The sequence below is a fragment of the Schistocerca nitens genome, chromosome 4 (genome assembly GCF_023898315.1).
Source record: "Schistocerca nitens isolate TAMUIC-IGC-003100 chromosome 4, iqSchNite1.1, whole genome shotgun sequence".
NCBI classification, from domain to species: Eukaryota; Metazoa; Arthropoda; class Insecta; order Orthoptera; family Acrididae; genus Schistocerca; species Schistocerca nitens.
The window spans coordinates 939,704,845-939,776,933 of NC_064617.1; positions in this window are offsets into that span (position 1 = coordinate 939,704,845).

Consider the following 72,089-nt stretch of genomic DNA (forward strand, 5'->3'; position numbering starts at 1 on the left):
TACTTTGCTTGAAGCTCAGCAACTTTATTTTTCAGCCCTCCTAATCAGATGAACAATGATACCAGTGTCCTATCACAAAATGCCTCACTCTTTCCCGCTACAGTTGTTCTATGACAATAGCCAGCAATAAAATATCTGCAACATTCGTAGCGCCAGTATCCTGCCAGGATGAGCTCGGAGTATTGGTCCACGCGTGGTCCTTTCCTAGACCCGCTCGCGGCCGACCGGTCCTCGCCCGCCCGCGCCACGCACGGTGAGTCGGACGTCTCCGCTGCCGAGTGGCGGCCGGCAGTGGTCGCCTTGTCCCGTGCCAGGCGCGGCCGCTTCCGTCGTTAATCAGCACCGACGTCTCAAAGAGCAGCGCTGCGGCCGCTCTTCATTACGGCGTTCCGTCGCGGGAACAATGCAGACATAATAATGGAATCTCGGGGCAGCATCTCGGCCGAGCGTGACGCGGCCGACAGCTCGCAGCGAGCCGCGATTAAGTCGTCGCGGGAGTTGCGCTACGGGCTCCGGGGAGGTGGGCCGGGCCGCTATCGAACCAGTTACTGCAGTCACGCACAGCTTACTTACCGGTAATTCGTTCAAGGCGACGAGCGCAGAACCTAAATTAGCACAAGTGAAACTGCTAACCACAATTAGTCTCAAGATTTAATTTATATCTGATGGAAATACACTACTGGCCATTAAAGTTGCTACACCAAGAAGAAATGCAGATCATAAACGGGTATTCATTGGACAAATATATTATACTAGAACTGACATGTCATTACATTTTCACGCAATTTGGGTGCATAGATCCTGAGAAATCAGTACCCACAACAACCACCTCTGGCCGTGATAACGGCCTTGATATACCTGGACATTGAGTCAAACAGAGCTTGGATGGCGTGTACAGGAACAGCTGCCCATGCAGGTTCAACACGATACCACAGTTCATCAAGAGTAGTGAATGGCGTATTGTGACGAGCCAGTTGCTTGGCCACCTTTGACCAGACGTTTTCAATTGGTGAGAGATCTGGAGAACGTGCTGGCCTGGGCAGCAATCGAACATTTTCTGTATCCAGAAAGGCTCGTAGAGGACCTGCAACATGTGGTCGTGCTTATGCTCCTGAAATGTAGGGTTTCGCAGAGATCGAATGAAGGGTGACCCACGGGTCGTAAAACATCTGAAATTTAATGTCTACTGTTCAAAGTGCCGTCAATGCGAACAAGAGGTGACCGTACGTGTAACCAATGGCACCCCATACCATCACGCCGGGTGATACGTCAGTATGGCGATGACGAATACACGCTTCCAATGTGCGTTCACAGCGATGTCGCCAAACACGGATGCGACCATCATGATGCTGTACACAGAACCTGGATTCATCCGAAAAAATGACGTTTTGCCATTCGTGCACCCAGGTTCGTCGTTGAGTACACCACCGCAGGCGCTCCTGTCTGTGATGCAGCGTAAAGGGTAACCGCAGCCATGGTCTCCGAGCTGATCGTCCATGCTGCTTCAAACGTCGTCGAACTGTTCGTGCAGATGGTTGTTGTCTTGCAAACGTCCCCATCTGTTGACTCTGGGATCGAGAGGTGGTTTCACGATCCGTTACAGCCATGCGGATAAGATGCCTGTCACATCGACTGCTAGTGATACGAGGCCGTTGGGATCCAGCACGGCGCTCCGTATTACCCTCCTGAACCCACCGATTCCATATTCTGCTAATAGTCATTGGACCTCGACCAACGCGAGCAGCAATGTCGCGATACGATAAACCGCAATCTCGGTAGGCTATAATCCGACCTCTATCAAAGTCGAAAACGTGATGGTAAGCATTTCTCCTCCTTACACGAGGCATCACAACAACGTTTCACCAGGCAACGCCGGTGAACTGCTGTTTGTGTATGAGAAATCGGTTGGAAACTTTCCTCATATCAGCACGTTGTAGGTGTCCCCACCGGTGCCAGCCTTGTGTGAATGCTCTGAAACGCTAATCATTTGCATATCGCAGCATCTTCTTCCTGTCGGTTAAATTTCGCGTCTGTAGCACGTCATCTTCGTGGTGTAGCAATTTTAATGGCCAATAGTGTAGATAGTCGGAGGGGGCACAAAGTTAACATCGTCATCAATGGTAGGAGACGAAAAAGGCAGGCAGGACTGTTTTGCAGCAAAGGACAGTCTGGTCTGTAAATCGACTGAAAGCTATCGAATACTGAACCGAGTTCGTGCAAGGTATTGTATAAGTTTGTCACATGTCTGTCGCCTATCCCGTCGTATCTTTGCACTGACTAAACTTTGGACGTGCCTCCGTACGTTTCTCTGGCGTATAACGCGTCTCCATCACTGATGAAGATAAGTGTGTGTGTGTGTGTGTGTGTGTGTGTGTGTGTGTATGTGAGAGTGTGTGTGAAATCTTATGGGACTTTACTGCTAAGGTTATCAGTCCCTAAGCTTACACACTGCTTAACCTAAATTATCCTAAGGACGAACACACACACCCATGCCCGAGGGAGGACTCGAACCTCCTCCAGGACCAGCCGCACACTCCATGACTGCTGCGCCCCAGACCGCTCGGCTAATCCCGCGCGGCCTGATGAAGATATACGAGTGGTAAAGTCTCAGGGATCCATTAAGTACACTGTAATACAAACAAAACATAAATAAAATGAAATTTTCACTCTATACCGAAGTGTGCGCTCATGTGAGACTTCCTGGGAGATCAAAACTGTGTGCCGGATCGAGACTCGAACTCGGGACCTTTGCCTTTCGCGGGCAAGTGCTCTACCAACTGAGCTACCCAAGTACGACTCGTTCCCCGTCCCCACAGCTCGAATTCCGCCAGTACATCGTCTCCTACCTTCCAAACTTCACAGAATCTCTCCTGTGAACCTAGCAGAACTACCACTCCTGGAAGAAAGGATATTGTGGAGACATGGCTTAGCCACGGCCTGGGGGATGTTTCTGGAATGAAATTTTCAGTCTACAGTGAAGTGTGCGCTGATATGAAACATTCTGGCAGATTAAAACTGTGTGTCGGACCGAAACTCGAACTCTGGACCTTTGCCTTTCGCGGGCAACTGAAAATGGTTCAAATGGCTCTGAGCACTAGGGGTCTTAACTGCTGAGGTCACCAGTCCCCTAGAACTTAGAACTACTTAAACCTAGCCGGCCGGACTGGCCGGGCGGTTCTAGGCGCCTCAGTCTGGATCCGCGCGACCGCTACGGTCGCAGGTTCGAATCCTGCATCGGGCATGGATGTGTGTGTGATGTCCTTAGGTTAGTTACGTTTAAGTAGTTCTTAGTTCTAGGGGACTGATGACCTCAGATGTTAAGTCCCAGAGTGCTCAGACCCATTTGAACCACTACTTAAACCCAACTAACCTAAGGACATCACACACATCCATGCCCGAGGCAGGATTCGAACCTGGTGGTTCCAGACTGTAGCGCCTAGAACAACTCGGCCACTCTGGCCAGCTCGCGGGCAAGTGCTCTACCAACTGGTGGTAGAGTTTTGATCTGCCAGGAAGTTTCAAAACACAAATAAATAAATAAAATAAAAAGACCTGGCACGAAGGAATTATCCAAAAGTGACAGAAATCGGTAGATGTGATGTAATGAAGGCTTTCACGACCGGATGTTTCAGCTGCCGATAATTCTTCCGGCTTATATGGCCGTGGTCCGTTGAACTCTTCTATCTCTGACGTTACGTCCAAAGCTACGTTAGCCGGCCGGGGTGGCCGAGGGGTTCTAGGCGCTTCAGTCTGGAACCGCGCGACCGCTACGGTCGCATGTTCGAATCCTGCCTCTGGCATGGATGTGTGTGATGTCCTTAGGTTAGTTAGGTTTAAAGTAGTTCTAGGGAAGGGGGGATCAGATAGTGGTACAATAAGTACCCTCCGCCACACACCGTAAGGTGGCTCGCGGAGTATAGATGTAGATGTAGATGTAGAAGTTCTAGGTGACTGATGACCTTAGAAGTTAAGTCCCATAGTGCTCAGAGCCATTTGAACCATTTTGAAAGCTACGTTGGACATCTTCGGAGTGTTCCGGAAGGTTGCACATACCGACAGATACTTGCATAAGGATTCCACAACAGAAAAGAAGTGTAATTAAAAGTCTAGTGGACAGAGCTAAAATGATTTGTGCGCGGGAATACCTGGACGCCGAGTTGAAACATCTAAAGCAGGCAATTGAGAAGAATGGGTACTCTGGTAAGGAAATAAATAGTTTTGCGACCGAATAACAGGAGGCCTAAGGACAACAATAGGACACAGCGATGGAATAAGACGATTCCTCTACCTTTCATCAAAAAAGTAACGGATCAAATCCGCAAGCTTTTAAGAAAACATAACGGTCGGCCGATTTTCAGACCAACTAAGAAAATAGGCCAAGCATTTCGTTCCGTTAAGGATAAACGTCCTCCTCTGTCTGCAAGTGTGTATACAAGGTTCTGTGTACATGTGGTAGCGTCTACATTGGACCTACAAAGAGGAGTGTGAATACACAGTTGAAGGAACATGAAAGTTTTCGCCGACTAGGGAAACCAGACAAGTCAGCTGTGGCGGATCATGCTCTGCACTCGGGTGATTACGTAGTGAAATTTTAGGGAACTGAAGTTTTATGTACAATGACGAACTATTATCCTCGGCTATATAAGGAAGCCATCGAAATATATAAACGTGGGGATTATTTTAATAGAAAAGAACAAGCTATGAAACTCAGCGATACATGGGCAGTGGAGCTACAGAATCGATGAGTAGTTTTTATCTTTGACGTACTACGATCGATAGTTATATTTTATCCTTGACAAGGTTTGTCTCTGCTATCACGTCAAATCCAGACCACGCCCACTTTCCACGGGGAACTGAAGTTTTATGTACAATGACGAACTATTATCCTCGGCTATATAAGGAAGCCATCGAAATATATAAACGTGGGGATGATTTTAATAGAAAAGAACAAGCTATGAAACTCAGCGATACATGGGCAGTGGAGCTACAGAATCGATTAGTAGTTTTTATCTTTGACGTACTACGATCGATAGTTATATTTTATCCTTGACAAGGTTTGTCTCTGCTATCACGTCAAATCCAGACCACGCCCACTTTCCACGATATTTAGGCCGTTCTTCGACGTCCGACTCGTCAGTCCGTAAGACTCAGCACAACCAGGAGCACGTCCGAAGATGTCCAACGCAGCTTTGGACGAAACTTCAGGGATAGAAGAGCTCCATGGACCACGGCCATATAACCCGGAAGAATTCTCGGCAGATGTGAGATACTTGTACAGACAAACGAATACTGTCCAACTGGCCAGTTAGATCGTCAAAGCCCAAAGATGGCTGAAGAGCTCTGCTCATAATGCGCCAAACGTTCTCGATTGGGGCGTGATCCGGTGACATTGCTGGACAAGGTAGGGTTTTGCAAGCACGAAGACGAGCGGTAGAAACACGCGCCTCGGCAATTATCTTGCTGTAATGTAAACCCAAAATGGCTTGCCATGAATGCCTACAACACAGAGCATAGAATACCGACGACGTACCGCTATGCTGTAAGGGATCTGCGGATGACAACCAAAGAGGTCCTGCTATGAAAAGAAATGCCACCCCAGCCCATCACTCCTGGCTGTCAAGTCGTATGTCTGGCGACAGTTAGATTGCTGTCAGGGGCATCTCCAGCCTCGTCTTCGCTGATCATTGAGGATCTGTTCGAGATGGGACTCATCACTGAAGACAATTCAGCTCCAGTCAACGAGATTCAGGCTGAAAAAGTGTCTGAAGACGTCCCGGACAGTGGTCGGATAGCAACTTGACTGTCGCCTGCCATACGGCTCAACATCCAAGACTGGGTGCCATTTCTATTCATAGCAGGACCTCTTTGGTTGAAATCCACGGCACTCTCACAGCACAGTCCTACGTCGAAGATATTCTACTTTCCGTTTTGTTGCCCTAAAGGGAAGCCATACTGGGCCCGCTAGAACTCGGCGAGAGTTTCCTCTGCTTGTTTTCGTGCTTGCCAAACCCTACCTTGGCCAGCAAAGTGACCAGATCTCTCCCCATTTGAGAACGCTTAGAGCATCATGAGTAGTGCATTATGGACGATCTAACTCGCCAGTTCGGCAGAATTTGACACATTATCCCTCAAAAAGACATCCAACAACTCTGTCAATAAATGCCAAGTCGAATAACTGCTTGCATAAGGGCCAGAGGTGGACGGAAGCGTTATTGACTTGCTAAATTTGTGAAGTTCTTTCTCTTGAATAAATCATCCAATTTTTCTGAAATTTTGCTCATTTGTTTGTGTGTGCATGTACATCACGTGTACCGATTTCTATCCTACACGGATAGTTCTTTCGTGATGTGTATTTTCTTTTTCTTAGAGTGTATTTCAAAAGCTAGTGAGAGGAGAAGAGGTTCCCATCTTCCAAAGGATGTTCACAGATGTTATGACATCAGGACTACAGTAATTTTGGGCACGTATATGTTGGGGAACAGGGAGTATTACTATGTTCCATGAGAGAAAAGTTGTAAACTGCAGCCACCTGTTGGTTTCGGCTTGGGAGCAGTCATAAGTATAGTCGTTGGCCATAAAAAGGAGCAGGACGATTTGTCAGTATGAGAAAGTTGTATGGGTTAACGGAGTATGTAGAGAATGCCGGGATATTCCGTTATTGCTGGTGTAAGTAATATCCCACTGCTGTACGTCAAGGCTGGTAATATACAGTCGCTGTAAACTTTCCTTTTGCTACACACCAGAACCTTGCCGCTGGAAACGATATTTAGTTTACCAAAAGTACTCAGTACCAGTACATGTACGTGTGTGTGTGTGTGTGTGTGTGTGTGTGTGTGTGTGTGTGTGTGTGTGTATGTGTGTGTGTGTGCTTGTGTGTGTAGTGAGTGAAGTGTTATGAAACACTGTGTGTATAGTGTGTGCAGTGACTGATAGAGAGATATGAGTGAGCAGTGTAGCATCACATTATTTAATAAGTTATTTGTTAAAAAAAGTATTGTATACCAGGAGTAAATCTAATGATTGTCTCTAACTAGAAGTCTGTAAATATATGAGTATACGAATTAGCTTATTTTAAATTGATCTAAATCTGTAAATACTTTGACATGTCCTATATCCTTGTAAAAAGTGATTTACGGATGAATAAAGCTACTACTACTACTAATGCTACTTATTTACCCGCGACTGTTCGTACCAACATGCATCATATCCATTTCCCTGAGACCTGTTTTCTTAGTTTTTTATCGTTCTCTTATTAATTCTAATTTTATTCTACGGCTCTTTTCTTGGTGCTTTTCACAACGTCGAGTCCTTTGGTCACGACTGCTATTTAATATCGCTGTTCATTTTTAAGTCTCTTTTTCTAGGTTTACAACTTATTGTTTTGCTTAGAGCTGAACTGCTTTCATCGCCGTCTCCTGAATTCCACCTGTTTTAGATTTTTACTTTAGTCACTATTTCGAAGAATTTGTTATAACCTGACTGAGAATGATGGGACCTCCAACGGGCTCAACTCTTTCATGTACATGATCTGAAAATAGTTAAGTTGACTACTATATTTAAACCTGATTTTGTCTGTTACGTATCGTACATCACCTTACTCTTTCGTCTCCCGAGATTCTTGACATTTCTATGATTTTTTTGTTATAATTTTGAAATTCCATAGATGTACTTGAAGATGTAACTCAAATGTTGTGAAACCGGTAGCACTAGTAAAGGATCCTACATCAACTGTTTGGGGTTCATTTTTCAAGAATATTTACTTTTGCCTTCCGTCCAGTTAGTCTCTTCAGCCTACCTAAATACAAAAAGAAATCAACTGATTCCACAACTCCATTGTTAATTTCTGCTAGTTTCTACCGATATACTGTGTGCATGTGTCGTATACCAGTAATTTCTGTACTAGCTAGCCGTCAGTACGTGTTATGAGTGGTTGGAGCTGCCCGCCGCGAATTCCTCGCCTGTGATAACAAATGCCAGCACTAAACATTACGTAAGGACTACGCTTGAAAAGTGGTTGGGGTACCGATTTTATACGAATGTTGGTTCATAATTTCTATATTTTTCCTTGTATTCAAATGCTTGCTTTATCTTAAGGAAACGTTTGTAATAATGGCGCCGTGACGTGTTTCCTTCAGTTTAGAAACAGAGTTGAACTTATGAGGGCTTAAGTCAGGGGAGTGCAGTAGGTGTTATAGCACTTAGCAGCCCCATCAGTTAAACAAATCAGTAACAGCTAGCACTGTACATGCTTGAGCATTGTCCTGCAAAATGATGGTCAGTTTCTGCAGAAAGTGTCATCACTTCCGTTTCTATGCTGTTCATTTTTGGAACACAATCTACGCCCAGCTTAGAGACAGAAGTGATGATACTTTCTGCAGGAACTGACCATCATTTTGCGGGACAGTGCTCAAGAACGTACAGTGCAAGCTGTTACTGAATTGTTTGACTGATGTGGCTGCTAAGTGCTATACCAACTACTGCACTCCCCTGACTTAAGCCCTCGTAAGGTCAACTCGAGTTCTAAACTGAAGGAAACACTTCACGGCATTCGCTTCAGAACTGCTACAAATTAGTCCGGCAATAGACCGCGCCGCTCATACTGTCAACGTAACTGGCACTGCTAAGAGTATCCTACGACTTCCACATCGCTGGTAACGTGTTTTACACAATGCTGGTGACTACTTTGAAGGTCAGTAAAACTTTGAAACACGTATCTATTTTGTACGAGCTTTAAATAAATAGTTGCCACTAGTAAAGTTCCAACCCTCGTATATGCAGTCAGTACTGTCTGTATCGATGCTTTTGTTCCTACAATATTGAGGTACGGATATTGCGTAAGGTAGTGGTATCGACACGGAAAAGTCTATTGAATTTGATTTTGCAAGGTCCCGAACATGCGACACAGTTTACTGTTAAGGTGACGAGGTACAAGGTAATTAGTTGACGATATATATGGCTATTCCAACGGAAAGGCACATAGGAGATGAAGAGAGTTGTTCGAGTGTCAAAATCCAAACCTGGCAAGGTCTCGGAGAGCAACTCCTGACCTCAGTCACATGTCAGGGGTGAAGTTATCAGCTCCCTCGTGAAGCACGTCGCTGGTGGTAACATGTCCGTCATCATAGGCGGAGATGCCTGGTCCTCTTCCTAATCACCATGTGACGTCTGCCAAGGTGGCGCCCTCCCAGTACGAAACCGATGAGCAGTGTATGCCAGCGACTGGCTGAAAGAGCCACAGGCTGCGGATCATATGCAAGAACGGTCCTCTTCTCTTCCAGAAATCAAGACAGGAAAATCCTCGCAGAAACCGAAATGTCACAGGAACAAGAAGGAAAAACAACTTACGATTTTCAGGTAGATCATGCGTCAGCGGAAAAGTAGTCCATCTTCTCGTTCCCCTTTCGCTTCACCCTCAGATCCCAGTCTGACTTTTCTTCAATGGAATTTCAATGGCTATCATCGTAACTTGGCTGTACGCTGTCAACTACTGGCTCTGTAACCGCAGGAGACATGATTCTCAGAAGCCCAACTCCCTCGCTTTAAAAACTGCAGATCCTGCTGTAAACATTGTGTTAACACTGAGGAGGTATCTGGAGGAATCTGCATGCTCATACAACGTGACACTTGTAGTAAGCAGAAGCAACTTAGAACTGCGGCAGAAGTTGTGGCTATTCGTGTCTGCCTCTCAGTTAGGGAACCAATACATAACACTTATCAACTACAAGACAGATCTATGCCGCGCTGGTGAAGCCAGATGAACAACTGCTTCCGCCCTTTCTCTTACTGGGGGACTACAACTACATTGGCCACAGTCCCCTGTGGGACAGTTAGAACCCATGTAACAGAGAAATTCATTTCAGAACTAGAAGTTTACCTACTTAACACATGAGCTGCAACACGTTTCTGTATAGTCTTCAGCCTGAGCATCTCATCCTTATTCCAATGGTATGTACTGATGACATCTGTGACAGCGACTACCATCCTCTCACCAAACCGTCGACCAACGATGGAACAACCTCTACGTCGGTCGCTTCGGGACGCCAGCTGTCCAACATTCACATCCAAAGCAATTTTTGAAACCAGAGAAGAGAAAAATATCGATGGAGTGGTTCAGGGTACTACTGACACGATTACAAACGCTGCAGAAGCACAAAGATACCCCAATCAAATGCCTAAACAGGTTTACAAATTAAAACCTGTTGAGAGTTGCTCCGACATTTGAAAGGTGAAACTTTACATTTCAGTAACACTGATTTCAAAGAATTACTTTCGTTTTTCTCCATCACATAAGATTTTTCGACAAATCAAGAACTAAATATTCAAATTTTTCTTAAAAAACATTATATAATCTCAATTTGTATAAGAATTACAAATCAACTTGTGAGTTTTCAATAATGAAATTTCATATTTCCCTTCACTTTGTAAAGAGCACAACAGTAAATCTTGTTCATTTGATATCTAATGTATGCGGCTGGTCCCGCCGGAGGTTCGAGTCCTCCCTCGGGCATGGGTGTGTGTGTTTGTCCTTAGGATGATTTAGGTTAAGTAGTGTGTAAGCTTAGGGACTGATGACCTTAGCAGTTAAGTCCCATAAGATTTCACACACATTTGAACATTTTTTTTATATCAAATGTCTGTCTCTTGGAAGCAATTAAGAGGCAGGTTGCTAGATTTATTACCGCTACGTTCTAACAGTTATTACGGAGACGCTTCAGCAACTAAAATAGGAATCATTGGAGGGAAGACGACGTACATTTCGAGGAGTGCTACTGAGAAAATTTAGAATACTTGCATTTGATGCTGACTGCATAACGATTCTACTGCAGTCAGTATACATTTTTCGTAAAGCACCACGAAGATAAAATATGAAAAATTAGGACCCATACCGAGGCATATAGATACTCTCCTTTACCTCACTCTTTCTGCGAGTGGAACAGTGGAACACCAAAGGAAATGGCTAATAGTGGAAAAGAATACCCTGCGCCACGCACTGTAAGGTGGCTTTTCGAGTATGTGTGTAGATTTAGATTAGATTTGGATCCATTTTTGCCTATTTTATTTCACCTTTCCGTTTATATAAAATATTTTCAATTCCTTCCTGATATCTGTATTAATTTTATAATCTAACTTTATTTATCCTGTTATGTTCCTGAGGAATTACATGTCATTGGCCTCAATTTTTTTTTTTTTTTTTGCCTAAGTGCCACTTTTATACAGAAATATTAGAACCGACTCATAACGTAATAAAATTTAAGTTTTGTCTCTGTTCTTTCTTTATGTTGAAGAAATCTTCCGATTTTACCAGATTTGTGTTTTTGTCCTAGGTCTCCTCTGTACTTTAGCATGGTCACTATTTATACAGAAGCTAGATGAAAATGCGTTAAGCAAATGCTATTTAGCTACCACAATGTCATTTACTTGCAGGACTGTCTTCCTAGTAATTTCGTTTCTGACAAAGATATGAGCCGCATTACATCTTTTTACTGAGCACCCTGTATTTTTTTCGGTAATGCACTTCCTTTTCTCAAGATCTGTTCAGAAACGCGCCACAAACTATCAGTCACACAAACATGATTTTATACAACACACACTTTGACTGTCCTGTTACAGAAGACAGCGCAGGTATCCAGGGTAACGTAATCCGTTCGACTTGCTGGAAGTGACAGTAAACAAATGGAAACACAAGGAAAATGCACGACCGTGTTCAGTCGAAGGTTTGTGTGAGTAAAACGTACTTAAACGAAAAGAAGTAGAAAAGCTGTTCATCTACTGAGATTGTTAGTTAGCAGAACAGTAAATGCAGTCATTTCCTAACGCTTCACAATAAGACGAGAAAGCATCCATTGCGAGGATATCATTCTCTGGAGAGATCCTTTGCTCGAGTAGCATTAAGCCTACCTTCAACCACAATAACAGAAATGGAATGATATTGCAATTTTCAGTCAAGGACTGCACTTACTTTACAGAACATACTGCTTAAAAGTATTTCAGTACTACACTACATTAGCCATATATTTCAAATAAGAAAATATTGTTGCAGTTACTGATTTGCTATCTTAAATCTTTCGTAAGTGAGTAGTATTTCTACCTTCTGTTCCTTAATGTACATTCTACTCACACAGACTTTCAGCTTGTAGGACCACCAAGAAATTTTTCTTTCTTTACGTTTATGAACTATGAAAGGTATGGACCACAGTGTCCACAAATGTTAATAAGTACTTATAACACTTTCTGTGATAATGAAGGAAGGCGCAGCCTTCACATTTTTTCTGCGGCCATTAAGAAGATGCCTTGCTGTTTCCCACCGACTTTTATCCTTCCGTTTTCGCCATGTATGCTTCTATATTGTTAGCTCTTAAGAACCATGAATGTAAATATATATATTTAAATTAATACTTTACATATTTATACACTTAACAACCCAAACTTATTATTTTGTATTGATTTTGTTGTAATTATCATCTTTGTCTGTAGCTACTTGTGAAAGAAATGCAAAAGTGCTCACGTGGAGCCCGTCCGTTATTGGCGTGATCCAAATACTGATTAGTAAATTATCAGATCATTTATCGTGCACCAATGAAGACGAGATCTCTCAGAAACAAAGTCCAACACTGAGTTAATCATACAGCATAACGTAACTGACCGATCGCGTTATGCACTCGATTTTTCAAAATTACCCTGGGCCACGTCTGCAGCTTTGCGTTTCTCTCCAAGACCAGTCTGCGGTAGTCGAAAATCACAACAAGAATTAACAAGCTCTGCTCAGCTAAATTCAATTAACATTACTGAGTTGGCTTCCTGCTGAGAAGTGGTAATTGATTAAAAAAAAAAAAAAAAAAAAAAAAAGAAAAAAAAAGCTTCAAATGGCTCTGAGCACTTGAGCACTATGGGACTTAACAGCTATGGTCATCAGTCCCCTAGAACTTGGAACTACTTAAACCTAACTAACCTAAGGACATCACACAACACCCAGTCATCACGAGGCAGAGAAAATCCTTGACCCCGCCGGGAATCGAACCCGGGAACCCGGGAACCCGGGCGCGGGAAGCGAGAACAATTGATTACAACTATATTGCTTATGTTTTCTATCTTCCTTCCACCTTCTCAAGTAGGCAAGGTAGCGGATACAACTCATAAGCTGAAGACGGTTGCCTGAACGACCGGTATGTATTGTAACTTATGTTTTCTTTCATTTACTATCAACTCCAGCAAGTGGACGAGTTACGAAATTCCGGATACCTCCAGTGTGTGCTACCACAAAGTATTCTTAGCGTTACTTTCTTAATAACGCCATGTTTACCTGAATGGTACACTATGATACATTTTTGAACAGGCCTTGAGAACAGGAAATGTACCGCAGAATAAAGGATGCGGGGTACATACCTTCGTAACGAAGGAAGTTTGAAGAATGACAGTCATGCTGGTTAATGTTACCATCGTAAATAAGCAAAATTTTCTTAATAAATTTTTGGGTGGCGTACCTCAATCAATCGGTGAAAACGTAAACCTTGTAGGTTAATTTTGATCTCCATCTGTCTGACTGTCCTACTGTTGTCACCTCTTTTTTGTCAGGAACAGGTAAATGTATCAAGCTGGAATTTGTGTAATATATTTTGGTCTACAGTCCCTTGGTGGTGTGAAAAATTTAAGCTTCTATGTCAGTGCCATATAAGATATGTCACATATTTCCATACTGCTAGTCACTCAACAAAACCAGTAGCGTACTTCCAGTGACATGGAATTACGAAATTTGTCAAGAAGCCAGGTTCCACAGGACAAGCAAAGGAAAAAAAAGAAAATTGTTAATCTGTGATTATATCACATAAAAATATTTTTGTTGCATTTTTTGTGTGTCTGTCTGTCCGTCTCTTAAGACCGCTTTTTCTCGGGAATGGATAGAAGTATCAAGTTCAAAATTTATCTAAGATACTAAGGTCTACGGAACTTTGGCAGTGTAAATAATTTAAGTTTCTAAATCAATGTAGTCAAAAGATACCGCCACAGACGTCACATATTTTGTACGCGCAACTCACACATGGAATCTACAGATAAATTGTACATACGTATACAAGGCATGTTCGGAAAGAAAGTGTACTAGATTCTTATATATTTTTAGAAACTGTATTTGAAAAGAAGTAGGTTCTACGTATGTGTAGAGTTGTGCCGCAAGCTTTTTTAGGCCTTCTTCGCAGAACGCTCCCGCCAACACCTTCCCCCACTTCAGAAACTCTTTCTACATCTGCTCCTGGTTGAAAATGTAATTGCATTCATGTGCACCTACAGGGAGCTGAAAAGATGATAATCTGAAGGAGCTAAGTCAGGAGAATACAGGGCGTGGTTAAAAACAGCCTTGGTGGCTAAGGCTGTGTGAGGACGAGCGTTGTCGTGCAACAAGCACCCTCCTCCGATCAGCATTCCACTCCTATTGCTCTGAATGCTCCTTTTGAGCTTTTTAGGTCTCAAGCTATCGTTGTGCATTGATGGTCTTCCACAGAGGCGGAAATTTGACCAAAATGACGCCTTTTCGGTCCCAAAACACTGAGGCCATGAATTTTTTGCGCGAAATTGTAGTTTTCAATTTCTTGGCAGATAAGGAATTACAATGACGCCACTGTGACGACTGGCGTTTTGCAGCAGACGCGTAATGAGCCACCCGCGTTTCATCTCCAGTCACAAAAGAACTCGGAAAATCCACACCTTCCAGTTTAAGATGCTGAAGAAATTCGCGGACGCTTATGACTCGATTTTTCTTGTGCAGCTCTGTCAGCTGTTTTGGGACCCATCTTGCGCACAGTTTCCGGTATCCCACCGTATCTGTGTCTCGTACTAGAGAGTCCTGAAGAGTTGTTGAAACATCACAGAAATTTCATCCACTGTCAAACGGGGGTTTCCTCGATTGTTTGCACCAACTTATCAGTCAAAACTGAAGGTCTTCGACTCTACGTTTGTCATGGACATTTGTCCTGTCTCCACAAAACTGTGTACATCACACAAACATAGTCGTTCTGTTCATAACATTTTTGCCGTAAACGTTTTGATTTACGAAAAAATTTCGGTAGGTGTTATTCCTTCCGCAAGTAGGAAGCGGATCACAGCACGTGGCTCGCACTTAGCAGGATATCTTACCGGTAACTTTCATGCAGCTGGACACTACAAAGTGAGTTTATGTACTACTGTGGTCCTGTGATGCTCTCTTTGGTAAGAGGATCCCCCTCTATCACTTAGTGTTGCCAAACCTCAAAAAACAAACAGAAAAAACGCAGCCCGTTATGGTCACAGTACACGTATTTTTAGAACATACCGGCACATGTTGGACTACGTGGTGTACTAGTAAAGCGCTTGAATGGAAACCACGAAGTAGAGACGTCGAATGTCAGTCGGACAACAGATTTTTCATTCTTCGTTTTAACCCAGCCTTCACCTCTGAACTATGTGAGGAGGAGTCGACATAACAACATCTGATTTGGATTCCACGTTACAAGGTAGGTCCCCTTTCCCCGTTTGGATAACTGGTATAGGTTAGGGACACGCACGTCGCGTGCGTCCTGTAGAAAGACTTGTAAGAGTCCACTGGGCCACACGACTAATTATTGTTGTGTACAGGGTGTCTATAAATTATCTTTACAACTTAAGACTTAAGGAGCTTTAAAACTATACAAGATATTAATAAAGTGTTTTTCAGCGTATGATAAGGAAACTTACGAAGTTTCCAGACTGAAATTTTCACTCTACAGCGGAGTGTGCGCTGATATGAAACTTCCTGGTAGATTTAAAGTGTGTGCCGGATCGACGCTGGAATTGTGGACCTTTGTCTTTGGCGGGCAAGTGCTCTACCATCTGAGCTACCCAAGGGCGACTCAGGCCCCGTCCTCACAGCTTTACTTCCGCCAAAGGAGACGAGGTACTGGCAGAAGTAAAGCTTTGAGGAGAGGGCGCAGATGGTAGAGCACTTGCCCGCCAAAGGTCCCGAGTTCAAGTCTCGGTCCGGTACACAGTGTTAATCTACCAGGAAGTTTCAACTGATAACGTTCTTTTTTTTACCTTCTAGGTGACGCAGTAGTGAAGCAAAATTGAACTTGAAAACCTGATAAAATGTGGACGCCACAGGGGGAAGCTCAGTGTATGGCCTGGTTCTTACAGACGACGTCAGATACCCAAGTGCAAAGAAACTTCCGAACACAGTATCGAAGGCACCCATTGTGCCAAACAATTATTCGGGCATGCCTTATGTACGTCATTTGTGGAAAGAAATAGTGTTCTCCACAGATATGGGGCTGGTGGCCCACATGTTACAGACGTCAACGCGCACATGATAGGGCATGCGTTTGGAAGGAATCCGACAAAATTGTTGCGTATGGAGGCCAAAGACTTGGAAATGAGACAATCAGCAGTGCACAATGTCTTTCACAAGTTGTTACATATACATCATTACAAGGTGCAGCTGCTTGAGCCATTAAAAGCTATGGATAAACCTCGGCACGAACAGTCTGCAGTGCATATGCTAGGCATGACTGAACCAAACAATGACTATTTGGAAAAGATTGGCTTCTCCGGTGGGGCTACGTTTCATGGTTCAAATGGCTCTGAGCACTATGGGACTTAAAATCTCAGGTCATCAGTCCCCTAGAACTTAAACTACTTAAACCTAACTAACCTAAGGACATCACACACATCCATGCCCGAGGCAGGATTCGAACCTGCGACCGTAGCGGTCGCGCTGTTCCAGAATGAAGCGCCTATAACCGCTCGGCCACTCCGGCCGGCTACGTTTTATGTATCCGGTGAACTGAATAGTCATAACATTCGTATACGTGGTTCACGGCATCCTCATGTTACACTTGAAACGGAAAGAGACATTCAGTGTTCGGTGCGGACTTATGAACAGTTGCATCGTTGGCCCATTTTTTTCGTATCGAGTCTGCCACGAACCGTGGTGTTGTGCCTGGGCATGATACAAGAGTTTGCTGTGCCACAATTGGAACAATTCCAACCTGATGTCATCATCCAGCAGGGTGGGGCACTGCCCCACCCCTAAATGTCCGTTAGTTTCTGGCTGAACAGTTTTCGGATAGGTGGAATGCACGAGATGGTCCAACTTGATGGCCGGCACGAACCACTGACACCACACCACTAGACTTTTTACTGGGGGGTACTGTTAAGGATGTGGGGTACCGAACGAAGGTTAGAGACCTACAGGACTTGAAGGCACGCGTTCGCAATGCACTTGAACATGTCACCGGGGAGATCCTGAATCGTGCGTGGAGAGGGATGGGATTCCTACTGGACGTTATCCGTGCCACTACTGGCGCACACGTTGATGTGCATGAATGAGAATACAAAACTTTATGAGTCATCTTATCACATGCTGACAATCATTTGTTAATATCAGCATAGTTTTAAGGGTATTAAAGTTGTACAGATAATTTATGGAAAAATTTGTACGGAACCCACAGAGCGCGAGTCCTTCTCTCACTTGTGTGATTTTTTTACTTTAATTCTGACAAAAAGTCATTTGGGATGGTGAAGATAAACGGGACGTCCCGTATATCACATTACTTGAAGTATACTGGATTAAGTGTGTTCTGAACTACGGGAGTGGCGCGACGCCTGGTGCATCTGCAGGCCCGCGAGCCGGTAAGGACCTGCCTGCTGCACGGGCTGCGCGTGCGGCGGCGATCGGGCCGCGACTGTACCCAGACGGGCGTGTCACGACGTTTGAAAGATGGTTGCGCCGTGTCGAGATATCATCGAGACGCGTATCACAATAATAATATACACATTCTTCTGCTCCTGCCGTATAAATAAACGTCAATTATAATCTCAGCCCTGGATGTGTTTAATGCCGGGCCCCTAAACAAATACAAATGGATACCAGAAACCACGGCGCGGCCCGCACCGCCGGCGGCTCGGCCAGCGCGCCCGCCGTCCTCCCCGCTTCCGCAAACGAATGGCCGCGATGGCGTCAGCGCCGCGCCACCTGCCCCTAATTACACAAACAAGCCTCCATTCCTCTTATCTCGCCACCGGGAATAAGTCGCTGCCGCCTCGCAGGCGTTGGCCCTAATCTCCCACATACGTTCCACTGATGGCTACCGAGTACCCTCGTTGTCTCGAGACGCTGCCTCTCCTCCAGTACTCTGACGTCTGCCCCTTACTCGCAGACCAAAAGATCCTTGCGGTTTTCTTCTCGTAGTTGGTATTCCCGGTGCTGTGGGTCTATTTATCCATTGCCATTTTTCATTTGTAGAACACTGTTACTCTTTGAGTATACATAGTGTTGTCACTTTCTCCTTTGGAGATAGCGAGTGGAGCTGTGGACTACATAAAATGGAGTGCCAGGTTCAGTAGAGGGGTGACAGCAGCAGAGGTAGCCAGAAAACTTTCTATGATGTATAGGGATAATGCCATTGAGCAGAGTACACCAAGAAAGTGGTTTTCTCGTATTAAGGAGGATTATTTTGGTGTTTGTGAGCCTCCGCGTTCAGGAAGACCTTCGGGGTTTGATGAAGATCGTTTAAACCCATTAGTCCACAACGATCCACCTCATTGTACTCGAGAACTGACAGATGTGACGAGCTGTCACCAGTTCACCATCGTGTGGCACTTGCATCCAATGGGGAAAGTTCAGAATTTGGATGGATGGGCTCTGCATGCTCTAAGCCAAAACTACAAAAATCAGCGGGTGGTCATATGTGCGTCCCTCCTTGCTCATCATCAACTGTCTCGTGAACAACACCGAACATTCATATTCTGTTTCCTTACGGGTGACGAGTAATGACGTCTTTGTGCTAACACAATGAAAAGAAAGGAATAGTTGAGACCAAAGAAACAAGCAACTCTCCCTCCAAAGACCTTGTAAGTACACTGTTTAGGTTTTTATGTTGGTAGCGCCACGTAGCGCTCTGTATGAAAATCACTCACTAGGCTGTGTGCAGTCTGTGGCTGGTTGGCGTTTTTGGAATATTTGCTTGTGTAGTGTTGGGCAGTTGCATGTGAACGGCGCGTAGCGTTGTGCAGTTGGAGGTGAGCGGCCAGCAGTGGTGAATGTGGAGAGAGAGATACAAAGTTTTGAGAACGGATGATTCTATCCACCAGAAAAAGGAAATTTGTAAGACTGGATGTCATGAATTGATAGATATATATTATGACTTTTGAACACTATTAAGGTAAATACATTGTTTGTTCTCTATAAAAATCTTCCATTTTCTAACTATGCTTATCAGTAGTTAGTGCCTTCAGTAGTTAGAACCTTTTATTTAGCTGCCAGTAGTGGCGCTCGCTGTATTGCAGTAGTTCGAGTAACGAAGATTTTTGTGAGGTAAGTGATTTGTGAAAGGTATAGGTTAATGTTAGTCAGGGCCATTCTTTTGTAGGGATTATTGAAAGTCAGATTGCTTAGCGCTAAAAATATTGCGTGTCAGTTTAGTGTTGGTCAGAATAGGTGAAGAGCGAAATGTCTGAGTACGTTCAGTTCTGCTCAGCTGTTTGAAAATGAAATAATGTAAGAGGTTTATCAGCACAGTAATCCATTAATTTTTCTAAGGGGACGTTTCAGTTGCTACTCTTTGACTTTACATACTGTCACTTTATCTTTTAGAGATAGTGAGTCAAACTGTGGACGGTGCGGCGGCGCGGTTCCTTCCGTCCCTTTACGACGAACCTGCACCTACCTGTGAACATTCTCTCAGCATATCATCAGTAGGGAAGCCGAGCGAAACCTACTGTACTTCGACGTGAACCAGGCTGCAGTTAAAGTCACTAATCTACGCTCCGGGAGAAAGTTTTCACACGAAATGAAAGGTTGGAAATATTTTTCTTAATTAATATATTCTGAAACTTATGTGAACAAGTATCACTGCCAAGTCCGTGCTAGTCTTAACACACTCACTCACAATACCTTTCGCCGACCGGAGTGGCCGTGCGGTTCTGGGCGCTACAGTCTGGAACCGGGCGACCGATACGGTCGCAGGTTCGAATCCTGCCTCGGGCATGGATGTGTGTGATGTCCTTAGGTTAGTTAGGTTTAAGTAGTTCTAAGTTCTAGGGGACTGATGACCACAGAAGTTAAGTCGCATAGTGCTCAGAGCCATTTGAACCACAATCCCTTTCACTCACGTTAGCAAGTTTATGGTGTTGAATTTCCCGAAAACGTAATAGCTACAAAAATACGGATTGTTATTAATTGAGAATGCTCGCCAAATATTAAGTCTGTCGGTACCTAATGCAGTCACAGTTTTTAGCCACCGACCTGCTCAATACGCCACGCGGAATTTATGTCTTTTGTCGTCACAAAATTCACTTAAAAATTCCGAAATATCTACATACCCATCAGAATAATTATGCTGTCACTTTACAACACTTTTGATGTATGAAACACTGCTAGATCCGGCAACTTATCATTTCTATCGGAACTACTACCACACACGTCCGAACTGTTTCATGGCTAGGCTCCGACTCCTCTCTAGAATTCTCTAAGTCTCATCTACCAGCAGAGAAAGGCGGGCGAAGAATATTGCTTTACCATTGGTCAGTTTAGTCAACAGCCACTAGCAAAACAACATTCTTCCACATCAATCCGCACTTTTCATCAATAACCAATCGCAAAATAGTAAACCTAACGACTGCACTTTTTACCGACGTAATTATCTAATATGCTGAAGTTTTGTTTATGCGTAAAGTCATTTACTATCGTTATTTATACCTGAATTAACTTTCCCTTTACCATAAATTTACTTTACAAATCTATTCTACAAAAATCCCCTTTGTCCACATCCATACTTCTTCGAAATATTCCCACACTAAGTCCCACTACATAACTCGTTAAACAATTATTTTCATATTAACCTTAAACCACACTCACGCATCATTCGTGCTGCTAAAACACATTTATAACATTTTACCGACACAAAAAGACATAATAACACTTTATCAAAATTCTAGAACAGTTTATGAAAAACATTCTATTACTTTAGTGCACTCTAGTGGGCACAATCGAAACTAAATCAGTCCCCTATCCAATATTGTCGTCTATCGGTTGATACATAAACTACGTGCGCGTCCAGTCTCGCGTCACCATCTGCCACTATCCAGCTCTGAGACACAGCTCCCACTTAACCGCCTCCAAGGCAGGATCGGTGTACGGCGCTACGCCTCAGACGGCAGAAAATGGAGTGCCAAATTGAGCGGAGGCGTGACAGCAGCGGATGTAGCCAGAAAATTTATGTCATTCATAGGGATAATGCCATTGCGCAGAGTACACTAAGAAAGCGATTTTCTCGTATTTAGGAGGATCATTTTGACGTTAATGACCCTGCACGTTCAGCAAGAACTTCGCCGTTAGATGAAGATCGTTCAAACGCATTAATTCACAATGAACCATGTCACTGTACTCGAGAACTAGCGAATGCGATGAACTGTCGTCATTCCACCACCGTGCGACATTTGCATCCAATGGGGGAAGGTTCAAATTTCGGATGTATGGGTACTGGATGGTCTAATATATCTACGTGATTACTCTGCTACTCACAATAAAGTGCCTAGCAGAGGGTTCAATGAACCACCTTCAAGCTGTCTCTCTACCGTTCCACTCTCGAACGGCACGCGGGAAAAACGAGCGCTTTAATTTTTCTGTGCGAGCCCTGATTTCTCTTATTTTATCGTGATGATCATTTCTCCCTATGCAGGCCGGCGCCAACAGAATGTTTTCGCAATCGGAGGAGAAAACTGGTGATTGAAATTTCGTGAGATGATCCCGTCGCAACGAAAAACCCTTTTGTTTTAATGACTGCACACTCCAATTCACGTAACATGTCTGTGACACTATCTCCCCTATTTCCCGATAATACACACTCCAATTCACGTAACATGTCTGTGACACTATCTCCCCTATTTCCCGATAATACAAAACGAGCTGCCCTTCTTTGTACTCTTTCGATGTCATCCGTCAGTCCCACCTGATGCTGATCCCACACCGCTTAGCAATTCTCCAGAACAGGGCGGACAAGCGTGCTGTAAGCCGTCCCTTTAGTAGACCTGTTGCACCTTCTAAGTGTTCTGCTAATGATTGCAGTCTTTGGTTTGCTCTACCCACAATATTATCTATGAGATCGTTCCAATTTAGGTTATTTGTAATTGTAATCCCTAAGTATTTAGTTCAATTTACAGCCTTCTGATTTGTGTGACCTATCGCGTAAGCGAAAGTTAGCTGATTTCTTTTAGTACTCGTGTGAGTAACTTCACACTTTTCCTTATTCAGGGCCAACTGCCACTTTTCGCACCATACAGATACACCCTGGAAATTGAAATAAGAACGCCGTGAATTCATTGTCCCAGGAAGGGGAAACTTTATTGACACATTCCTGGGGTCAGATACATCACATGATCACACTGACAGAACCACAGGCACATAGACACAGGCAACAGAGCATGCACAATGTCGGCACTAGTACAGTGTATATCCACCTTTCGCAGCAATGCAGGCTGCTATTCTCCCATGGAGACGATCGTAGAGATGCTGGATGTAGTCCTGTGGAACGGCTTGCCATGCCATTTCCACCTGGCGCCTCAGTTGGACCAGCGTTCGTGCTGGACGTGCAGACCGCGTGAGACGACGCTTCATCCAGTCCCAAACATTCTCAATGGGGGACAGATCCGGAGATCTTGCTGGCCAGGGTAGTTGACTTACACCTTCTAGAGCACGTTGGGTGGCACGGGATACATGCGGACGTGCATTGTCCTGTTGGAACAGCAAGTTCCCTTGCCGGTCTAGGAATGGTAGAACGATGGGTTCGATGACGGTTTGGATGTACCGTGCACTATTCAGTGTCCCCTCGACGATCACAAGTGGTGTATGGCCAGTGTAGGAGATCGCTCCCCACACCATGATGCCGGGTGTTGGCCCTGTGTGCCTCGGTCGTATGCAGTCCTGATTGTGGCGCTCACCTGCACGGCGCCAAACACGCATACGACCATCATTGGCACCAAGGCAGAAGCGACTCTCATCGCTGAAGACGACACGTCTCCATTCGTCCCTCCATTCACGCCTGTCGCGACACTACTGGAGGCGGGCTGCACGATGTTGGGGCGTGAGCGGAAGACGGCCTAACGGTGTGCGGGACCGTAGCCCAGCTTCATGGAGACGGTTGCGAATGGTCCTCGCCGATACCCCAGGAGCAACAGTGTCCCTAATTTGCTGGGAAGTGGCGGTGCGGTCCCCTACGGCACTGCGTAGGCTCCTACGGTCTTGGCGTGCATCCGTGCGGTCCGGTCCCAGGTCGACGGGCACGTGCACCTTCCGCCGACCACTGGCGACAACATCGATGTACTGTGGAGACCTCACGCCCCACGTGTTGAGCAATTCGGCGGTACGTCCACCCGGCCTCCCGCATGCCCACTATACGCCCTCGCTCAAAGTCCGTCAACTGCACATACGGTTCACGTCCACGCTGTCGCGGCATGCTACCAAGTGTTAAAGACTGCGATGGAGCTCCGTATGCCACGGCAAACTGGCTGACACTGACGGCGGCGGTGCACAAATGCTGCGCAGCTAGCGCCATTCGACGGCCAACACCGCGGTTCCTGGTGTGTCCGCTGTGCCGTGCGTGTGATCATTGCTTGTACAGCCCTCTCGCAGTGTCCGGAGCAAGTATGGTGGGTCTGACACACCGGTGTCAATGTGTTCTTTTTTCCATTTCCAGGAGTGTATCTTATCTAGATCATTTTGCAAGTCGTTTTGATCATCTCATGACTTTACAAGACGGTAAATGACACCATTTTCTGCAAAACCTATCTAAGACGACTACTCAGATTATCTCCTATGTCGTTAATATAGATCAGGAACAATAGAGGGCCTGTAACACTTCCTTGGGGAACGCCCGGTACTATTTCTGTTTTACTCGATGACTTTCCATCTATTACTTCGAATTGTGACTTTTCTGACAGGAAATCACGAATCCAGTCGCGCAGCTGAGGCGATACTCCGTAGGCAGGCAGTTTGGTTAGAAGACGCTTGTGAGGAACGGTGTCGTAAGCCTTCTGGAAATATAAAAATATGGAATCAATTTGACATCCCCTGTCGACAGCACTTCATGAGTATGAAGAGCTAGTTGTGTTTCACAAGAACGATATTTTCTGAAACCGTGGTGACTGTGTGTCTTATCGTTTTCTTCGAGGGACTCCATAATGTTTGAATACAGTATGTGTTCCAAAACCCTAATGCAAATCAATGTTAGTGATATAGGCCTGTAATTCAGAGGATTACTCCTACTTCCCTTTTTGGGTATTGGCGTGACTTGAGCAATTTTCCAGTCTTTAGGTACTGATCTTTTTGTGAGCGAGTGGTTGTATGTAATTGCTAGATATATGGAGCTATTTTATCAGCATACTCTGAGAGGAACCTGACTGGTATACAATCTGGACGGGAGGCCTTGCCTTTATTAAGTGAATTAAGCTGCTTCATTACTCCGAGGATATCTACTTCTATGTTACTCATCTTGGTCTAAGCCAAAATCAAAAATATCAGCGGGTGGTCGTATGTCCATCTCTGCTTGCTCTTCATCAATTGGCCCGTGAACAACACCGACAATTCACATCCTATATCGTTACTGGTGACGAGAAATTGTGTTTTTATGCTATCATAACGAAAAAAAAAAGGAATGGTTGAGCCCAAACAAAGCAGCAGTTCCCGCTTCAAAGATCTGCGTGCATCCACAAAAGATAAATGTTATGTATCTGATGGAAGAGCGTAGGTGTGATGTACAACGAACTGCTTTCCAGAGGTTTAACCATCATTTCTACCATTTATCGTGAACAGTTGAGACGTCCTCCAGCCAAAATCCAAGAAAAATGACCAGGAAGACTGCGTGAAATGATGCTATTTCACGATAACGAAGCCCGCACTCTGCTACACTAACACAAAATACTATACAAGAGTTGGGATGGGAAGTCATTCCGCACCCACTTTATTCAGCTGACCTTGTGCCCTCAGATTTTCGTCTTTTCCCCTCTCTATTGAACAACCTTCAAGGAACTTTCTTGCCAGATTTAAATGCGCTTGGAAAATAGCTCGACGAGTTCTTCACCTCAAAAACACGTCGTTTCTACACTCGCAGAATCGGAAAGTTACCCCAGAATTGGCAGACTGTTATAAATAGTGGAGGAGAATACGAGGTGCGACAATAAAGTAATAAGACTGAGTGAAAAAAAAATGTTCCTTACCGTTTAAGTCAAGTTTAGTATTGTCTGCTTCAAAGTAGTTCCCTTCTGATTGCACACACTTTTTCCAGCGCTTCTGCCACTGATGATAACATTTCTGGACCTCATCTTCTGTATTATCCTCCAAGACCCTCGTCACAGCTCTTTTGATATGTTGTGTTGTTTGAAAATGGTGTCCCTTGACCGCCGTTTTGACTCTTGGAAATAGGGGGAGGCTTTAAGCACTATGGGACTTAACTTCTACGGTCATCAGTCCCCTAGAACTTAGAACTACTTAAACCTAACTAATCTAAGGACATCACACACATCGATGCCCGAGGTAGGATTCGAACCTGCGACCGTAGCGGTCGCGCGGTCCAGACTGTAGCGCCTAGAACCGCTCGGCCACTCCGGCCGGCTCTTGGAAATAGAAAAAAGTCGCATGGAGCGATATCTGGTGAATAAGGTGGCTTTGGTAGTACTGAAATTTGTTTTGAGGTTAAAAATTGCTGTACTAACAGAGCAGTTTGGGATGGCGCTTTATCATGATGCAGAATCCAATTATCAGCAATGTCGGCACGGACACGAAGAACTCCTTTAGGAAGTCTTTCTAAAATTTCTCTGTAGTAATATTGGTTAATTGTTTGTCCAGGAGGAACCCGCTCTTTATGAACAATTTCCTTGGAATCAAAGAAGCACACAAGCATACATTTCACTTTTGACTTTGACATGCGAGCTTTTTTTCGTCTGGGTGATCCCTTTGAGTACCAGTGCGAACTTCGGCATTTTATCTCTGGATCGTACTGAAAAAACCAACTTTCATCACAAGTGATAACACAGCTCAACAATTCTGGATTGATTTCCGTTTGCTCTAACAGATCGCCTGCCACATTTTTCTGTGTTTCTCGCTGTTGTGGTGTGAGATTTTTGGGGACCATTTTTGCTCAAATCTTTCTCATACCAAGATCTTAACTTATTATTAGACGAACCGTTTCTCGATTGATGTTCCGTTCTTCTGCAACCATTTTCACGGATAATCTTCGATCAGATCGTACGAGTTCACGCACCCTGGCCAAGTTGACATCCGTCCGTGAGGTTGATGATCGTTCACTGCGGTCTTCATCTTCATTATTCGTTCTGCCTTCACTAAACATTTTATGCCAACGAAAAACTTGATCTCTTGACATAACCTCCTCTCCAAAAGCCTTCTGAAGCTTACCGTAAGTTGTCGTCGCGTTTTCAATCAAGTTAACGCAAAAAGAAATGGCATACCGTTGCGCAATATTATGCGGTTCCAATTCCGTAACGAGAAACACAAACATGTGTTAACTTATTACAGCACAACTCACGACTGAGCAGTTGTATCGATGTGCCGCTTGGACTAGAAGCAGCTTTTTGACCAAGGTCAAAGTATTGTTCCTATGCAAGCCTGCAAGCTTGCCACATCTTGCAAAGAAAATCAGTCTCATTACTTTATTGTCGCACCTCGTATATGTGTATTATAGATTACTTAAGTCTCTGTTATGTGTATCTTATGGAGAACTGCTACGAACTTACGAAATTACGCACCAACACAATAACTGTTTGGTGGAAGTCTGACGTCCAGTCGACTGATGCAAACTATGCCTAGCTATCTTTTTTTTTTTTTTTTTTTTTTTTTTTTTACTTCTGTCTTCTCTCTTCTCTTGTCCACGCAGCGCTACTCAGTAACGCGATTTCTCTTATCTGCTGTACAATGTCTATTCACAATAACGTCACCACTTGTCAAAAGCCTGAATAACCACCTTCTGCAACGCTGACCACTGCATGTCGTGCAGGAAGACACTTAATGATGTTCTGGAAGTTATCCACAGGGATGTGAAGCCATGTCGATTCGAGTGCCGTGGGCAATTGCGCTAGGTTCTCGGTTCAGGGTCCACGGCACGAATAGCCCGATCGACGTGGTCCCACACATTCTCCGGGTAGTTTGGTGGCCAGTGGAACACAGCAAACTTATCCTGGTGCTCTTCGAACCCTGTACTTACACTGTGAGCTTTGTATCACGTTGCATTGTCCGGCTGTCCATCATGCCGAGGAAAAACAGACTATATGTAGGCGTGGATACGGTACCCAAGAATAGAAGCATACCTGTCTTGATCCATCGTGCCTTCCAGAAGCACCACCCAGGGAATGCTACAAAAACAGTCCGTAGAACACAACACTCGCTCCACCGTCCTGGACCCATCTGACGGTTGTTGCAGGCTGTTGACTTTCAGCGTGATGGATCATAAAACGTGATTCATCTGAAAAGGCCACATATTGACATTCACTGGAGTCCAAATTCAACCCTTCGTCGCCAGCGAACAGCAGTCATCATGCATGCATATGGCGCGTGATGCATCGCTGTTGCCTCGGCGCCTCTTTTGGATAGCGTCATTTTGCCATGAAGTTTACAAACTTAGCCGTCTCGGAAAAGCTTCCATCCTTGGCTCAAAAGCCAATGTTCATGCCCTTTTTGGACGTCAGATAAATTGATCCGTTTCCGCAATACGTCAATGACTGCGGTTTTTCGCACACTTCCCCCTGCCGACACACTTTATATACCTTCCACTGACAGAGCTGCCATATGCCGTCTGTAAGTGGTTAATGCAACTTGACGTCGAACGGTCGAACGTAGGGGGTGATCACATTAATGTGACTGTACCGTGTATATGACAATTGAAACTACAAGTTTACTGTAACCAGTCACAAGTTATTTGATTTTACGTATGTTTTTGGTTATGGTCCGCCTTTAGCAAAACACAATTTGGTTTTTTAACCCAAACATGTTTCACTGCAGTTGCAGCATCTTCAGTGGGCTTTTTATTTTTCGTCTGTTAAAGAAAAAGGATGTTCTTTACTGTTTGTTGTTGTTGTTGTGGTCTTCAGTCCTGAGACTGGTTTGATGCAGCCCTCCATGCTACTCTATCCTGTGCAAGCATCTTCATCTCCCAGTACCTACTGCAACCTACATCCTTCTGAATCTGCTTAGTGTATTCATCTCTTGGTCTCCCTCTACGATTTTTACCCTCCACGCTGCCGTCCAATGCTAAATTTGTGATCCCTTGATGCCTCAAAACATGTCCTACCAACCATTCCCTTCTTCTAGTCAAGTTGTGCCACAAACTTCTCTTCTCCCCAATCCTATTCAATACCTCCTCATTAGTTACGTGATCTACCCACCTTATCTTCAGCATTCCTCTGTAGCACCACATTTCGAAAGTTTCTATTCTCTTCTTGTCCAAACTGGTTATCGTCCATGTTTCACTTCCATACATGGCTACACTCCATACAAATACTTTCAGAAACGACTTCCTGACACTTAAATCTATACTCGATGTTAACAAATTTCTCTTCTTCAGAGACGATTTCCTTGCCATTGCCAGTCTACATTTTATATCCTCTCTACTTCGACCATCATCAGTTATTTTACTCCCCAAATAGCAAAACTCCTTTACTACTTTAAGTGTCTCATTTCCTAATCTAATCCCCTCAGCATCACCCGATTTAATTTGACTACATTCCATTATCCTCGTTTTGCTTTTGTTGATGTTCATCTTATATCCTCCTTTCAAGACACTGTCCATTCCGTTCAACTGCTCTTCCAAGTCCTTTCAAAATGGCTCTGAGCACTATGGGACTCAACTGCTGTGGTCATTAGTCCCCTAGAACTTAGAACTACTTAAACCTAACTAACCTAAGGACATCACACACATCCATGCCCGAGGCAGGATTCGAACCTGCGACCGTAGCAGTCGCACGGCTCCGGACTGCGCGCCTAGAACCGCGAGACCACCTCGGCCGGCTCCAAGTCCTTTGCTGTCTCTGACAGAATTACAATGTCATCGGCGAACCTCAAAGTTTTTACTTCTTCTCCATGAATTTTAATACCTACTCCGAATTTTTCTTTTGTTTCCTTTACTGCTTGCTCAGTATAGAGATTGAATAACATCGGGGAGAGGCTACAACCCTGTCTCACTCCCTTACCAACAACTGCTTCCCTTTCATGCCCCTCGACTCTTATAACTGCCATCTGGTTTCTGTACAAATTGTAAATAGCCTTTCGCTCCCTGTATTTTACCTCTGCCACCTTCAGAATTTGAAAGAGAGTATTCCAGTTAACGTTGTCAAAAGCTTTCTCTAAGTCTACAAATGGTAGAAATGTAGGTTTGCCTTTTCTTAATCTTTCTTCTAAGATAAGTCGTAAGGTTACTGTTTATATACATGTAATTTTGGCTCAAACAATTTATCTACTTTAAGGTGTAAGTCATTGCAGATGACAAACTGTGAAACAAAACAGTCACTGGAGATACACGACACCATGTGGTAAACAGGTATGAAACAATTATGTGTTTTTTTCCAATATCCGTAATTACGATTTAAAAACTAGTAGTTACATGTATACAAACAGTAAAGAACATTCTTTATCTTTAACATATGAAAAATAAAAAACCCTTTGAAGATGCTGCAATTGCAGTGAAACATGTTTGGGTTAAAAAACAAATCTGTGTTTTGCTAAAGCCGGACCCTGTCCAAAAACATATGTATTGTAAAAGTAAACACGGAGGAAACAAAGAGAGCTTCAACTTCAAGATGGTTATTTGATTTTATTTCCATTATGCGTTTGAGAGGTATAAACCATCATCAGGTGGATTTGCGTCAATTAATGAGACATGTATGTTTTGTATTCGACTTTTCTGTGACCTCGGTCGCTCTCTGGCAACAGAAGACGAAAAACAAAGCACTCTTTTAGTAGAAGGACACTGTTTGGTGAAGCTCTTTGACTGCAAAGATCAATAGTAATTGTAACGGCTTTATGTGAGCCGCTACGTGGTTGTATGAATGTTAAGATCGCTGTAGCCAGCCATTGTGTAGAGTTTCGAATACTGCTACGACGGCCGGCCAGAAGGCCGAGCGGTTCTAGGCACTACAGTCTGGAACAGCGCGACCACTACGGTCGCAGGTTCGAATCCTGCCTCGGGCATGGATGTGTGTGATGTCCTTAGGTTAGTTAGGTTTAAGTAGTTCTAAGTTCTAGGGGACTGATAACCTCAGCAGTTAAGTCCCATAGTGCTCAGAGCCATTTGAACCATTTTTTTGCTACGACGTGACAGAGAGGTATTAGTGGACACTGGTCAGCACACGTTGTTAGGTTGGTACAGGTAGAAACCGCTTGCGCTCTCTGGGCCCTTCAGGCCACCGTGTGTGGACACCGGACAGGAGAGACGATTAAGTTACTCTTCCCCAGGACGCCGGTGAGTAGGAATGCTCAGAGTAGCACCTCTGTTTGCGGAATTGAATTGTATGAGAGCTTTGTTAGAGTCCCCGATAGTCACTCTGGTGCGAGGCATTGATAATCATGCTGCACCAACTAATTCAATCAGGAAACGGTGTTAATTTCAGTAATATTCAATTGATTAGATGGGATCCTTTGCGCAAATGTAACTTGGCGTGGTCGAGCGGTGCCACCAAATGTTGTACAGCTTTAGTTACGTTAGAGTATTATGTATGAATGTGTTGTGTGCTTTGTGGAATGCTTGTGCTAAATTTCATTTAATTTACGGTCCAATTTGTATTTCCTTCCCACGGACTTAGTACCTCGTACTCTGGTTCATGATGTGTGTCTTTTTGTACACCATGGGACTCCAAGTCGACGTAAACACCTCTCGTGTTCGAATTGAAGACTCAGTTTCATTGCCGCGCGATTAGCCGAGCGGTAGCCGACACGGTAGCTCAGCGTGTTCTGCCAGAGGGTTAGCTGCCCTCAGTAATAAAACAACCGAGTTAATCGATCAACAAGGAACTTAAACGGGTGTCTTACGGCGTCCGCCCCGAGCTGATGCAACGAACGAAAGCGAACAAAATGTTAAAAAAAAAAAAAAAAACGGTCTTGGGCGCTGCAGTCATGGACTGTGCGGCTGATCCCGGCGGAGGTTCGAGTCCTCCCTCGGGCATGTGTGTGTGTGTTTGTCCTTAGGATAACTTAGGTGAAGTAGTGTGTAAGCTTAGGGACTGATGGCCTTAGCAGTTAAGTCCCATAAGATTTCACACACATCTGAACATTTCAGTTTCATGACGGAGTAGATTTGTTCTTGTTTGGTAAATTTATTTACAAAATTACGGAGTTATACTGTGTTTTAGACGTGGACTTTGTTCTCTAAAATTGACCGTTAAAGCCAATCGCGTCATGAGCCAGTAAGCTTACATGAGGGTTAGGCAAGCTTTTTTCTAAATTCTGTCTTTCGTTGTGTGAGTAACTAATATGAACGTCGCGTGTGCGATCTTGATAAATCGTATCCAGTAATTTAGCAGTCTTGCCCCACATGTGGCGGTCCAGATGCTCCGCTGTATAACTCAGCTTGTTACTGCAGTAGGCTGGGCTCCGTGTCAACAGTATTGAATATAATATAGCACGTGTTTGTGAAGGCATAGAACTTTATTGCTCACAGCGATTCAGTAAAACCCGCATTCTTCCGTTATTTATGGCTTACACATCATCTCCTCTGTGCTCATAAATCCATGCAGAATCTCAACAAGTTTGGTCATTGCAATCACATGTTCCTTATTCCAAAAAATGGCTCTAAGCACTGTGGGACTTAACATCTGAGGTCATCAGTCCCCTAGACGTAGAACTACTTAAACCCAACTAACCTAAGGACATCACACATATCCATGCCCGAGGCAGGATTCGAACCTGCGACCGTAGCAGCAGCGCGGTTCCGGTCTGAAGCGCCTAGAACCGCTCGGCCACAGCGGCCGGCTCCTTATTCCACCCTTAAATGTTTGTTTCATTAAATGTTAGCTCTTCAGTAGTTTAAACCCTCATTCTTCTTTACAAATTCGACATCCACAAAATCTCACGCTCTGTGTTCTGTCTTCAGAGAGATCAATATGTATGCTGTGTTCTGACATATTGATCTCTCTGAAGACAGAACACAGAGCGTGAGATTTTGTGGATGTCGAATTTGTAAAGAAGAATGAGGGTTTAAACTACTGAAGAGCTAACATTTAATGAAACAAACATTTAAGGGTGGAATAAGGAGCCGGCCGCTGTGGCCGAGCGGTTCTAGGCGCTTCAGACCGGAACCGCGCTGCTGCTACGGTCGCAGGTTCGAATCCTGCCTCGGGCATGGATATGTGTGATGTCCTTAGGTTAGTTGGGTTTAAGTAGTTCTACGTCTAGGGGACTGATGACCTCAGATGTTAAGTCCCACAGTGCTTAGAGCCATTTTTTGGAATAAGGAACATGTGATTGCAATGACCAAACTTGTTGAGATTCTGCATGGATTTATGAGCACAGAGGAGATGATGTGTAAGCCATAAATAACGGAAGAATGCGGGTTTTACTGAATCGCTGTGAGCAATAAAGTTCTATGCCTTCACAAACACGTGCTATATTATATTCAATACTGTTGACACGGAGCCCAGCCTACTGCAGTAACAAGCTGAGTTATACAGCGGAGCATCTGGACCGCCACATGTGGGGCAAGACTGCTAAATTACTGGATACGATTTATCAAGATCGCACACGCGACGTTCATATTAGTTACTCACACAACGAAAGACAGAATTTAGAAAAAAGATTGCCTAACCCTCATGTAAGCTTACTGGCTCATGACGCGGCATAGAACTTCATATCTAATAAAACTCGCATCCCTATAATTATATGAAGAGGTTACGACTAAATACGATCTAAAACTAGTGACTGTGAGTAAACCAGAAAGCCTAGCGGAGTTGCTGCGCGGTTTGAGGCGCCATGTCACGGATTGCGTGGCTCTTCCCGCCGGAGGTTCGAGTCCTCTCTCGAGCATGGGTGTGTGTGTTGTTGTTGTTAGCATAGTTTAGTATAAGTTAGTTTAAGTTGTTGAGTGGTACTTAAGTAAATAAATTAGTGAAATCAAAGTGAACTAGAAATTAGAATATAAATGAAAAACTTGGTTTAGTTTAGAGAGTTACATACTCGCAAACAGCGGGCAAAACAGCAGAACAGAAGAGACAATGACCGTGAAGTCAGCAAGTTCCACATAAGCGGGCGCTGTCGATTCAGCCGTCAGGGCATCGCCCGACCGGCTCACGTGTTTCTCAGTTGTCGTATGTGAGCAAAGGCCCTCGCCTACATCCCAAGAGCCAATGACCGACGTTAAGAAGATTCTTCGAGAAGCTTTTCAACGTGACAGAAGAGGCAATGACCGGCTCACGTGTTTCTCAGTCGTCACATGGGATCAAAGGCCCTCGCCTACATTCCAAGAGTCAATGACCGACGTTAAGAAGATTATTCGAGGAGCTTCTCAACGTGACAGAAGAGGCAATGACCGTAAAGTCGTTCACCTCCAGTAAATTGAAGTGAATAAATACGCGAGACGCAGTGGGCCAGACAGATGAAGATGAGGACGGAGACGGAGACGGAGACGAAGACGGAGACGGGGACGGAGACGAGACGAGAGACGAAGAAGGAAGGAAAGAAGAGTAGCAGTAGTTTTCAGTCAGTTTCGGTGCTGAAGACCGTCATGCAAGAAGAGTCTGCATCATGCACAGACGAACCAAGTCCGCCGCTGTAATGGAATAGCAAGCAGCAGCCGCGGCGCCAGAAGACAGAAGTTAAAAGGTATTTGAAGTCTGGTTTTTACATACCCGGGTGACTCGTGAGGACGGGAAGGAGACGGCCTCACATCAGTAGTCACCTGTGAGCTGGGATGAAGACCTGACAGCCGAAGACTGGCAAGCGGGAGTCCGTGGTTCGAGTCCGCCACACTGGCCTTCCCCCGCCGCGCCGCTCCGCTGGCCGACGCACAACACACGCGGCCGCTTAGAGAAGAGAAACACTGGGACGCGACACCCAAGGTATCATCCGATGCCCGATTTCGCTCGCAATAATTAAACGGGCCACCTCGCGCTGCGCGTCTCCAGTTAACTGGGCGAGACGGCGACACGAGATACACACCGCTCCGCGTAATCAGACGCCGCCGCCGCCGCCGCCGCCGCCGCTTCCGCAGGAGAAGACTCCACAAACGACACAGCTGCCGCTCTCCGAACCAGAATATTCCGTAAGATACAGTTGTACAAATCTTCAATAAAAGTTATCTTATGTAAAAATGATGTTTCATTCGACCTCATACCCGAGCCAAGGAAGAACCCACCCTGCCCACATGTTGTTAAGAGAGAAAAGTTAATTTATTTAATATTTTCACCCTGACAGAATGCTTTAGAATGCTCATCCTGACAATTGACAGCATCAAAAGAGAAAACCCAGTTACATTTAGTGACAGAAGTGTCACATTTAGTAACACAACTGTTACATTTGGTGTCAGAGAAAAAACCCTTGGCTCAATATGAGGTGTGAATGACAGTCACTAAAGGTCCGCAGTTAGTATTGTTTAAAGTGTGAAAGGATAGAGGTTTGCATAGCAGTCGTAATATTTTCTTTATTTAGAAGTGTATTTTCTCTCATGATTTTAAGAGTTTGTCGAAAATATTTAAATATCTTTTGAATTCAGTGTTGTAATATTGTGTAACTAATAGTTTGTAAAATGATGACACGAAATCGTACAAAGTCAGAGTCAGCACCACAAGCGGTTTCTACTGAGGAAGCTATTTAGAGCTTAGTTAATCAGATAGCACAGCTTAAAAATGATAATAATGCATTATTTAAACAGTTGAGTGAGGTTAGGCAAACCAGTTCAATCCCTCCCATCCTACATTCCTCAGCAGCAGCCTTGGTAACTCCTTTTTCAGGTAAACCTGGCGAAATAACAGCCATTTTTGATGATTTAGTAGCAGCTGCAAAGTTAGGATCATGGTCAGATGAACAGCTCTTACAAATGACAAAGTTAAGATTGACAGGAGAGGCTAAAGCACACGTCTTATACCATGAAGAATTACGGAATACTCCAACATTTGAGGAATTGAAGAAAGGATTGCTTAAACGTTTTCAAAAACAGAACAGCTGTAGATTTTATAGGGAAAAATTAAACACTATCACTCAGAGGCAAAACGAGTCGTTAGAAAGCTTTGTAGATAGGATTATAAAAGTTAATATTAACACCTATCAGTTGACAACAAGTGATGAAGCAAATAAAGTTACTTTACAAGAGGCAGAAAATAGAGCTCTGGATACATTTTTACGTGGGTTACCTCCTGAAACGTCCCGTCGTGCCAGGGCAGAGTTTCCTAAAAATTTAGCAGAAGCTGTATCTGTGGCGACGGCTTTCGAAGAAATAGACATTGCCACCAGATACAAGGAGAAGCGAAATGTATTTTCAGCAGGAGTACGATGTTTTAGGTGCGATCGACAGGGACATATAGCAAAAAACTGCAGAAAACCTCAATGCACTAATTGTCAAAGAATAGGTCTCACATTCAAGGAATGCAGGTCTAAGAATGTTTTTGGAAATAGAAATCAGTTAAACTCAAACGGGAATGTCGGAGCCGCCGCCAGGCGTTCCCAATAAAATTTCATGCCATTAAGGCGAATGTAAAGGCGGAATGCTGGTTGTCTGCTACCATACAGGATAAAGAGGCAAGGATACTAGTGGATACAGGTGCAAACGTATCAATAGTAAGTAATGAATGTATTGGAGAAAAGAAATATGACCCTCCAAGGTATAGATTGAGTGGAGTAGGAGGATGTACAGTGAAGTCATTAGGATGTACATAATTGATTTTCTATATTCACGGTGTACAATTTAAGGAAGATGTAGAAGTAGTAACAAAAGCAACTGACGGGTACGACGCGATCCTAGGACTGGATTTCCTGAATAAACATCACGCTAAAATCGACCTCAGACAGCAAACTGTAGAACTTAGCGGAATAGTGTTTCAGCTAGGTGACACCGCTGCAAAGGGCCCTCTGCCGCAAGATTTCCCCAACCGGAAGGCGAAATCAACTACACTGCGTGCAACGTCCTTGAAGGTTGATTCGCGGGATCAGATACCATCTGGCTCAGGAAAATTTTTCTGGATGACCGTTGACCCCGAAGTACCTACAGATACAGTGTGTCTAATAGAGCCTTTAGAGGAAAATGAGGAATCAGATGTATCACATTGTTTTGTACGTAGAAGCGTTGTACGGGTTCAAGACGTTGAGGGAGAAAGAAAAGTACCGGTACATATTGACAATTTCGGAGTGGAGGACAAAGAGTTGCATAAGGGAATATTAGTAGCTACAGTCAGTACCTTTGAAGAAGAAGATTTCATTTGGTCAGATATTAACGATGGTGAGAAACCAGACGCCTATAAAACCGCATTACGCCAGAAGATTGAGCATTTGAAAGGAAATGATAGAGACACGATAGAAGCAGTTTTAGTTGAGTTTCAAGATTTATTTAATGCAGAAGGTCCACTGCCAGCAACAGATATCACACAGCATAGGATCCCAACAGGAAATAGCCCCCCAGTTTATAGGAAGCCTTATAGAGTTGCGCATCACTTACAGCCAGTACTGGATGAATTTATAGAACAGCATCTAAAAGATGGAATTATAGAATATTCTGATTCGCCTTATAATTCAAATATCGTAATTATTCCAAAGAAGTCTCCCGACGGTACGAAACGATATAGATTTTGTTGTGACTACAGATACCTTAACAAACAAACTATATCAGATGTTTATCCTCTTCCAAACATTACAGATATCATTGACAGTTTGGGTAACAGTAAATACTTTTCAACAATCGATCTACGTAGCGGATATCATCAATTGGAAGTTGCTCCTGAAGATAGGCATAAAACAGCATTTTCTACCCCTGGAGGCCATTGGCAATTTAAAAGAATGCCTTTAGGTTTGAAAAATGCACCAGCAACTTTTCAAAGACTACTCGATGGAGTATTGCGAGGACTCAAAACTCAGCAATGTTGTGTATATCTAGACGATATTATTGTATTCTCCAAAGACATTAATGAACATGCCGTGCGTCTGCGTAATGTTTTTCAGAGACTTAGAAAAGCTAAATTAACATTAAATATGGAAAAATGTACTTTTGCATTGACACAGGTTACATACCTAGGGCATGTCATTAGTGAAAAAGGAATTAAAACAGATCCTCGATTAATTTCGGCAGTTAAGGACTTCCCAACACCACAACGCGTTAAGGAAATACAAAGTTTCATTAGTCTCGCATCGTACTACCGGAAATATGTTCAAAATTTTGCTGAGATTGCCCGACCCTTAACCCAATTATTGAAAAAGGGTGCAAAATTTCATTGGTCTGAAGATTGTGAATCAGCATTTCAAACCCTTAAAGATAAGTTAACACACAGTCCAGTATTAGCCTACCCAGATTATAATAAAGAATTTATTTTATCCTGTGACGCAAGTGGTCATTCAGTAGGAGTTGTTTTGAGTCAGAATATTAGTGGCGCGGAACACCCCATAGCTTACGCTTCGAGACAACTAACAACGGCAGAAAGAAATTATTCCACAACCGAGAAAGAATTGTTAAGTGTTATTTATGGTATCAAATACTTTAAATGCTACTTCTATGGCAGGAAATTCAAGGTCATTACAGACCACGCAGCTTTAAAATGGTTGCTTGGATTAAAGGATCCATCTAGTCGTCTCACGCGTTGGGCCCTATGTCTTTCCGAAATGGATTTCGAAGTTATCCATAAACCAGGCAAAAAACACACGAATGCAGATTGTTTAAGTCGGAAAATAGCACTTTTGGAAGCAACAGGACGAGATACTGAGGACTGGAGAAAGGCACAAGATGAGGATACAGAATGCAAAAAATACGCAACTCAAAAACAATTTTGCTTTGAAGATGGTGTATTATGCCGTAAAACAAAACTTGGACCGCGAATTGTTGTTCCCCTACACCTTAGACAAGAAATAATGGCAGAGGCCCACGATCATATCCTTGCAGGACACGGTGGACAGCGGACAACCGAAAGACGTGTAGCAGAGCGATTTTGGTGGCAAACCAGAAAGCAGGATGTTGCGCAGTGCGTTCGTAATTGCATTGCGTGCGCCCAACGAGCTGAACTTTCTCGTTCAAAAATACCCTTACAGAGGCTCCCCGAGGCTTCATGTCCATTTCAAATCTGTGGACTGGATCTCTACGGGCCGTATCATAGAACACCTGCTGGTAATAAATATGTTCTTACAATTATAGATCACTTTTCACGCTATCTAGCTATGGTGAGTCTTCCAGATCAGCAAGCAAATACAGTTGCCCAAGCTTTAGTTAACAACTGGATACTTAAAATTGGCGTACCTGAAGCTATTATCACAGATCAGGGATCTAATTTTATGTCTGAACTAATGAAACAGCTTTGCCACTTACTAAAAATACGTAAATTACGCACAACTCCGTTACACCCTCAGTGCAACGGGCGCACATAAAGAGTTCATCGGACAATTGGCAAGATGCTTAGTTATTATATTAACGAACAACATTCTAATTGGGATACGTATTTACCAATAAACGTGTCGGTATACAACGCCAAAACGCATGAAGCAACTGGCATGTCACCTTATGAAGTGGTCTATGGCAGAAAAATGCCGTCCCCTTTTGATGTAATCAGGCAGAAAAACGGAAAAGTCGGAGAAACAGTAAGAGATTTCAGTCGAATGATGAAGGATGTATGGAAAAAGGTTCAAAAATCTAATACAAAGGCTTTGGAACGACAGGAACGATTAGGTAATGCCCAAGCTAAATATCCAAATTACAAAATCGGTCAGTGGGTGATGCTTTCAACTCCATATATTGCGAGAGGAAAAACGAAGAAATTTGTAACAAACTACAGAGGTCCTTACCAAATTATTGAGATCACGTCACCAGTCAACGTTAAATTGCAACTGCCCACCCGAACTACCATTGTGCATGCAAGTCGTTTAAAACCTTTTAAGGGTGCTCCAGATGTAATTCCTTCAACAATAGTGTCTGCTTTTCCGAAGGGTGGAGGAAGTTCCCGTAAAGGAAAAAGAGTAGCCACGCCAGCACAACATACAGACATGGCACCATACAATCTTCGACCAAGAGTGCGAATGTCCTAGCGGAATCTTAGTAGACTGTGGATAATATACAAATGTGAATAATTAATAAATGATAATGGTTTATTTTTTAAGAAAGAAAAAGTTGAACGTAGAAACAGGTTGATCTTGTACTTAACAATGTATTCTTCTTTTCTTTGTTTCTGTTTTTACTAGGTTGGTAGGTTCATAACCATGTTGTTTGCTCTTTTCAGAAAACGCCATGCAAAGCATTTCCTACACAAAACCTATCCTACCTCAATGACTCCCTTGACAGTTCCCTTCTAAAGTCAGTAGATATGTTCATAAACTTGTAGCAAAGCACAATTGATGCCAATGTGTCTTAAAATTAAAAGGTGAACACAAAACTAAAATTATAATGCTAGGAACGGGTATATCTGGAACCTTTGTGTTGGTGTTTCTACTTTGTACAGTTTTGTTTTATTTAAGATGAAAAAATAAGCCAAATAATAATATACCACTTCATCAAATCCCTGTTAACTGGATACCACACTCTTAACTGGTGTACTTCAGTAGTTACTTTTGAGCATTAGTGTATTCATTTTGTTTATTGCACATCATTCTTTATTAAACAGACACATGTTAAAATAAACAATACTGTAGAATAGATATTCTTGCATTAGTATGGGGTACATTAAACAGGTGTTGCTATGTAATTTTCTAAGTGAAAAATCTATTTTTTGTTTATTCATTGTCACCAAGATTTGTTACACTTATTACAATGAATTATGTGTGAACTATGTGATTTATGAGCGTACACTGCTTTAGTAAAGTGATAAAGTATTTTCAACATACTTAATGTGAAGCGTGTGTAATCTTCTGTTTTCATTGCTTATGTTAGTGCTTTTGCCGTGTGAAGAGTGGAGGAATGTTGAGTGGTAAATTCGAGGGCGAATTTCTCCGAAGGGTGGAGGAATGTTGAGTGGTACTTAAGTAAATAAATTAGTGAAATCAAAGTGAACTAGAAATTAGAATATAAATGAAAAACTTGGTTTAGTTTAGAGAGTTACATACTCGCAACCAGCGGGCAAAACAGCAGAACAGAAGAGACAATGACCGTGAAGTCAGCAAGTTCCACATAAGCGGGCGCTGTCGATTCAGCCGTCAGGGCATCGCCCGACCGGCTCACGTGTTTCTCTGTTGTCGTATGTGAGCAAAGGCCCTCGCCTACATCCCAAGAGCCAATGACCGACGTTAAGAAGATTCTTCGAGAAGCTTTTCAACGTGACAGAAGAGGCAATGACCGGCTCACGTGTTTCTCAGTCGTCACATGGGATCAAAGGCCCTCGCCTACATTCCAAGAGTCAATGACCGACGTTAAGAAGATTCTTCGAGGAGCTTCTCAACGTGACAGAAGAGGCAATGACCGTAAAGTCGTTCACCTCCAGTAAATTGAAGTGAATAAATACGCGAGACGCAGTGGGCCAGACAGATGAAGATGAGGACGGAGACGGAGACGGAGACGAAGACGGAGACGGGGACGGAGACGAGACGAGAGACGAAGAAGGAAGGAAAGAAGAGTAGCAGTAGTTTTCAGTCAGTTTCGGTGCTGAAGACCGTCATGCAAGAAGAGTCTGCATCATGCACAGACGAACCAAGTCCGCCGCTGTAATGGAATAGCAAGCAGCAGCCGCGGCGCCAGAAGACAGAAGTTAAAAGGTATTTGAAGTCTGGTTTTTACATACCCGGGTGACTCGTGAGGACGGGAAGGAGACGGCCTCACATCAGTAGTCACCTGTGAGCTGGGATGAAGACCTGACAGCCGAAGACTGGCAAGCAGGAGTCCGTGGTTCGAGTCCGCCACACTGGCCTTCCCCCGCCGCGCCGCTCCGCTGGCCGACGCACAACACACGCGGCCGCTTAGAGAAGAGAAACACTGGGACGCGACACCCAAGGTATCATCCGATGCCCGATTTCGCTCGCAATAATTAAACGGGCCACCTCGCGCTGCGCGTCTCCAGTTAACTGGGCGAGACGGCGACACGAGATACACACCGCTCCGCGTAATCAGACGCCGCCGCCGCCGCCGCCGCCGCCGCTGCCGCAGCAGAAGACTTCACAAACTACACAGCTGCCGCTCTCCGAACCAGAATATTCCGTAAGATACAGTTGTACAAATCTTCAATAAAAGTTATCTTATGTAAAAATGATGTTTCATTCGACCTCATACCCGAGCCAAGGAAGAACCCACCCTGCCCACATGTTGTTAAGAGAGAAAAGTTAATTTATTTAATAATTTCACCCTGACAGAATGCTTTAGAATGCTCATCCTGACAATTGACAGCATCAAAAGAGAAAACCCAGTTACATTTAGTGACAGAAGTGTCACATTTAGTAACACAACTGTTACAAAGTAGTGTCTAAGTCTAGGGGCTGATAACCTTAGCAGTTTGGTCCCTTAGGAATTCACACACATTTGAACATTTTAAACTAAAAATATTAGTCGCTCCGGCTATTCTTTTGTATACTCTTCCGATCTTATTTCTACCTTCCAGAAAGGCTGTTTGATTCTAGCCAATTTGTCCAAAAAGAGCGTCGATAACTATTTCATTGTATATTCGTATAAAATCAAGAAAATCGTCACACCATATTAGCAGTCAGCGAAGGACAAAGACTGCAGCATCACTTGCCTTCTTCGTATATCACAGTTTCTTTGCAAATATCGTTGGACATCGAAAAAAAAAAAAAACAAGTCGAGGGCGAAATGAAATGGACTATTGCTATGTTCACTTGGTTTAGCTAGACCACGGACGTTTGTTCCGGGCGACCAGAGTTAATACCTGCCGTTGTACCTTTCAGCAAGCGATACATTACAAAGTAATGTATTTTGGGACCAGTAACAAACTAACTAGTGGTCTACAAAATTGCATTTTAGTAAATGGAAACTATTTTATTTTATTAAGTTTAGGAGTGTGTGATATTATGCATATGTATGAATATCATGTGTACTTTGCGACTGCAGTTTTGCCACCGAAATAAAGTTAAGTGGCGGGATAATATCAGTAAGAAAGTAAAATAAAAGAACCTTAACCACGGTTGCCGGAGAGCAACGAGAACCCGGCTATTGCAGAATACGAGGTTAGCGTTTCGCAGCATATATTTATTTGAAGAAGGCACTTTAGAATCTTAACGACATACGTTGACGTGTGAAATGTCATACAAATCGTTCCATTTTTCGTCGTTTGTAAAGCCTTGTTTACGATGGGGCGCAAGTATCATGATACGCAACACACTACCGCCACCTTTTAATAAACCCCTTCCATGTGCCTTGACAGTTCTTGCTGTTTTTTATATCTGACTTTCGAAATCCAGCATGGATACAAATCGTTGTAATCCAGTGATCATGGCATAAGGTGGCTCGCGTGTTTTCCCCATTTACCTCCTATTCGCCTTTATTTATTTTTGCATGCGCCAAAGGCGTCGTGACCGTATCTCGAATTGCTAGCAGAACTGAATTATTTGGTAGAAAGAATTACGCGTTTCATTGAAGACAACAAAATAAATCCTACTTCCCCCCCCCCCCTCCCCCCAAACACATTCTCGTCAGAGTTCTTGCTGTGTTGATACCAAGCACGTAATAATGCTCAGGGCAGACTGTACATACTTGTGGTTTTAGGTTACTGGAATACACCTTTAATAAAATGCAGTTTGTATACTACTTCTGTTATTCTCTGAATCTTTCTGAGGGCTTATGTGGATAGCACATCAATGATAGGTTGAAAAGAGTATATCCCTTAACAAAAATGTGTGTGACTATATCGTTCTTGTCCACTAATTAACCTCCCTCCGTTAAACACAGAAAAAATTAGAGCTGACTCTGTTTTCGTTAATGTAATGCGCACTCAGACTTCAGTGAAATGTCTATGCTCAATTTTTATTTTACAGTCAACATCAGCGCTCTCGTAGATCATAAGTTTCTAGAATATAGAAAAATGTCAAAGAATTACACCTTATCTAAGCACAATAAGAATAAATGAACTATAGTTACGAAATAATATTACATTGTTAATGTGAATTATGTTATAGATGAACACATTATGTTTATTGACTTCTATGAAGATTTTTTTATGGAGCAAAAGGAATAGACTAAAAGATATATGCTAAATTCACACTTAATTTCCACTATATTAACCACTAGAAATTTAATAGTTTCAGATATGGTGCTGAATAACATGTATATCCATGCATCTGACTCATTTCTGTACCAGTGTTAAACCTTGTAAGCTGCCATAAAGATTTTTTTTTCTTCGTTTTACAATCATACTTGTTTATAGTTTTTGGGAAATCAGATGTGTACTCGTGTCTTTGAGACAGAAAATACGAATATAGCGGAAGTCTTTTAAAACAATGACTCATATAATGTAGTTTAGTTAGACAGTTTCATCCGATGGACATCTTGGGTGAGTAATAATAAGTCATAAATAGCTTGTATCATGGCACACAAATAATACTGAGAACAGGAAAAAAATTATCTGAAGATATTTGTTTCAGTCAAAGAGAGTGTAATGGCTGTAGAGTACAAATTCTAGTATTTACATGTAAGATATACTTGTAGAATGGAAGCTCAGAGCAAGCCAACCAATTAAAATAAATGATAAAATGCACGTACACAGAGTTCTGTTTCCTGATGAAGCGCCGGCCGGTGTGGCCGAGCGGTTCTAGGCGCGTCAGTCTGGAACCGCGCGACCGCTACGGTCGCAGGTTCGAATCCTGCCTCGGGCATTCATGTGTGTGATGTCCTTAGGTTAGTTAGGTTTAAGTAGTTGTAAGTTCTAGGGGACTGATGACCTCAGATGTTAAGTCCCATAGTGCTCAGAGCCATTTGAACCATTTTCAACCTGATGAAGCTGTTATTCAGCATACTGAGAATGGCCTACAGTGATCTGTTTGTTATCGTCAACACAATTGTTCTATGGGCTGTTCACCCTCACAATAATATTTCTGCTTTATATTACTATTTTTTATATTTGTTTTCACTTATTGTTTTATATGGAGTCTGGCTGATTGTCGACACCAGGTGAAATACTGACTATCTCTTGAAATACTAAGAAAAGTATATTACTGGGCACCAACAACGGGCCGTAGAGAAATGGTGTTTGAGATTCCCGCGTTCGTAATAGTGTATTTTATTGTTTGGCGACGGTGTTAGATAGCGGTGGAAAAAAGTTGTGCTAGCAGGCTTTAATTAACGGGACAGAGCGGGAGGGAATCGAGTTGCAAAATGAAGTGGCGCGTCCCGCGTAGGGAAGATGGTGGTGGTGGTTAGTGTTTAACGTCTCGTCGACAACGAGGTCATTAGAGACGGAGCGCAAGCTCGGGTTCGGGAAGGATTGGGAAGGAAATCGGCCGTGCCCTTTCAAAGGAACCATCCCGGCATTTGCTTGAAACGATTTAGGGAAATCACGGAAAACCTAAATCAGGATGGCCGGAGACGGGATTGAACCGTCGTCCTCCCGAATGCGAGTCCAGTGTGGTAACCACTGCGCCACCTCGCTCGGTACGTAGCGAAGAGACACACGATCTAGAGTTTGAGAGAGAAAAGTTTTTGTAGGATCTGCAATGGAACGCTGGATGATAAACGACAAATAAACCAGCGTTCGTGATCTTAAGTACCAGTGTCTTTATGTAGGAATCTTCATAATAGATTATTGAACAATCGTTTGTTCGGCGTGGAGCAGTACGAGCAAGGGTAGGGACAGTGCAAGAATCGTCTTAGGATCAGATGTGTATGTAACATGAAAATCACTGCACAATAGACCAAGGCTACGGTTTTGGGGAAAATGTGCAACAAACCGAAGAATATTGCGACTAAAAAGACATGGATGACGAAAACTAAACATCTGACGGCTGATCAGAAAGGAGATTCATGAGTTCGTGCAAGGTCTCACTAGGCGGGATGGATTTAAAAATGAAGATGTCCTGAGGTTGAAACGTCCCCTAAGAAAAATTATAAATGACTGTGCTTATACTGACACACAATATTTTTAGCGCAATGCAATCTGACTTTCAAAAATCCCTACAAAAGAATGGCCCTGACTAACAATAACCTATACCTTGAAAGGTGGCTACACTGAGCCACAGCGCCAGAGATTGCGCCAAAGAGTATTATTCAGCCGCCTCCACTGGCAGTTCTTGTCGAGAAGTCGTGGTGGAGAGTGCTTATTGTGAAGTAGCAGTGGGCAGTGTTTGTTGAGAAGTGGTAGTGGTGAGTTCTTGTCGAGAAGTCGTCGTGGAGTGTGCTTGTTGAGATGTAGCAGTGGTGAGTCGTTGTTGAGAAGTTTCCATGGAGAGTGCTTGTTCAGATGTTGTCATATTGTTTTGATGGGCTAGACACCAGATATTGTTGGATTGGGGATGCTGTAATGATCAGAGTGTGCTTTTCGTCAATATATATGAAGGTAAAAAAAAAAATTCTTTTTTTTCATTATTTCAATGTCTTAAACTATAATGCCTCTTGGTCACAGGTTCAGTCAACAAAGCATCTGGCTCGTGTTCTTGTATTAGACAGTATTTCTGGTTTCTATGTGCAATTATAGTTTTTCTGTTTTTTTTAATTACTTCAGTATAAATGGTGTTTAAAATATCTGGTCTTATTGAGGAAGAAACATGCCAGATGTGTACGTTGAATCACACTTCCACACACAGAACAGCTACACTTGTGTTTTGTTGTTTCGTAGGTTTTATAGTTGCTGGGGACTTAATTAATTAATTGTGTTAACGGAAGTTTTCTTTCGTTCTTTGTTGTTATTCTATGCAGTCAGATTGCGTACTATATTTAATTAAGTCCCCATGCACGTGGCGACCGCTGCTTCGGATCGTCCCTTGGAATTCTTCTGATAGTAAAAATAGCAGATAGTAGGATTGTTGTAGTAATTTGTAGTTTAGTAATTGTAGTCTGTATTGCATGTGTAGATTTGGTAATTGTCATTCTTTTAATGGTATATTGGCAGAATTTAATTTTTGATGTCTTGTATACAGGTCCGACAATTTTGTGCAATTGTGAAGGTTCTAATTGTTCGTTAGGCGTGTTTGTCGGGAAACATTTCGTGTGAATGGTATTGTTGGAAATAAAAGTCTCATTGTGTGTAATTTCCGTATAGTGACGAGTTTTGTATATTTTGTAAATGATTACGCGATCGATGAAAAAGGCAAAAATGATGGATAGTGAGAATGACGAAATTGTTGACATGGCGAACTCGCCAACACAGGAGGTGGCAACACGGTTAGAAACTGATATAGGAACAATTAAAACAGATATGGGAACAATGGAAACACGGTTAGACTCACTGGGATCACAGTTACGATCTGAATTAAAAACAGAGATGGGAACTTTGGCAACACGGTTAAAAACCGAGATGGAAGCAATGGCAACACGGTTAAGCTCACGAATAGGGACATGTTTCAAAAACATGAAAAATGAATCAAAGAAAGAAATTATAGAAGAAGTACAACCGATTTTGAATTCTCACAATAATAGATTATTTGCAGTAGAGATTAGACAAAAGGAACAGGATAGAGAACAGGAAGAAAGAGATCGCGTGATAGTACAATAATTTTCAGAGTTAAATTTACAACGTGCACATGATAAGGAAGAAATATTTGAAAGAATCGAGGAATCCGTACCAAATGACAGAATATATAACTTAACGCAAGAGTATGAACAGTTAACTACTAAATGTGACAATACCGAAACCCGAGTCGCGACACTTACGGAAGACGTAAATAAACAGAAAGAAAAAAATAGGTGACTCATCGGAAAGAGTTGAGGAGATCTCAGATAAAGTGACAAGTCTTAGTTTAAGTCTCGGGGAATATGTGGCGTAAGCTCACCACTATGGGCAGAATTTACATGGGGTTCCACTCGATAAACGTTAGGGACTACCTCGTAGTTCCCCGGTGTCACAACTGTGGAGATCTCGATCATGTTCACAAACACTGTGAGCGAAAGCCGGCTTGCTCCAGGTGTGGCGCAGAAGACCACACAAGGAAAACCTGTGGCAAAACAGGGATATGTATCCCTTGTACAAGAAGGGGAAAAAAGAACTGCAATGCCACGGGAAGAAATTGCCCCACATATAGGTCATTAGAACAGAGACTTATTTCGAGAACTGATTATGGCTGAGTCCATATCAGGAAACAGGAAGCCTAAAAGAAAGTCTCCGAACAAAAGGGTGAGGGATGCACTAAGGGCCAGCAGATTTAGGGAGTTCCTACAAGGAGCCACCATAACTCGAATCACAAAGGTGGACACAAAAGATGCTGGCGTACAAACGGACCCCTGTGGTCACACTGGTGCTCCCTCTCCCCCAAGCCGGGGACTAAGGTCGCTTAAAGAGCTAGAACGACCAAAAGGGCATCCTGTGGCAAAACAACAAATAGAAGTACCAGAAAAACAACAGATACAAGTTAACACAATAAGTAGCACATCATCCTCTTCCAATTCTGGTATACAAAAAGGTTTGGGCGTAGATCACAATAGGGTATACCCCAACATAGAACACGCTCTACAATTAGCACACCTGGAGGAGCCAGCGGTCCTCACCACAGCCCTGAGGCATGTGGTGCGTGTCGGTCACGAATACGGCAGAGACGTCACCTTCTCGGTGATGGAGGCTGTCGACAGAATACAGTTGAAGACAATGAATCTCCCCACTGACTTCGGAGCCCTGCGTGACCTGGTCAAAAAAGTCTTTGAAAGGAGAAATGAAAAATTCGACCTTGACGAACTGTACAGTCAATCTGTCATTACGAATGGAGGAATAGCTCATGATTGGAGCAAGAACTGGCCTGAATCGCATATTAGAACATACTATGCACGAGACCCATTTAAACGTAGGACAGATTAATTCACATAATAGCAAATTAGTCATGCAGGAACTCCGCAGGGTCGTGGAGGAGAGGAGTCTGGGTGTGCTCTGTCTGCAGGAACCATACTCCATGGCTGGGCGAATCCCATTTGCGGCAGCAGGCTGGCAAGTCATTCACAGCGGAGCAGAACCCAGAGCAGCTAATAATGATCATTAACAAAGCACTAAGAGCCACAGTTCTCTCCCAGTTCTCCGACGATCATTGCAACGTCGTGGAACTACAAACACCAGCCGGAGTACTGTACATCATGAATATGTACTTCCAGTACGGCCGGGCAATAGACGAATTCTTAGACAAGCTCATACAAGTAAGCACGGCGTTGCGGGGACGTCGATGTGTTATCACAGCAGACATAAATGCTAAGTCCCCCCTGTGGTTCAGCGGCACACGAGACGACCGAGGAGAGAGGGCCGAGGAAACCATCATGGCGCTACAGTTAATGGTCGCCAATAAGCAAGGAAACCCGCCCACCTACGCAGGAGGTGGGGGCGAGGGCACGAACATTGATGTCACGCTGGTCACGCCCAATCTCGCCGCCAGAGTAACAAACTGGATGGTCTGGGATCAGGTAACAACGAGTGATCACAATCTCATCACATTCTCATTGGGAGACGAGGAGTGCCGCTGGGACATGGGGTGGGAGACACAGTTAAATTACAATAGAGCTGACTGGGACCGCCTAGCGATGGAGTGTGAAATACCGACATTGCCCGACGGTGACGAAAATGTCGAAGGATACGCCGAGGAGCTGGTGAAATCAGTTGTAGGGCGGTAAAAGCTGCCGTACCAACCAGGAGGAGAGCCGTAGCGGCCTCTCCGTCACCATGGTCAGCCGAACTGGAACAGATGCGCCAGTCGGTCAGGAGGGCGAGGAGGTACTACCAGCGGAGTGTCGTCTGGGAAGAAAAGCAACGCTGGTTGCTACGATACAGAGAGGCAAAGGAGCACTTTCAACAAGAGCTTAAAGCAGTAAGGCTGCAGAGCTGGGAAAAATATGTACAGACGCAACTAGCTACAGACCCATGGGGTGTACCATACAAGTTAGTACGGGAAAAGATCAGGTCACCCATGGTGCTGTCCACCGTCAGGGATCAGGGCAGGATGACGGAAACCTGGCAGGAAACTGCTGAGGTCCTCCTCCGTGTCCTGCTGCCTGACGATGACGAGAATGATGACTCCGAGGCACAACAGCAGATCCGGAGACAAGATGAAGAGGAATATCGGAACGACTACATGGTATATCCCTTCTCCGAGGAAGAAGTAGCCACACAGATAAATGCCCTTAAAAGAGGCAAGGCTCCTGGCCCAGACGGCATCACTGCGGAGGTGGTGCAATTCCTGGCCCCCCAGTTGGTGGCACCTCTCACAAAGTTATACAACGAGTGTTTGCGGCTCGGGAAATTCCCCCAAATATGGAAAAGGGCAAATGTAGTAATAATCAAGAAAAGCCCAGATAAAGATTCACGAGAACCTAAATCCTACAGGCCCATCTGTCTACTAGACACACTGGGGAAACGTTTTGAGAGGTTGCTGGCAGACAGACTGGCAGCACACCGAGTTTTGTGCGGGATGAGTGACAGACAGTTCGGCTTCAGGTCTGGGAGATTGGCGTCTGACGCTATTGCCCTGGCTGCGGATGTCTGTGCCTCTACCCCGCACAAATACGTGGTCGGCATCATGGTGGATATTAGTGGCGACTTTGACAACCTGTGGTGGCCCTCGCTCTTCTCCCGATTGCGGGAGAAGGAGTGCCCGAGGTCGCTATATGGCTGTCTCAGGAGCTATTGTGAGAATAGGGAGGTCTGGCTATCGTCCGCTAGCGGGAAAATAAGTAAAAAGATCAATAAGGGGTGTCCACAGGGGTCTGTCCTGGGGCCACTCTTTTGGGACACTAATATGGAACCCCTTTTGGATAACCTTCAGAACAGCGAAGATGTGCTAGAGGGCATAGCCTACGCGGACGACCTCCTCCTGCTGGTTGGTGGCCGTAGCCGCGAAGACTTAGAGCCAAAAATTGAAAGGGCTATATCAATTCTAAGCGCATGGTGCCACACGTCCAAAATGAAGATTTCTCCAACCAAATCTACATATTTACTTCTAAAAGGACAATTAGCTAGAAACCCAACTGTAAGGATAGATGGGTCACCAGTTCTTCGACGCCGCGAGGCCCGATACCTGGGCGTAGTCGTCGATGAGAGGTGGACTTATGCATCACACATTGACACTGTTACGCAAAAATCACTAGAAACATTAAATAATCTAATTGCCATTGGACACAAGCGATTCCACTTACCACCAGAATTAATCAAATTATATCATAACAGCATATTGACATCAATTGTAGGGTATGGATCAGGAATCTGGGCCCACAGACTCACGAGGGTTATGCCTGCCATGACTGTGAGAAGAGTGCAGCGGAACATGTTACTCAGATCAGTAGGGGCATACAGAACAACACCAGGAGGAGCCCTAACAGTACTGATGGGGCTCTGTCCGCTTGACATAAAAATCGGGGAACGGGCAACATGGTACTGGGTAAAAAAGGGTAACAGGGATAAAATAGTTGATCTAATGGGGATTTACGTAGGGAACAAAATAGAAATCAAACGAAGGGGGGAAGAACTTTGGCAAGAACAATGGGATAATGAAGAAACTGGTCGAAGAACACATGAATTGCTGCCCAATATCAGGGAAAGGTTGTAATTAAAACACTTCTCACCGTCACGAGGACTGCTGCACTTCCTCACAGGTCATGGACCTTACCCGGCATACCTATGCCGGTTCGGGAAACGGGCTACACCAGCGTGTGACTGTGGGGCCACACCAGGCACCCCGGAACACGTGGTGTATGAGTGCCGCCTCTTCGACGACGTAGCGGCGCAATTTCGCCAGCAACTACCACACCATGACACGTACCACCTGCTCAGGCATGAGGACCATTTCACAATCTTGAACAAGTTGGCCAATGAGATCTCACTCAAAGTGATAAGGGAATATCTCAGGAACAATGACTAAGATTTCACTACACCCAAATTGACTCCGCGCACCTGACCTGTTCCGCCGAGGCGTGGACTTGGCCAGCCGCCTCACGACTGGAATCCGCCACGCCTGGGATTAGGTGGGGGGGGGGGGGGGGGGGGGGTGCGCCCAACTACCGATCTGAGACACTCACCGATTTTGACACTAGGTTAGGATAGGTTAGACGTAGGATAAGTTAGGATACAAACATTAGTAATAGTGCTGCAGCGATCTACAACTTCGGCCAGCCCGGTGCCAGGGGCACGTTCACCGGGATTAGCTCGGTGAACAGGGCCAACAACGTAGGTTTATATTTTGCTGGCACATTTGTAACGCTGCAGGTAGAAGTAGCTTAGTATAAGTAGAATAAAATAATATAGGAAGACAAACAGTAGTGCCCATAGTGAGAGCAATAGGAAACCAGTAGAGTAAGCTGTAGTACTAACACCCAACTGTATCAACTAGGACCCACTAATTGTATAAGGTGGTGGGTTGTAATGTATCATAATGTATTGAGCAATAAAGATTTTTTTTTAAAAAAAAGTCTTAGTTTAAATGGGGACAGAGATTCAGATGATACAGCTCCATTGCCATTTGCAGAAACCGAAGAGTACCAGAACATAAATAAGCATGTTGAAAATCAGGGAAAATTTAATGAACGCGTTAAAAGGGAATTTGAGGCATTACGAAAGCAAGTCAAACGAAGGCGAAATCGTAGGAAAAGACAGCAGAAGAAATTTGGAATCACCGATAGCAGCGGGTTTTGAAGACAATAATTTATTTCATTTACGGGATGCAACAAGAGAGCGCCAGGCGCGCGAACTTGACAATAATCGACATTCGGACTGGGACAGACGCGGTAGGTCTTTGTCGCCACGAGACGAAAACTTTGATTATAAACACTTTTTAACTGTTCGGAAATTTAAGATCTTTCGCAATTCTAAGAACGACATACATCCATGTTCATGGTTAGATCAATTTATGTGCGCACTTCCACCAAATTGGCCACTAAGTCACAAACTGGAATTTATGTGCGGTTATTAACGTCCTCAGGGGATTCACTACGCTAATTGGATATGTGCCGTAGCGTGCACAGGGCCCCGAGCTGTAGTGGTGCTATTTCCCTTTTAGTTTTCTGCACCACTGCCTACTCTTCTACTATTCTTTGTATCTATCAAAACAACTCTTCTACTATCAACTATCTAGAGAGTCGGTAAAGAATAACCGGATATGACTATTTTACCCAAAAGTGATTTCGGAAATTACCGTTTGGACTTACTATATTTTCTGCAGCATTCATTCGTAGCTTAAACAAAATTTTACCTGTTTATCTTCGTAACATTATTACTTCATATGTTGACGATATTCTTATTTCTAAACGTTCTTGGAGTGAGCATAACAAAATTTTGGATTCATTATTACATATTTTTGAACGAGTTGGCATTACAGTGAACTTGGAAAAATCTGAATTTGGTCGTTCTCAGGTGAAATTTCTTGGTCATATTATTTCTACAGAAGGTATTCTTCCTGATCCAGAGAAACTAGACGCTATTCGTAATTATGCTGTTCCTACTACAAAACGTGATGTTCGTAGTTTCCTTGGCGTCCGTAATTTTCTTAGACGCTTTGTTAGATTGGACAATTTGGCCACACCTCTTATGTGAATTATCTCGAAAGAATTTTAATTGGTGTTGGGATGAGGAAGCTCAGTCAGAATTTGAACAACTTCGTGAGGAGAAAGGAAAGCGTAGTGATTAGACAGTATTATTTAGTTCGCAGTGATATTCTTTTTAAACGAAAATCGGTCGACAACTCTGTTTGGTTAGTTTGCATTCCTGATGAGTGGGTTAATAAATTGATTTGGTATATACATTTCAGTTATGCGCACTTTGGTCCCAGAAAATGCTTTCATAAATTACGAGAAAATTGCTACTTCAGTAATATGGAAAAACGTATTCGATCTGTTCTTGCCAAATGCAAATTATGTCAAAAGGCTAAGCCGCCAACTATTTCTCACAGAGCACCGTTGTTTCCTATCATTCCAGCGAAATTAAAGGAGATGGCTGCAGTCGATTTGTTCGGTCCAGTGGTTCGTTCTACTAATGGTTTTGCGTACATTTTGGTAGCAGTTGAATTAACATCAAAATGTGTGTGTTTTACACCTTTGCGCAAAGCAACAGCTCGTTCAGTATCTAACGCTTTCATCAAACATTTTCTTAAAGAAGTGGGTCATGTTGATAAGGTTATATCAGATAATGGACCACAGTTTCGTTCTAAAATTTGGCTTCGTACTCTACGGCGTCGTAAGATTAAACCAATTTTCATTTCACTTTTTCACCCTCAATCTAATGCTTCAGAGAGATGGATGAAGGAAATCAATAAATTGTGTCGACTTTATTGTCATCAGAATCACAGAACTTGGGATCAGTATCTTCATATTTTTCAAAACATTCTGAATGAACTCCCTAATGATTCAACTTCTTTACCGCCTATATTGATATTAAAAAATAAAGCACCGACAAATCGCATTTCTGAAATAGTTCCTTTTCCGCCTTCACGGAAACTGCGGCATTCTGAAGTTGTGAACCTGGCTCTGCAAAACATTGCATCTGCGACTGCAAGAAGAGAGAAAGCAGCTAAACGTCCTGGTCGTTTAAAAACCTTGTCAGTTAGTCAAAAGGTGTTAATTAAGTCTCATCGTTTGTCTGACAAAGGAAAAGGCTTGTGTCGCAAATTTTTTCTGCTTTATACCGGTCCATATAGAGTTCGCAAAATTATTCATGATAACACTGTCGAAGTAGAAACTCTTAAATCTCGGCGCTCTAAGGGAATACATCATATATCGAACGTTAAAATTTTTGTGGAATAACATACTTTTGAGACATCAACAGTTATACGTAAACATACGGAGAGTACAAGGATACCGCCCCGTGTTCCGGCGGCGGCACATACTCAAAGCAACAGTCAAGTCTGCGCGCCGCATAAGGCAGTCGTTGACCGCAAACAATCACTTTCTACGTCACGCGCCTGCAGCTGATCGAGCCCTCAGAGCGAATGCACTGACAGCCGTAAACAAATACACAGTCTAATTTCTCCGATTAAATTCAGTATAAAGCTATAGTGACTTAATAAATTATGTTATTAACGTTCAGTATTTTTCAGGATACGGTTGTATAAAATATTTAAGAACTTCAGGTAAATTCTGTGTGTGTCCGACGTTAAGAGGACTTTCTATCGAGAAATTTTCAGGAAGAATGTAATTTCGAAGAAGAAACTAATAAACTAAAAAGGTAACTATTAATTGAGTTTATTTTTCAGGTAACATATTTCCACTTGGTACGTACTTTAGACGTAATTTGCTGCTCGCGATTACGTGATTCATACTTCGTGTTAACTGATGTTGACAATGATTGATTAATGAACAGGGTTGTTACTTATGTATATTATGCATCGCTTGGCTGCTATGCTTTTTCACTGATGTCACATCATTTTTTTATGTGCCTGCTGTGCTTATTTATTTAAATTATAATTGTCACCTGATTAATTGTGCTGATGTGGTTATGTATGTAGGTTACACTTTGTGATTTATCTGCTTGCGCCTTCATGTTTACTTATTAAGATTACATATGAACATTTATTTGCTTATGCTGATATGATGCTAATGACCTGTTTATTATGTAAGATAACATATTTGCTGCTTTGCGTATGGATTGCATATTTACATATTTCTGTTTTGTTGACATAACTACTCTTTAATTTGGTATATAGAAATGCTGATATGAGGTGTACAAACATGGAGTTTAGGTTACACTATGGTATTAATTATAGATTGTTTGCTTGGCAGAGCCTCGTTGTAGGGATTGTGCTGCATCCACTTGTTGACATCCTGTTCTCTACTGGTATATTTACTCGCTATTGCATGTTTTGCTTATGCTCAGTGCCTTATATTTTACGATAAGAAATTGAACTGCTATAATTCTACGAACGACATTGGTACAAGAAACTTCATTGAAGTCACATGAGCTGGAGGTTTTATGGAAGCTGCATAAATTTATGCTAATAGGAAGGAAGCTAACGACATGAAATACCAACACTAGGTTTAGACCATTGACAGCTATTATACTGCATTCTTCGTGAGCAATTGAAATAGCAAGTGACACTTGACACAAGAAATACCCCACATGTCTGCTTCTGTTTTGCCATGATTCTTAAAGTGGTGTACACACTGTGAAATATTATGATCATTCACACTCCGCACTCGTACTTCCTTACTGAAAGTTATTCAAACTAAAGGCTGTTAGAGGTCATGTATGCATTTCTTTTATTTTATGATGGATAAGGTAACCAAAATGTATTTTATAATTCATAATGAGTAGAAGATTTGGCTCTGGTGCACTACACAGAGGTTGTGTGTGGACATTGTGTCTTCGGATTGCATGGGATGATAAACTGAAGTTTGCACTAGGATTTTATCTGTACTTGTTCGAGGAGACTGACTAGAGGAAAGAGTTGTTATGGAAGTGAAATGATATTGGTAATAAGGTTTATATGTATCGACGTATTGAAGAGGTATTATTGAGGTATTGAGATTGTGTGAAGTTGATGATTATTGGAGTTTTGGTGGACAAGAAGTAAGGTAAATGATATTGATGATAAGGTTTATATGTATCGACGTAAGAGGTATTATTGAAGTATTGAGATTACATGATGCTGATGGTTATTGGAGTTTTGGTTGATAAGAGGTAAAGTAAGTGAGGAGCATATTTTTTTTTTGTTGGTTTATATGGAATAAGGAGGCTGAAGATGGCAGACTAGAACACTCAAGTAGAAGGAAGATTGTCTACACACACACTTTGTTAAATCACTAAGCAGTATATACTTTTTTTTGGAGAGAGGAAGTATTTGCATATCTAGGCACACTGACAGTTGTCCAGCAACCGTACATTTTGATTTGGCTTGGCAAACATTGGTCTTGACATGATGACTACGACGTTGACTAACTATTATTGACTGTTATACATTGCTGCCACTACTACTTGATACACAAGTTGAACATAAATTTTGGACAGAATTGCATTTACACAGTTAACACTATTCAATTACACAGTAGTACTTAATGTGGATGAAAGATGAGTGAGTGTGTTTTGTGTGTTTTCCTTTCCTAATCCCAAATAATTGGTACCGACCTATCTCCTAAATATTATTTTACTTGTTTGTTGTGGCTTGCACTGACACCCATAAATATTATAGGTTTACTGATATTTGTGTATTTGTAATAGTTAATATGACAATTATCTGATATCATTTGTGTGTTTGTTATTATTTGTATGTTTAGTGTAAGAGTATTGAGAATAATTTTGTAAAAGCAATTGTGTGTGCCTTCAAACTGTTGTAAGTGCGTGCACCTGTTCAACATTGCTGGGTGCCACTGATAGAACTGCTTCTACTGAAATGTCACTTGTTGGTTTCTGCACCTGCTCAACATTACTGGGTGCCACAAATGGAACTGCTTCTACTGAAATAATGTCACTTGTTGGTGTCTGCACCTGCTCAACATTGCTGGGTGCCACTGATAGAACTGCTTCTACTGAAATAATGTCACTTGTTGCTGTCTGCACCTGTTCAACATTACTGGGTGCCACTGATGGAACTGCTTCTACTGAAATAATGCCACTTGTTGGTGTCTGCACCTGTTCAACATTGCTGGGTGCCACAAATGGAACTGCTTCTACTGACATAATGTCACTTGTTGGTGTCTGCACCTGTTCAACATTGCTGGGTGCCACTGATGGAACTGCTTCTACTGAAATGATGTCACTTGTTTATGTTTGCACCTGCTCGACATTGCTGGGTGCCATTGATGGACTGCTTCTACTGAAATGATGTCACTTGTTGGTGTCTGCACCTGTTCAACATTACTGGGTGCCACTGATGGACTGCTTCTACTGAAATAATGTCACTTGTTGGTGTCTGCACCTGTTCAACATTACTGGGTGCCACTGATGGACTGCTTCTGCTGAAATGATGTCACTTGTTGGTGTCTGCACTTGTTCAACAATGCTAGGTGCCACTGATGGACTGCTTCTACTGAGATAATGTCACTTGTTGGTGTCTGCACCTGTTCATCATTACTGGGTGCCACTGATGGTCTGCTTCTACTGAAATGATGTCACTTGTTGGTGTCTGCACCTGTTCAACATTACTGGGTGCTACTGCTGGAACTGTCAACTACTTGTTTATTGATATATTGACAAGATTTTATGTGAACATTTGTATACTGATTATTTTTGTGTATTTACTGTTTGTGAAATGTTATGAGACTCTTACCTACACCTATTTGACATTGCTGGTGCCATTGATTGAATAATACTTATGTAAACTATTACGTAAAATCACATGTATGAAAGCATTTGTATTCCTTACTGTATTTTATATATTAGGTTATGGAACGGTCAGTGCAAAGCCAAAATTTTATCTAGTTATGTGATATTTAATTATTAATATTATCTTTTATTTTTGTCTGTAATTTTTTTCTTCTTTGGACGAATGTGGTGGTATTTTCACCACCAATGCTGGCAAAAATACCATCAAATTCTGGCCCGTGGAGGAGGGGCATATGAAAGGTGGCTACACTGAGCCACAGCGCCAGAGATTGCGCCAAAGAGTATTATTCAGCCACCTCCACTGGCAGTTCTTGTCGAGAAGTCGTGGTGGAGAGTGCTTATTGTGAAGTAGCAGTGGGCAGTGTTTGTTGAGAAGTGGTAGTGGTGAGTTCTTGTCGAGAAGTCGTCGTGGAGTGTGCTTGTTGAGATGTAGCAGTGGTGAGTCGTTGTTGAGAAGTTCCCATGGAGAGTGCTTGTTCAGATGTTGTCATATTGTTTTGATGGGCTAGACACCAGATATTGTTGGATTGGGGATGCTGTAATGATCAGAGTGTGCTTTTCGTCAATATATATGAAGGTAAAAAAAAATCTTTTTTTTCATTATTTCAATGTCTTAAACAATAATGCCTCTTGGTCACAGGTTCAGTCAACAAAGCATCTGGCTCGTGTTCTTGTATTAGACTGTATTTCTGGTTTCTATGTGCAATTATAGTATTTCTGGTTTTTTTTAATTACTTCAGTATAAATGGTGTTTAAAATATCTGGTCTTATTGAGGAAGAACCGTGCCAGATGTGTACGTTGAATCACACTTCCACACACAGAACAGCTACACTTGTGTTTTGTTGTTTCGAGGGTTTTATAGTTGCTGGAGACTTAATTAATTAATTGTGTTAACGGAAGTTTTCTTTCGTTCTTTGTTGTTATTCTATGCAGTCAGATTGCGTACTATACCAGTCAGGGCCAACCGTTTACGAGACTTCGTAACCGGACAGGCAGCGACTAAAATTAAAATTATTTGCATTATATTTAATTAAGCCCCCATGCAACCTTTCATGAATCACTTACCTCACAAAAATCTTCGCTACTCAAACTACTGCAATACAGCGAGCGCCAATACTGCCAGCTGAATAAAAGATTCTAACTACTGAAGGCACTAACTAATGATAGGCATAGTTAGCAAATGAAAGATTTTGATAGAGAACAAACAATGTATTTATCTTAATAGTGTTCAAAAGTCATAATATATGTATCAGTTCATGACATCCAGTCTTACAAATTTACTGTCTCTGATGGACACACGTCCAGATCATCCGCTCTCAAAACTCTGCCATCTTTCCACCCACATCCACCACTGCTGGCGGCTCACCTCCAACTGCGCAACGCTACGCGCTGTTAACAGCCAATTGCCCCACACTACAATAGCAAATTCCAACAATGCAAACCAGCTACAGACTGCACACAGCAATGTCAGTGATTTTCATACAGAGCGCTAAGTGGCGTTACCAATATGAAAATCTAAACTGCCTACTTACACGGTAACTGAATCTGTTTCAAATAGAAGACAAAATAAAATAAAATAACGGAAGACTGTTCCAACGCTTGAAAGATTGGTCTCCGACTTGAGGACGAACAGCAAAATAAGTTTTATTATATAGAGCATAAAGTGAATAGAAGAAGACAATGGAAGACAATGGAAACGTTAACAACAGCTTCCTCTGTGACCGAAAAAGGCGAATGGCTTACTCCTCGAAAGAAGTAGTAGCCGCGGAGCAGCAACACGACTCAAGCGCTCCAGACGCGACCAGAGTGCACTGTACACCTTTAAACAGCGCGCTGCACGAGAGTACTACGTGATGCATCGGAACTAGGCGGCTGACTCGGACCAAGTAAGCTGTTTGCATGCAGACTGCGCCCCTCCCAGGTCTGAGGGTATCACTTGTTCGTAGCCGCCGCAGCGGCGACCGCGGGCGGAGCAAGAAGATAGCGACACGTTGATCTGATAATAGGATTGCCTCCGCCGCATGAATCCGGCACTGAAATCTGAATACGCTTACCAGAACAGCGCATGCGCGCCGGATTACAATACGGAGATGCAATCGTGGCCCGAGCTGCTGCATTATTATAATAATTTCCCCGCCCGACGACAAATCCTCTTAGAAGGACAGCTCATTCTTGCTCCGTTGCCGTATCTGTCCGGCAGCTTAAATAACACAATTAGCATATCATTTGGCGTTGAGTGGGCGGGTATTAGCCACGTCATCGGGCGTCGAGTGGGCACGCCGTCTACCTCGAAGACAAACGTGGGCCGAGTTCCAGGCTCATCATTCCCTCCTCCGTGCTGTGACTAGATGTCTCGCTGTAGAAAATGTTCGTCTGGAGATAGGATAGAGGCGAGCAATGTACACTGAGGTGAGAAAAGTCATGGGTTAGCGATATGCACATATACAAATGGCAGTGGCATACGTACACAAGTTATAAAAGGGCAGTGTTTTGGCGTACTGTCATTTGTACTCAGGTGCTCCTTGTGAAAGATTTCCGACGTGATTACGGTCGTACGTCGGAAATTACGAGACTTTGAACGCGGACTGGTAGTTGGAGGTAAATGCATGGGACATTTGATTTCGGAAATGTTGTTGTTGTTGTGGTCTTCAGTCCTGAGACTGGTTTGATGCAGCTCTCCATGCTACTCTATCCTGTGCAAGCTACTTCATCTCCCAGTACCTACTGCAACTTACATCCTTCTGAATCTGTTTAATGTATTCATCTCTTGGTCTCCCTCTACGATTTTTACCCTCCACGCTGCCCTCCAATACCAAATTGGTGATCCCTCGATGCCTCAGAATATGTCCTACCAACCGATCCCTTATTCTAGTCAAGTTGTGCCACAAATTACCCTTCTCCCCTATTCTATTCAATACCTCCTCATTAGTTATGTGATCTACCTATCTAATTTTCACCATTCCTCTGTGGCACCACATTTCGAAAGCTTCTATTCTCTTCTTGTCCAAACTATTTATCGTCCACGTTTCACTTCCATACATGGCTACACTCCATACTAAAACTTTCAGAAACGACTTTCTGACACTTAAACCTATACTCGATGTTAACAAATTTCTCTTCTTCAGAAACGCTTTCCTTGCCATTGCCAGTCTACATTTTATATCCTCTCTACTTCAACCATCATCAGTTATTTTGCTCCCCAAATAGCAAAACTCCTATACTACTTTAAGTGTCTCATTTCCTAATCTAATTCCCTCAGCATCACCCGACTTAATTCGATTACATTCCATTATCCTTGTTTTGCTTTTCTTGATGTTCATCTTCTATCCTCCTTTCAAGACACTGTCCATTCCGTTCAACTGCTCTTCGAAGTCCTTTGCTGTCTCTGACAGAATTACAATGTCATCGGCGAACCTTAAAGTTTTTATTTCTTTTCCATGGATTTTAATACCTACTCCGAATTTTTCTTTTCTTTCCTTTACTGCTTGCTCAATATACAGATTGAACAACATCGGGGAGAGGCTACAACCCTGTCTCACTCCCTTCCCAACCACTGCTTCCGTTTCATGTCCCTCGACTCTTATAACCGCCATAGCCTTTCGCTCCCTGTATTTCACCTCTGCCACCTTCAGAATTTGAAAGAGACCATTCTAGTATCTCTAAGTCTACAAATGCTAGAAACGTAGGTTTGCCTTTCCTTAATCTTTCTTCTAAGATAAATCGTAGGGTCAGTATTTCCTCACGTGTTCCAATATTTCTACGGAATCCAAACTGATCTTCCCCGAGGTCGGCTTCTACCAGTTTTTCCATTCGTCTGTAAAGAATTCTTGTTAGTATTTTGCAGCCGTGACTTATTAAACTGATAGTTCGGCAATTGTCACATCTGTCAACATCTGCTTTCTTTGGGATTGGAATTATTATATTCTTCTTGAAGTCTGAGGGTATTTCGCCTGTCTCATACATCTTGCTCACCAGGTGGTAGAGTTTTGTCAGGACTGGCTCTGCCAAGGCTGTCAGTAGTTCTGTAGGAAATGTTAACGAATTTAACATTTTGACATCCACAGTGTCAAGAATGTGCCGAGAATACCACATTTCAGGCATTACTTCTCATCACGGCCAACCCATTGGCCGACGGCCTACACACAAGGAACGAGAGCAGGGAAGATTACGTAGAGTTTTCAGTGATAATAGACACTGCGTGAAATAACCGCAGATATCAATGTGGGACGTAAACGAACATGTCCGTTATGACAGTTGAGAGAAATTTGGCTTTAATGTGGTATGACTGCAGACAACCGATGCGAGTGCCTTTGCTAACAGCACGCCATCACCTGCATCGCATTTCCTGGGCTCGTGACCACATTGGTCGGACTCTACACGACTGGAAAACCGTGGTCTGGTCAGATGACTCCCGAATTCAGCTGGTAAGAGCTGATGGTATTGTTCGAGTGTGGCGCAGACCCCACAGACCCATGGACCCAAGTTGTCAACAAGGCACTGTCTATATCAGCCGACGATGAAAACATTTCAATTGAGTGCATGAAAAAGACAGTAATTTACGTAAATCTGAGAGAATAGAATCTCCACTATGGTTTTACTGCACTGAGTGTAATGCTGTTTCCCACGATATTCCAAAATCATTTCACTTGAAGTTTCCGGACAGTTGTTTTGAAAAGATAAGGGATCATTTCTTATCCCACACTCCGATTGAGGCAATGTACCAATGACTTCGATGTCGACGGAACGGCCAACTGGGACTTTCGTTACTTCCGTTATTAACTCCTACATCATCACTCTCGACGAATGCGCAAATTACGAAATCTTAGAATTCAACAGCTTTTGTTCGACACCCTAGTGCGATAAAACGCAATGGTAGCAATGGTCTTACTTCTTTTATCTTTCTTTTTTTTGGTGATTTACGTTTTTCTTGTCTTTTGTGAGTACTATTCACACGAGTGTGCATTTAACCTCAACTTTCAACCCCTTTTTGACTGAAACTTGCCGGCTGGGGTGGCCGAGCGGTTCTAGGCGCTACAGTATGGAACCGCGCGACCGCTACGGTCGCAGGTTCGAATCCTGCCTCGGGCATGGATGTGTGTGATGTCCTTAGGTTAGTTAGGTTTAAGTAGTTCTAAGTTCTAGGGAACTGATGACGTCAGCAGTTAAGTCCCATAGTGCTCAGAGCCATTTGAACCACTTTTACTGAAACTTGGTCAGCTCACTATTTCTTATGATCATGGCTTAACTACGCTGTGGCAGTTGAGAGGCATGCACTGCAAGCCGTTTCTGTGGCGGTCCTAGTCTTGTGATTGGGGAAAAAAAGGGGCAGGGCAAAGTCTAATAGGTGAGGGAGGCTAAAGTAGTAGAGGGAAACTATGAAGATGAAGAAGAAGGAAATGGATTGGAGGCTACTATTTTGGGAAAGTAAATCATGGGGATATTAGAGCGATCAAGAGTTGTAAGATCTACCTCTCCCTAGTACCAACAAGCCTCTTTCTCGTTTTCGGTTCCTAGAAGGAGCCACACTCGTTATGGCAAGTGAAGCAAAACAATGGAACTGTGAAAAACATCTGTTGAGGTTGTTTGACGCGTCTTTGCACTTATCGACATTAAAACTAAGAAAAACGATAGCGATATTGTTACAAACGATGCTACTGCGGACTGTGTGCTTTCCCGCGCTTTGAACTGTATTGTAGTGAAAATAATTATTGAAATATTTATTTTTTTCATTGTAAGGTCATATTGATTTCAATAAAGGAATGAACAGGATAAGCGGCGATGAGGATTAAACAGAAGGAGGGAGGTATGTCGAAAGTTGGCAGGGTGAGAATTGCTGGTGAGTTATAAAAGTCGAAGTTCCCGTTGGCTGCCAATTACGCCATTGCTTTTGATGAATATTATTCACCAACGGAATAGAATTGCAGCTCCAAAAACTACTTAGTGTAGAGTAATTAAATTTCGAGATGTCTAGCTAACATATTTAAGTGATTAAAGTTGCGAGATCACAGGTTAATGTAAGAGTGAGACAAGTCATCGTAAATGTGAAATTCTGGTACACTAATAACCGGTGTAACCACCAGAACGTTGAATGCAAGCGTGCAAACGTGCATGAGTCGTGTTGCTCAGGTGCCGGATGTCGGTTTGGAGGATGGAGTTCCATGTCTTTTGCACTTGGTCGGTCAGTACAGGGATGATTAATGCTTTTTGTGGACGACGCTGGAACTGTCGCCCGATGATATTCCATATGTGCTCGATTGGAGACAGATCTGGTGATCGATCAGGCCAAGGCGACATGTCGACACCCTGTAGAGCATGTTGGGTTGCAACAGCGTTATGTGGGCAAACGTTATCCTGTTGGAAAACATCCCATGGAATGCTGTTCACGAGTGGCAGCACAACAGGCCGAATCACCAGGCTGACGTACCATTCGCAGTCAGGGTGTGTGGGGTAACTACGAGAACACTCTTGCTGTCATATGAAATCGAAGCCCCAATCATAACTTCTGGGGTAGGTCCAGTGTGTTTAGCACGCATACAGGTTGGTTTCAGGCCCTCATCTGGCCTCCTTCTAACCAACACACGCAACGGGGCAGAACTTGCTTTCGTCAGAAAACACAACAGACCTCCATCCTCCCCTCCAATGATCTGTCGCTTGACACCGCTGACGTCGCAAATGAAGGTTGTTTGGGGATCGATGGAATGCACGCTACAAGGTGTCCAACTCGATGCTGACCTTGACGTAATCGATTTGTAACAGTTCACTGTCGTGCCAACTCCTGCTCAAAGTGCTGCTGCAAATGCCATACGATGCGCCAGAGCGATAAGCCGAACATTATGGTCTTACCTCTCGGTAGTGCCACGTCGCCGACCGGAGGCTGGTCTTCTTGCGGCCGTACATTCCCATGACAACCGCTGCCAACGATCGTCTACGGTGCCAAGACTTTCTGCAAAATCGCAAAACGAACATCCAGCTTCTAGTACCCCTATTACACGATCTCGTTCAAACTTAGTGAGTTGTTGATAATAGCGTATTTGTCACCTTAAAGAAATTTTTGACTAAGATGAACTCACGACGTCCAACCTCAAAGGTATCGTACAGCCTGTACTTAGAGCAAACCTGATTTTCATCCTTATGAGTAGACATCAACTTTCATATATAGAAACATGCCTACCAACTTTCGTTTATGTCGCTCAACTCCTCCTTGGTGTTGTAATTTTTTTCTGTCAGTATATATTGCTTCATTCTGCAGTACTACCATGTCAGAAATAAATGCATAACGGTAATAGCGAAATCTTGTTAAAAAATGGCCCTGAGCACTATGGGACATGACATGTTTAGCAAACTCAAGTGGCAGACTCTGCAAGAGAGGCGCTCTGCATCGCGGTGTAGCTTGCTGTCTAGGTTTCTAGAGGGTGCGTTTCTGGATGAGGTATCGAAAATATTGCTTCCCCCTACTTATACCTCCCGAGCAGATCACGAATGTAAAATTAGAGAGATTCGAGCGCGCACGGAGGCTTTCCGGCAGTCGTTCTTCCCGCGAACCATACGCGACTGGAACAGAAAAGGGAGGTAATGACAGTGGCACGTAAAGTGCCCTCCGCCACACACCGTTGGGTGGCTTGCGGAGTATAAATGTAGATGTAGATCTGAGGTCATCAGTCCCCTAGAATTTAGAACTACCTAAACCTAACTAACCTAAGGACATCACACACATCCACGCCCGAGGCAGGGTTCGAACCTGCGACCGTAGCTGCCGGGCGGTTCCAGACTGAAGCGCCTAGAACCTCTAGGCCACACCGGCAGGCTTCTTGTTAAGAGTTGATGAAAGATGCGAGTTTCAACCTGGCTAGTAATGTCTTAGCACTTTAAATGACGAAAAATATTCTAAAATATTTTCCGCACGAATTGAATGGTTGTCCTGAAACTCGTATTATTCTCATAATTCAGTTGCGTCGTCGCTTGTACGAGACACGGTGGCGCAGGAGACGTGCGCGTTAAAAGTTTTGAGTTAAACACAAGCTGGACGCAACGTGAACAAGAGGAACGGAGGTGAAGAAATAGCCTCTCAGAATGGGTTGGAAGGTGATAATTTACTGCGCCCGTACTGAGGGGCTGAGTTATTTGCCATTGTGTGTGCCGGGTAGCGGGACCAATAGCTCGCCTTTACAAACTATTAACAAAGGCTTGCACGGAAAATTACCTCGGACTTTTTGAATTCATTATTCATGATCGCCGCGTCAAATCGATTTGCTCTGGGAATCTAACGATCGATAGGAGATAATAGTTTAGTGTAAGCGGGTATTAATATTTCATACGCCGGGCCTCATCACTAATTCATGATGTTTGCGAGGTAAAGAGCGCTGGGCCGGTCGTTATTAAGGCGAGCACTACAAACAATGGCTGGACGCGCGGCCGGCTCTTGGCGCCTCGGGTGCCAACAGCCAGGGTTGTCCAGACGCCACTCCGACCGACGGACGAGCCATAGAGGAATGAATGACCACGGAGGGCAACAGCCGAGCCTAAGAAGCCGACTGCTGCGGTAACGGTGAAACCGCGCTCCTCATTGACGTTACGACGATGAATCGATCCGAGGAAAATTTCAACTTTGCGACACCCCCCCCCCTTCCCATCTTCCTTTGCCGAACACAACCCTTAAGAGGAGATTTACTATCTTTTTGATTCAAAGAATCGATTTTTTAAAATTGCATTTTTGGGCCGGCCGGGGTGGACGAGCGGTTCTAGGCGCTACAGTCTGGAACCGCCCGAGGGCTACGGTCGCAGGTTCGAATCCTGCCTCGGGTATGGATGTGTGTGATGTCCTTAGGTTAGTTAGGTTTAAGTAGTTCTAAGTTATAGGGAACTGGTGACCTTAGCATTTAAGTCCCGTAGTACTCAGAGCCATTTGAACCATTTTTTTGCATTTTTGGATCCATAAAAGTGTTTAGAATCCACCCCTGAAACGGTTTTTCCGAATATGGAAAGGAAATGTTTGTTATACGCGGTTGAACAAAAAATGCCTGAAATCGGCCTTTTTCACGCACCAGTTTTTTTCTTTCGGAGGACGAGTTATTGTACCGGTGCTTGGGGGAAACACACAAAATTCAAATGAAAAGTTTAACGCGTGTGTTTGGAAGTTAGCCCCCAAACATTTGCATTCTGGTGCGAAGACTGTGGAGATAGCAACTTTCCTAGTAGTGAGCAGGGTATTCAGCAATTCTGAAGACCATGACAACGATGGACGTCACCCTGGGACTCTATTCGACGCGCTTCGCCAAGCATTCGGACGACCACCGGATTCAAGCGGCCGAAATCCGCTTGTCACCGGCCGTACGAGCCGCTCTGGAGCAGAGCAGGATGGCCCAGATCGAGCAGAACGCCCCATATGAGGAAGAGGAAGGCTAGTTCATGGACCCGGAATAGCAGACTGAACTAAGTTGCATAATATTGCATTTATATGTAGTCAAAACTTCAAACGCGTTTATCTCGAAATGACTTTTTTTTATCGCGCGGTATGGTAACTTCAAATCTACTGAACCGATTGGCATGATTCTTTGTTTCCGACGAAGCTAACTAAATTGTCTTGGAGTTGTACCACTTTTATTCCAATCCATCAACTATAAATATTTTTACTTGGCCGACGAAGTCGAAAAATCGATGAAAAAACCTTATTTTTCTTCAAATTGCCGCCATTTTGTTTCTTATGGTCCAAATAACTTACGCGAGGTGCAACGCCAAAGGAATCTTATATACTTCGCTAACCCCGACTCAATTTTGATTTGAGACGAGCCTGCTGACCTGTGACATACCGCGCGTGGAGGTCTACATCGAAATTTTGTTTCGTTTCGACGGCACTTCGGCCTTTGCTTTTCGACATTTCCGGTCGAAAAAATTCCTGTTTGTAGAGGAAATATCAATCAACATTTTGACTAAATTTGACATTGATGTCTATAACACATGCCTAGAAAAAAACTTTCAAGCAACATGCTTTTTTCGGGCCAAAGGTAGTAAACCTCCCCTTAAGAGCGACCTCAACTCCACCCATCAGCCACTGATAATTTCCAATATTTGGACCCGTTAATGAAACAAATCTTAATATACACGGTTCCGTCACGTTAATTTGTCCACCGCCGATGTTCGACATCAGCGTTCAATAGCCACTCACACACCACAAGTGGCAGCACTAGCAGTCGAGGGTATATAAAGCCCGCCGTGGGAACGCGGGAAACAGTGCACTCGTTGTCGTAATGCGAACACGGAGCGATTTATCTGACGTCCAAACGGGCATGATCAGGCCAATGATGGTGGCAGTTCCGAAACGACAAAGTGTGCAAACAGTTAGCGTCCCGCCTTGGTTAAAGTTTACCGTGCGTGGCAAAATGAAGTCATCCAAAACTGGCACCAAGGCACCTGTGATGCACCACGGGCCATAGGGGTGAACGGCAGTTGCTGAATTGTTTACGGGCGAGTAGATGTGTAACTGTTGAGCAACTGTTTGCCCAGCTCAACCAAGGGACTTCCAACAGTCTCCTCAGTGACCATTCAGTGAATGCTGCTGCCTATGGTCTTCTGCAGCAAGCGCCTAGCTCGTGCACCCGTGCTGATTGCTGTTCAGTGGGTGGAATTTGCACGCCAGTGTCGTAACTGGACGTCCACAGTGTGGCGACAGATGGCCTTTTCAGATGAACCACGTTTTATGCGCCATCTGAAACATAGCCGTTGGCGTGTACGGTGTGGAACGTCTGAAAGCAAATGCCTTCAACAATCATCGGAAAGTTTCAGGCGGAGGAGGAAGCGTTATGCTCTGAGGCTTGTTTTGTAAGTAGGTTGTTTAGGTTTTTATGTTGGTAACGCCACATAGCGCTCTGTATGAAAATCACTGACTGTGCTGTGTGCAGTCTGTGGCTGGTTGGACTCATTGTTGGAATATTCGCTTGTGTAGTGTTGGGCTGTTGGATGTGAATAGCGAATGGCGTTGCGCAGTTGGAGGTGAGCCGCCAGCAGTGGCGGATGTGGGGAGAGAGGTGCCAGAGCTTTGAGAGGTCAGTGTAAGCGGAAGGTCTGGACGTGTGTCCGCCAGAAAAAGGAAATTTGTAAAGATGGATGTCATATATATATATATATATATATATATATATATATATATATATATATACCTCCCCTCATATATATATATATATATATGATGACTTTTGAACATTATTAAGGTAAATGCATTGTTTGTTCTCTATCAAAAATCTTTCCTTTGCTAACTATGCTTATTAGTAGTTAGTGCCTTCAGTAGTTAGACTCTTTTATTTAGCTGGCAGTATTGGCGCTCCCTGTTTTGCAGTAGTTCGAGTAACGAAGATTTTTGTGAGGTAAATGACTCATGAAAGGTCTAGGTTATTGTTAGTCAGGGCCATTCTTTTGTAGGGATTATTGAGAGTCAGACTGCGTTGCGCCAAAAATATTGTGTGCCAGTTTAGTGATGATCAGAATAAGTAAAGAGAAAACTGTTTGAGTATGTTGAGTTCTGCTCAGATGTTTGTAAATCAAATAGCGTAAGAGGTTTACTAGCACAGTAATTCATAATTATTCTAAGGGGACGCTTCAGTTTTCATGGCATTCCTTGGTTAATTTCGTCATTCGTGAAGCCATACTGAATCAAAAAAAGTATGCACCCATCCTTGGGGACCATCTCAGCCCCTAAATGCAGTTCTTCTCTTTTCTTTCTGGTCACAGTAGCGTCTATCACCAGGACAATACGAGTTACACAGCTTACAGCGTACGCGCGTGGCTCAAAGATCACCAGGAAGAGTTTATCGTACTCCGCTAGGCACCGAACTACCTGGATTTACACCCAACAGAGAATCTGACCACCTTGATCGGAGTGTTGGCACCATTTATCCTCAACGACAACCCAGCGCAGCTGATTACCGCACTAGATTCGGCTTGACTCCACACACTTGTCGGTGCCTTCTTCGATCTCAATTACTCTCTTCCTGTATGTAGCGCAGCGGTCGGCGCTGCGAAAGGTGGTTATTCAGGCTTTTAACAGGTGGTTCCAATATTGTGACAAGACAGTGCGTATTTTTTTCATTATCTGTTGAGTATTTTAGGCAAGAGTAATTTTAGGCCTGGGACTGTGGTTACCTGCGTAGACAGGCGGAGCAGCACCGGGAAAGTGACAAAATAGACCTCAGCCAAGGGCGCAGGCACAGAAGGAGGGCAGAAAGTTATCATAAAGCAGGAGACAACAGAGAAAAGCTTAAAAACCAACCGCAAGAGATCCGTTCTTCTACACCTTTGGTTCTCTTCTTCTGTCTACGAAAGTAAGCACTGCTCTTGGTGCGTAGTTGTACACGAACTCTGTTCTCACTGTGCCATTTCGTCTAAATACCATTACAAAGAAACTACTACTTCCTAACAGAAGTCTACAGCTAACATGTGCTCTTCATTCATATTGCTGCCGCCTATAAATCTCTCTACTGTTTTAAAATGGGTTTCTTGCCGCTACATCGCTACGGTACTGTAAGATGTCAACAGTCGGCGAACTGCCAAATCGCTCTACTATTTTAGGGCTTGGGTGAGCGAGCGGGTGCTGAAGAAAATGTGCTGTTTGAGCAAGGGCTTCCAATTTTCGCTGACTGAAGATTGGAGCGAGATATGATGATGTAGGAAGCAAGCTAAAGAGGTGGAATGGATAAACAATGCACGAGGGGCATTCAGTAAGTAGTGTAACTCATTTCTCTCTCGGTCATTTTCGGCTCAAAAAATACAGAATTTGTTTTGGGACATCGTGAAATATTTCCGATTCAGTCGCTACAGTTTCATGAATTCCAATGGGTTGCGGCTCTTTACTCCGCCTTCTAAATGGCGCCTGTAACGGAGATGCGGTCCAAGCATAAAGCTGAAGTTGAGTTTCTTTTGACGAAAAACCGGAGTATCGCAGATATTTATAGGCACTTCCTGAATGTCTACCGCGACCTGGCAGTGAACAAAATCACGGTCAGATAGTGGGCGAGGTATTTGTCATCATCGCAACAAGGTCGCGAAACCTGTGCAATTTCTCGCGTGTCGGCCGGCCGTACACAACTCTGACTCCTGCAATATTGGAACAATGCGGAATTTCACATTCGAGGTGATCGACGCATGACAAACACCTCGCTGCACAACTGGACATCCCTATTGTTAGTGCTTACACACTCGTCCACCAGCTGGGGTACAAAAGGTGTGTCACCGCTGGATTCTTGCTTCCTGACAGAAACTAAAGAACCGTTTTCTGTCGAACAGCGTCATAGTCGACGAAACGTGGGTTCATTACTTCGAACCGGAAAGAAAACGGCAGTCCATTGAGTGGCGCAACAACACTCCTCCGCCGAAGAAAAAGTTCAAAGCCGCACTCTCAGCTGCGAAAATCATGTCGACGGTCTTCTGGCGCTCTGAAGGGATTATTCTGTTCGATGCCCTCCCTCATGGTGCAACGATTAACTCTTAAGTGTATTGTGATACCCTCAGGAAACTGAAGAAACGACTTCACTGTGTTCGTCACCACAAAAATGCAAACGAACTCCTCCTTCTTCATAACGACACAAGGCCTTACTCAAGTCTGCGCATCCACGAGCAGCTCACGAAACTTCAACAGACTGCTCTTCCTCAACCAGCGTACAGCCCGTACCTCCCACCTTCCGGCTTTCATATGTTCCGCCGAATGACGGATGCACTCTGCGTGAAGCAGTACGTGGATGACAGGGAGGTTATTGATGCATCAGGACCAGTAGAATGGTACCATTCTAACATACAGGCTCTCCCAGTAAAGTGGCGTAACGCCGTCGCATATTATGTCGAAAAGTACGATTTTGTAGCCAAAATATTGGGAATAATATGATGTATTGGAATCCTGAATAAAGCCAATCTGATTTCGGAGGAAAACGAGTTGCCTTACATATTGAAAGCCCCTCGTACTAACGTAGGTGCCAAAATAAGGCCATCTTAAGGTTTGACGATTTTTCATCTCCAAACTAATCAGCCTATTGCTTGACATTTTACTTACCTTTATAATGGGTCTTGAACTACTAAGATAAGAAAGTTCTGGTCATTTAAGACAGATGAAGCATGCTCTAAATTGATATTTCCGAAACGTGGTACATGACCTTTAGTACTCGGGATGCCCAATAGCGGCACCCAATGTACCACTACCCCAACATGGCCAAGTCTAGAAATGGGTGGGTTGGAAACGGTGAAATTCTGAATAAACATTCAAAAAACCCTACTGCGTATAGAAATAAAAACGGCAAGAAAAGTTCACATTTTTAGACTGAAACGTGAACCATACTATCTCACAATAGAGGAACGAATAGTTCTCAATACTGTCTCTTTTGTCGATCGTCGATCCTGGGACAAAGCGATATAGTCCACAGGGGGGGGGGGGAGGGGGGGCAGCGAATCACATCTTCTACCAAGTTCTCCGTTGCAAAGGTCCCGAGTTCGATCTCGGTCCGGCACACAGTTTTAATCTGCCAGGAAGTTTCATATCAGTGCCCACTCCGCTGCAGAGTGAAAATCTCATTCTGGAATACTTACACATCTTGTTTCGAGGTGCTGCGGCCCGCCTGATTGGTTTTCATTCAAGTGGCCTTAT